General features: G+C 40.1%; 1 long non-coding RNA gene across 1 annotated transcript; it reads right to left on the bottom strand.

Annotated features, from left to right (window-relative positions):
- Positions 1-26,950: 26,950 nt before the first annotated feature.
- On the bottom strand, positions 26,951-60,621 carry LOC115592796 (uncharacterized). Its single transcript, XR_003986222.1, has 4 exons — positions 60,389-60,621; positions 55,055-55,115; positions 52,986-53,192; positions 26,951-27,446 (listed from the first exon to the last, which is right to left on the bottom strand). It is a non-coding gene; the product is annotated as an uncharacterized LOC115592796 (long non-coding RNA).
- Positions 60,622-72,089: the final 11,468 nt, after the last annotated feature.

The raw sequence follows: 72,089 nt of genomic DNA, 5'->3' as shown, positions 1-72,089 counted from the left end.
CATCTCAGCAGTTCAGTTGTGTCCTATACACAACTATGCTAGGTTCTGTCAACATTTATTATCTTCTAGTACACTCAAAAGGTATATCATATGTTTGTTAAGATAATGTAAAAGCTATCTGATGCATGTTAATGAGAAATGAACTTTAGGGGCCTCTATAAAACAATTAAACTCAAATATAGCTTCTACTGGTTATTAATTAATGTACACAAACCCAGTGTAAAAATAGGATAAGCTCCAAAAAAGTACCATCACATAGAGGTAAGAACTTGCAAGAGCACACAGCTGAGGACACGTCAATTCAGGATGAGCCACAGCATTTTTTATTAATTTTTTTCTCAAATTGGCTGAGCTGCCAATTTTATTAACTGTCAAAATAAATATACAGGCAGCAAAACTGGGAGGGTGGCTCTTTGCATCTAAACCAGTTATTGATTTTTCTGAGTGAGCTGCTGCAAATTGATTACCCTGATAAGGTGGGATGGCTGTAGTACTGTGAAAACCTTAGTGGGGTAATACAGCATAAGTGCATTGGAGCAATGCTTTTTTTCTTGTATTCTCAAGTTAACAGTTGATTGAACAAGACATCAGAGGCAGTACTTTGAATCAACATGTCCTCATGTGGCCTCCAATATAAACGTCTGAAACGTAACTTTGATCAAGCTCAGTCATATGATGAAAGATGAAATGTTGTGATGTATGAATATGTTGACCGGAGAGAGAGAGTTCTTTGTGAGGCAGTAAATGTATACATTAGTCCTCTTTGAGAATATTATTTTTTATCCAGCAAGATCCATTGTTTTACATTTAGCAGATGATTTTGTCCAAAGCAACTTAGAGTAATTCATACATGCATACACTGATGGCGGTGGTTGCCACGCAAGATGCCAACCAACTCATCAGGTGCAGTTTGGGGTTCAGTATATTTCCCAAGGGCACTTTGACATGCAGACCAGGGGAATCAAACCAGCGACCTTCCGATAACAAGGCACTGGCTCTACCCCTGACTCACAGCCACCCATTTTAAAGTTGAGTACATAAAGAACACACCCACTGTTTTAATGTTAAAAGTTTAGCATTAATACATACCAAACAATGAGCTGTACCATTGTGTGTGTAGGTTGGTGTTTGGAAAAAAATTGCAGGATTATGTCAGAGGTACCTAAAAGGTAAATGGAAGTGAAATCTTAATCAATCCCAGGGACAATTTTTGCTGATTTCAGACATTGACACATCTATTGAGTCTGTTAATGAGGATTAAGTTGCTATAGAAGAATTACAATTTTGCAGTGAGACCAGTCAAAACTCCCACAAGGCTTGAGTAAAAGGCTCCATAAATAATACAAGGAAGCCTTCATTAAGATTTAAACAAACTTTCCTGAACTTACAAGCAGAAAATACAATTGGAATTTACTTTTTCAGCTTTGTACATGTTGTGTGGCAAATGTATATGGAGTGATGAAATAATTCAATCAATTTTATTTATACTTTATAGCGGATCTTCTACAGAGGGTCCCTGCTCTGTCCCTATATCAGGTAGGGTTTTTTAATCTGAAAAAGAGCCATGGTATAGCCCAAAATCACAAATCACAATTTGCCTCAAAGGGCTTTAAAAATCTATACAGCATACAACACCATATGTCCCGTGATGTAAATGAGGGAAAAAAACGTCCTCATAACAGGAGAGGGAAAAATAGAATAAACCTCAATTAGAGCAAAAGAGGAGGATCCCTCTCCCCGTATGGACAGACATGCAATAGATGTCATGTGTGAAGAATAGACTGACACAGAAAACGGTACTACATTTTGTACAATTACAGTGTTTTCACTGTAATTGTTTTGCGGCAGCAGTGGCAGCAGGTACGTTTTGGTATCTTTTCTATGTCCATGGAGTTCTGGCTCTATAACTGGTTTGCAGCATGAATATTGTTTCAGTTTTAATTTCAGTTGATTTACTGTGATTAAAAGGCTCTTCAACCTACTATGCCTTGCGCTTGCTGGTACTTTGTTTTCCTTGTCGTCATTAATTGTTCGTTATCTAGGTTATAGTGCTCAACTTCCTATTTCATCTAGCTGTGGTGGTAATGTTCTTACTGTGGGAGTCCGCCACTACTGAATGAATGGAGAGGAAACACTGCAATTATGATGACAAAACATAGATAAAGTGAAAAGGGTGGATTGAGGGGGTCAACTGATCAGATTCAGGCGTGACATGATAGAAGAACTTGAGGAGGGACAGTTTCCACAAACACAGAAGAGGACAACCATTCATAGAGAAGAAATCCCATTCAGAAAAAAAAAAAAAAAAGAAATTAATTCACTGATCTCACTGCTGTCTCATGTTTTCTACAAGCGCAAATTAAATGGATTTTTAACTACTTACTGGTTTAAAAAAATAGCAATTGGAAGATTTGACCCTGGGCTTTGGGAGCGGCTAATGGCTAATGTTGTACTATTATACACACCGAACAAAATAAATAAAAATATAATTAAAGAATAAATCGATTATGAAAATAAATATTACGTGCAGCCCTTTTGTAAATGCGCTGTGGAATTGCCAATGAATGTAACGCTTACTCCCTACAGTATTAGCATTTTAGCCACATGCAGACACATTTTAGATTAGAACATTAGTCTCCAATATTAAGTTTCTATTTGCTCTATGACAGCAATCACAGTAAAATAATTTTAGATACGTCACATTGCTTAGAGCAGTTACAGTGGCAAATGTGCTCTCATTCCGCCTCGGATTTATTTTGGTATGTCCCTAATTGATTTTCATTGTTTGCCTTTTCATGGAATTACCTCGCATCTCTACAATATAAAGCCTTCGATACCCACTTCATATAGATGACCCTCACATAAATGAACCCTCTGGTATTCCCTGTGCAGTATGGCTTATGTGCAGTATATTATATCCATTACTGCTTTTATTTTCTTCAGTTCCCCACATGCTGAAATTGCCTGAACATATTTTACGCATGCCCCTGCACTCAAGAAAAGCTGGAAAGATCCTATCAGGTATTCTTATATATTTGCATAATTGCTAATATACCTCACAGCGTTGCATTAAAATTTAAATTTTCTAACCACAAACAGTGAGCAGAGCTGAGCAGTGGGCCCCTCGGTAGACAAATGCAGGCAGAGGGAACACGGACAGCATTTGCATAGAAGTGAATTGGAATCAAGGAAGGCTGCGGGGCATTGTTGGTCCACAAAGTATTATTTCACCATTAAAACCCAAGTCATGATGACTAGTTAGTGTATAAATGAGAGGCAGGTATTTGTGCTATCAGGCTACTTTAACACAGGAGTCAAACACTAATTAACTCCTGCACATCAGCAGCAGTGAATTGTTTAGGGGCGACTGTTAAACAGCCCAAGGTTTCTCTCTCGATATGCAGTGGGTCAGAGCATACATGCATCGTTTTGTGTCTGAACTTCTCTGCTGCTCTTGGACACGATTCAGTTTCATTATCAAACCACATACTTCTCTCTGTGTCCCTGATAATAACAAACAGCCCCCCTTTTTCCCCAATAAGATGGTAGCGGGGCAACACATCTCAGCATTTTTTTTGCGACAACGTTTCAAGGACTTTAATTTTCAGTGCATTCAGGAGATAAAAATATCTGTCTTTTGTACAGCAAAACATCTATGGCCTGTAATAGCTTTCATCTGCAGCCCTGCTGTCCCCCAGAATGCTACTATATTGAACATTAATAGCATTTTAGTCTATCAAGCTATATTGTACGTGGCTGTGAACATGGGGGTTTTGTGTGTGTGTAGGATAGAAGCATATGCCGAACGCCTATTCTGACTTGGAAGTTCCATCCAGTGTATGGTCATCCGACTGGGGACCATTCAATTTTTCACCTGTACTCCTATAGAGCCTTGTATTGACAGCAGCCTTTTTGTCTGCAGTTTCTTAGCATTTACCCTGACGTCTGACCATTAGACACCATCTTTCTATCACCGTCTAACCTCTACCAACTCGATAAGCAGATCACCAGTTTAGTAAATTAAGCCATAACGAAACCAGGTAGCAAATAACATCTTCTCATCTTTCTGGTCCAATCCTATGCTCTCCTTTCAGTTAAATATACTCTCTAGTTTCGATAATAGCAGCATGGATGCATACATCGTGAAAGAACTGCCACTGTTGCTTTCAAACAAACATTTGCCTCTAATGCTTGTCGTCACAACTAACCAAGCCCTCTGCTGCCAGGAGCTCCTCAAAGGCCACAAGCACATAGCTTGAGGCCTGTAGGGTTTGGATTTGCAAGCTCACGTGATCTTTCATATCCAGCTGCCTCGCAATGTTAGTAATACACTGCTCTATTTGTTTGAAGAATCTTTGACAGGTAGTCAATCTTTACATGTTGCACCTTTTAAATGATGCTCATAGTGACAAACTGGCGCCTGAATGTGCAGTTCCCTTTTGATAAAACACAACATTGTAGTGCGCCCGTTATCTTTGACCACACCTGGCAGCTGTTTTCAGCAAAAAAAAAAAAAAAAAGAAAAACTCTAAAAACCCAAGGTATACTACCTGGTCAGCACCAAATGGGCAGTTATCTTCATGTAGGTGGCCAGAATCGCAGCTCCAAATGATTGATGATGTTGCTCTGAATAACTACTAAATAAACAATGCAATATAAGCTTAAAAGTTGATGATATGGCAATGTTAAGTTTATGACCATGTTTCCAATGTCCAAACTTTAGTTTCTGCAGGTTTAAATGACAGGGAATTGGAGCTGAATATAAAGCAACAACACAGAGGAAAGGGCAAGTGACAGAAACAATACTAAAACTCAAAACTGTGACTGTATTGAAGTTATCTATTTAACACTCAGCATGTCCCGTCTGTATTGGACTGTTTGGCCTTTCTGGCGCTCACTCTCCCCGTCTCTTTTTTGGTCCAAATATCACAGCAACAACAGCAACAGCAAACGAAAAATCGCCTGGCGCCTCGACTGAGAGATCGAGATTCTCTTGGGATCTCGGAATCAATTTCAAGTTTTTAAAGGTCCTCGTAAGCCAAGAGAGAGCCTTTTTTTCAGGAAAAACTATGTCAAAGAATTGGCAATTCATGCAGCATAAGAGCTTCTGGTTGAATCCAGTGGCTGAACCAATTACTGATATTAAAACCTCTGCAATACCTCCTGCCAAACATATCACTTTAATATCTGAAGCTAACCTGTCTTGCTAGCTCTGAATCTTAATATATGGAGTATTCAGAGCCATGAAGCAGTTCATAATGTCAGTCAGTGAAACTAAAACATTAACAAGCTCAGCAGCCAAGGGAGACTGTTTTCATACAGTGCCTTGCAAAAGAATTCACCCCCCTTGAACTTTTCCAAATTTTTCAGATTGTAACCACAAATGTAAATGTATTTTACTGGGATTTTATGTGATAGACCAACACAAAGTGGTGCATAATTGTTAAGTGGAAGAAAAATGATACATGGTTTTAATTTTTTTTTACAAATAAAAAACAGAAAACTGTGGTGTGCATAAGTATTCACCCCCTTTCCTCTGACACCCTTAAATAAAGTCCAGTGTAACCAGTTGCCTTCAGAAGTAACCTTATTAGTAAATGGAGTTCACCTGTGTGTAATCTAATCTTAGTATAAATACAGCTGTTCTGTGAAAGCCTCAGAAGTTTGTTAGAGAACATTAGTGAACAAACAGCATCATGAGGCCCAAGGAACACACCAGACAGGTCAGGGATAAAGTTGTGGAGAAGTTTGAAGCATGATTAGGATATGAAAAATATCCCAAGCTTTGAACATCTTACAAAGCACTGCTCAATCCATCAACTGAAAATGGAAAGAGTATGGCACAACTGCAAACATACCAAGAAATGGCCGTACATCTAAAGGGGGGTACACACGTAACGATAATCGGGCTGATTTTGCTCCGATTTTACCCCTTCCTGACCACGGAAGATTATCTTCTGTCTTATAAGATTATCCTATACGATTATCCTGTGGTCTGTGGTGTGTTAAGAGTCAATTTGTCCCGATAATTTGCTCGGAAACGGGTCGCGGCTGACAATCGTAAATGTTAAAAATGTTAAACGTTCAATATTTACGACTCCTGAGTCACTACTCCATGAAATGTAACATGAAACGCAACGTAGCCAACCAGCTGACTGAGGAAGACGGAAGCAGACCTAAATAAAAACAGCGGTGAGATCTAACTTTTCCTATGGGGGTGTTTGAATTAGCCATTTTAATGTTTTTAATGGGACAGCAATAGTCCGAGGACCACCATCATTCCCTCTTCTATGTCTTCCATGTCTTTAATGTTTTCAAACATTTATTTACTCTTATTTATATACAGTCTATGCTCTTTTCCGTTTATGAAGAGCCTGTTGATGCTGGGGTTGTTGCCATTGGTTACTCTAGATCACATTTGATCACGCAATATTTCTGGCTCGGAGGACTAGATTCTAGATCGGCCGTGAGACAGATAATCTTTATGTGTGTGGTGTCCTGTGCTGAGAATATCCGAGCACACCACACACAGTACGATCAAAGCTGATTTTTTAATCTTCATGTGTGGGGGCTCTACAGATAAAAAATCTCTTAAGATTTATAAAATCCTTATGTGTGTACCCCCCCTTAAACTGACAGGTCGGGCAAGGAGAGCATTGATCAGAGAAGCATCCAAGAGGCCCATGATAACTCTGGAGGAGCTGCAGAGATCCACAGCTCAGGTGGGAGAATCTGTCCACAGGACAACGATTTGTCATGCACTCCACAAATTAGGCCTTTATGTAAGAGTGGCAAGAAGAGAGCCATTGTTGAAACAAAGCCATGCAGTTTTCCACAAGCCATGTGGGGGGCACAACAAACATGTGGAGGAAGGTGCTCTGGTCAGATGAGACCAAAATTGACGTTTTTTTTGCCTAAATGCAAAATGCTATGTGTGGCAGAAGACACACTGCGCATCACCCTGACCTCACCATCACCACTGTGGAACATGGTGGTGGCAGCATCATGCTGTGGGGATGCTTTTCTTCAGCAGGGACAGGGAAGCTGGTCTGAGTTGATGGGAAGATGGATGGAGCCAAATACAGGACAATCTTAGAAGAAAACCTCTTAGAGTCTGCAAAAGACTTGAGACTGTGGTGGAGGTTCACCTTCCAGCAGGACAACAAGCCTAAACATACAGCCAGAGCTACAATGGAATTGTTTAGATTAAAGAAAATACATGTGTTAGAATGGCCCTGTCAAAGTCCAGACCTAAATCCAACTGAGAATCTCTTGCAGGACTTGCTGTTCACAGACACTCTCCATCACTTCAGACTTAGCTTTAGCTATTTTGCAAGGAAGAATGGGCAAATATGTCAGTCTCTAGATGTGTATCGCTGGTAGAGACTTATCCCAAAAGACTTGCAGCTGTCATTGCAGGGAAAGGTGGTTCTAAGTATTGACTCAGGGGGGTGAATTCTTTTGCACACCACACTTCTCTGTTTTTTTAATTGTAAAACCCCCCCCCCCCAAAAAAAACATGTATCAATTTCCTTCCACTTCACAAGTATGCACCACTTTGTGTTGGTCTATCACATAAAATCCCAATAAAATACATTTGCGGTTAAAACGTGACAAAATGTGGAAAAGTTCAAGGGAGGTGAATACTTTTGCAAGGCACTGTATAGTTTTGAAAGCTAATTCTAAAGGCACCTTTAGCTTTAAATTCTGTAAGATGTAATTCTGATCATTTGAGACAAATAAAAATCAAGTCAATTAAAATTAATATACACACGCATTTGGTGTAAAAATTAATGATAAAAAATCTTAATTGTTTGCATTAAGTCTTCGCCCTTTTCCCTAACTCACCTCAAAGAGGAAAAGCCGGGCACACAAAAGTGTTGTGATAATAGTGTATACAAATCAAATCAAATCAAATCAATTTTATTTATATAGCCCAAAATCACAATCACATTGCCTCAGTGGGCTTTACAATCTGTACAGTGAACAACATCCTCTGTCCTTAGACCCTCGATTCGAGTGAGGAAAAACTTCACATGTTGATGGAAAAAAAACCTTTTAACAGGGTAAAAAAAAAACAATGGAAGAAACCTCAGGAAGAGCCACAGAGGAGGGATCCCTCTTCCAGGACGGACAGACATGCAATAGATGTTGCGTGTACAGAAAAGAGCAACAATTCACAGTTTACAAGGTACATCAACAGAAGATCTGATACAAGTTATGCAATGTTAGTGGAACCAGGAGACGACCGAGCAGGACGAGGCATCACCAAGTGGAGCCCGAGCCAGACGACCTCCTGTCCACCATGTTGACCTGGAAGAGGGCAGGCCGCACAACATAATTAGTAATAGACAGAGAGAGGCATCAAGATTTATACAATAGGGCATTACAAAATGTGAAAATTCTCAAATGACAAATCCTTTACATGACAATAGAGTCATTAAATAGAATCATATCTTTTTGAGTAAATAAAATATTTCTCAATAATTTTGTTTGGAGCCTGGGGCATGAAAAAAAAGCCATCTTCGCAACTCTTGTATGACCCTTTTGAATGCTGCCGTGCACATCAATTTTGTAATTGTCCTTAATGTCATCTCACTAGCTACCAGTACATTTGCTTTGAAAAATAACTGTAGATAATAATGGGAAAGCATATGCCTGAGCAATGACACCAGAAGCAATTTGGATCGTCACATCAAGCTGATTTGTACTGCGAGCGAACAGTTATCGTGATAATAGCATAAGAAAAATAGATGCACACATGAAATCTGTGGCCTTATGGGAGTTTAGACGGCTTTGAAAGTCCATGCTGTGGTAGGCATGCAGAAGGAGACTGAGAGATGTCGCTCACAAACTGTACATCCCCTATGAATGAGAGAGCATCTTACTGAATTAAACATAGGGCTGTGGGTGGTGTAAAGGTGGAAAGGTTACTAAGTGCTGCATCCATCTCTAGTGAGTCCGTGTACAGCTCTGCAGAGAAAAAAAACATTTCTGGAATGAGAATCCCAAAGTAAATGATATGTAATTATAGTCCCTACTCAACAGAATTTATTACAAATCACAATGGAGTAGAGGCCAAACTAAAGTACACAGAAGATCCACTGCAATGCAAAAGACGGTAATGATGGATTAACCTTCAATTCTAACCTTCAATCTTTGAGCTACTGGTGTTGGTACTCGGGTTAAGGTTGGACAGTAATAAGTTGTATGAAGCTTAGCATCGTGGGAGTTTGCTGTAAAGTTATATCCAACTGAGCACTCCTGCTTGCTAGCTCTCTGATGTCAGGGCTGAGTGCAAAATTAAGTTAACATAGAAACGTTGAATTATATTTGCCTAGTAAGATCCAGGTTGTAGTACTTTCATGGAGAAGTATACAGTATGTATTTTTAATTACCCTAAAGGTGCACAATTCAGGCATCACATATTTGCAGCTCTAGTTTGTAGTGAGACACAGCTATTATGATTACATTTCTAACAGTCTTCAAGCTTGCTTGTTTCATCCAATTGTCCCAAAATAAAATATGTTCAGTTTACAAAAACACTTAAAAAGAAAAACAGCAATTTAGCAATTCCGAGAAGCCAGAATTATTAAACATTGAAAACTACACACTAGATAAATAATCCAGTGTGCAGGATTTAGTGGCATCTAGTGTTGAGGTTGCAGATTGCAACCAACTTAATATCCCTCGTTTCACCATCCCAGATGTTGACCGCTAAAAACTTGACCTGGTCCCTCTGTAGATATAAAAGTCTCATTCTAAGCTAATGGAAACAAAGATACTTCAGGTGATTATACTCCAACAAAAACAATTATGTGAAATATGTTCTGAATTATGAACCTTGCGTTCCACTTTTGCTGATTGATCCTGCCTAAATCCAACACAATGTACCTTGAAGGCAATTATTCGAACAATGCCTCTGCCAAATGATACCGAGTCCAATGGCAGGCACAATTTTCAACAGTTTTTAAATTCAGAGGAGCCCGACTTTAGTTTGAACTCCATGTATAATACAACTAGCAATGGCTGCTGTCCCTAAATACAGCGAATACTATTCACATGTTGGGACTTCCTGTCATTCAGCTGTATCTTGATGTGCATCATTTATCTAACATCATGAACAGTATTCTGATGTGGAAAAGGTCTGAATGACTGGAAAAAAGAGTCAGCCTTTATGCACAAGACAAATTGTGTCCACGTATGCAGAGGTAGAGCTGCCTTTTCGAAAAACAATGAGACAATGTGTTTGCTCACAGTTACAAGGGAAGATAAAACTATTTGTTCATTTTCGATTCTGTAGTCTTGGGGAAAGTGACAAACGAGAGTACCAGAGACCTGATTCATGATTCGTCTGTCAGTAAAAATGTTGCAGCGGATTGCGTAACCCCCTCAGCAGGCAGTTGAGCAAAGATTTGAATTTGATTTATGCACAAAGGCCTTGAAACAGACAACTTTCACTGAGTTGGTTATTCTTGAATGAATAAAAGAGGCAACATTTATGTAACAGTAGCTTAGACACAGCCATATGTTTTGAGTCGGTCAAGGTCTGAAGAACAGGGTTTCAGTTAAAGAAATAGGGCCTCTGTGGTCCTTCAGGAGGAGAGGCCACGGTGGGCACTCAATATTCTCTGTTCCTTGGCTTTCGACATGAATGATTCGGAATCTCATTTAATCCACGAACAGTGCGTGTGTATTTTTCCATGGCAGAGAAAAATCCTTTGTGTAAATCAATTAATGTCCAGTTTAATGTGAACTGCTCCTTTAAGACAGCTGACGTCATTATATGGAGATTGTTTTCATGACCAAAAATTTGCTGGTGATTGTGGGTTTATTTTATGTAACACTTCCCCCACTAGTCATTTTCGATTTAACAGTATACAGAGCCGAGGCACGCTAAGTTTGAATAAGTCCCATCGTGGGGCAGAAAATAAGCATCTAGCTTGTCGCATTATCCCTTCAGCGTTATTAACATGCCGCAGCGTACATGAAACCTGATTAATAATTAATTCTTTATCTATTTAGCAAAATACTGTCAGTCAGATGGAGGCAGTATACATTATGCAGATTGGACATTGCCTTTGAAGGAGAACTAATGTGAACAGTGAAGTCAGCCACCGTGATGTATACATGTTGACATTTTCATTTAGAGGAGAGAAAATGGTAGGTCTGTCACTATCTGCGGCTGGTCTAGGGGTGACAGGATTATTTCCTCTAGGGGATTTTTGTCTCACTTCCAATCTTAAAAAATTGTGCATTAAGTGAGATGGGCCCTTCAACAGTACACTTCATAGTTTTCTTTTAGAAACGAAAGAAGAACTCATGAATAGGATGGTTCTATTTTCTATTCTTTTGTGGACACCAATGGAAAATAGTTTGCAAATTGTAAATTCAGAGGTCATTCGGAAGAGGTTAATATGATTTAGAATGTGGTAGCATGTGCTATTAAAATTAATACTGTTATTCATATTCAAAAAGCCGAGGTAAATTACTGGAGGGATCAGTGGCCTTGGGTGCAGAAGGCGCTGATGTAACCGGAGAGTTGCATCGTTCCATCCATTTGAATGAATGCAGCTGAGCGTCTGTCCTCGCTATCCTCTCCAGAGATGTAGCCAAATATGATTAGACCTTTTCCAGGTGAAGGGGCCCAGGAGCTCACTGCGGCAGACGAAACAGAAATTGTCCAGTTTAATTTAAGAAGATAATCATCTGATAGACATATGAGTGAGGGATTGCTGAGTGAGTCCAGGGGTGGTGTCATATGGATAAAAGACTTTTAAAACATCAGCCTACCCCCTTGCCTTGTGGTCAAAATGATGCTCAAAATTAGTGCAACAAAATGTTACCCGTGATGGGTCACAACACATTCTGACTATAAAGCCCTTTATTGCTGTATGGTTAAAAACAGGCGATTGGAGATGGAGGAGATGAGTTTGCTTGTCTGTATGTTTTTTCCTTTAGTGAGACGTTTGTCATCACGAACACACTGGAAACACAGTAGAAAGCAGCAGATCACATACCTCATTAGTCTACATCCAGAAGCCCAATTTTAGTGGTCGCTGGGAGAGGGTTATACGATGACAAAGGTACTTTAGGTGGTCATTATGATCTTTATAACATTTTTTTATCCTACAAAATGATCAAAATACAGCAACACTGCATGCTTACTCATGCATCTTTTAAATGAATGGGTCTAACCCTCTGAGTCTGCTGCAATTTGCACAGCTTTTCTGTGTGGTTCTGGTATAAATATTCTCTGCACCTCTACATTAATTGTATACAGCATAACACATCCAAAAGGGCTGAAAAGACATCAATTTACAACCTTGCTAAAAGCAACCAGAGAAAAGTCAGATAATAGGCTGAAAAATGGGGCAAATAATGGAAAAAAGGCAAGGGTGATAGAGGAAAACAATCATTTTTCATTGCTCTTTCAATACATACTGGTCAGCCCCCAAAGTGTTGTTTTACAGTAACAATATGTATTAAATACCACTTTGCACAAGGGATGTTTCTTGGCAAAGAACAACCATTTCATACAACGTCAACACAATGTTTATACACATTCACATTCATTAAGTAATGGTAAGGCTGTCTTGAAAGTGAGATATGTATTACTGCTGCTGTCCTGGCCTTGGTTTGAATGCTCTCTCTGGGGACTTGTTGAAAATTATAGAACATATTGAAGTAATCAATAGAGTCCTTGATGAAACCTACTTTATATAGAATCCTTTGTGTGTTCCTTTAATTGACCTCATGAGCAACTATTTTTAATTACCTTTACATGTCACTGCTCAGTGCAAATCAGAACAAATGGAAGTTGTACGATTGCTCTCTAAATGGCCATTTACAGGATAAAAATTAAGGGACACAGACCTCTTTACTACTTGCACTGCTGATTATTCTTGGAAGCAAAAGCAGTTCTGGCTGTGTAAAGATGTTAAAGCAACATTACCCGTCTGGGGCCTGGCACAGCGAGAGAGCAGAATAAACACAAAAGTGCTCTTTCCTTGTTTTAACCTCCCCTGTGTTTATCCTAAATAGGTCAAGGTCATCAATATTTCATTAGCATCATATTGAAGACAGAACATCAGAGAGTTAAAAGATAACTGCAAATCAAAAATGGATTTGAACAGTTTAAATTAATAATGGCATTTTTAACATACATTAATTTTAATTTACAGCAACTGGCAATTTATGCGCATTCTAATTAATGAATTCTTTTTCATCTTTCTTTATTTGAAGGTGGTGAGAATGTCACATTTTATTCCATGGTAAATGTGAAGACAAGCTTTTGTCTCTGTCAACTGGTCAGCTGCGAGCTTGACATTTACAATACCCCAAAAACAGCATTTCCTACTGCATACGCAGGCATGTAACAGTGTGACTATGCTCTGACTTGTCTTTACCACCTCTAGTTTCCTCAGGGGTTGGTTTATATAACATAATTCCAGAGGAAGCATGGATGAGTTTGCCCTAAAGCATGCTACATCTCTTTTATGGTGGTAGCTTGCACGGCAAAATTGCAATCTGATTATTTTCTATTCACTATGCTTGTGATTTTCTCCTCGCTGATCAAGATTTTTCCATCAACAGATTCTGTAGAACATATGGAGTGTATTTAGGTTCTAAAATCCCATTATGGAAATGATGTAGCACGTAGACCTTCAGGACATCTGAGAGCAGCAGAGGGTACACAGATGGTGGTTGAAAGTTTGAGGGTTTCCTTATAACCAGGCCTGGTGTAAAATGGAAAAGTTCAATCAACACTACACACACTTTTTTTTAAAAATATATTTTGTGCGGTAGCAGCTTGGTTGAGAAAAATAAAAGGCTTGAACTGAGACTGTAGGAAATTAAGGTATTCAATCCCTTTGTGTTACTTTAAAGTGTCCATGACAATGGTTAAAGTGTATTATCTTCGAAACCACCAGCTTTTTGCATTGGCATTTTGAAGTGGTTCAATTGTTTGTTGCATCAAGTGAAATAATAAAATAAATGTTTGAAACTAGCAAGAGGCTACACATTCAAATTTAACAGTACTGCTTTACTTTTGCCACTGTCATCCTCCACACATCCATCATCCATCCTACGTACTTCAGGATAGCAGGGAGCTGGAGCCCATCCCAGTATGGTAAAAGGTACAAGCGAGACAGGTTGCCAGTTGATCCACCCACAGACAAAGACATTACCTCAACATCTCATAGAGGGACATAAAATCTAATGCAGAGGTCCATGGTTCCCAGTTTAAGATTCTTACTGACTGAGTCATCCCATCACTTTCTACCTCTTATTCGCCCTCATTGGGTTGATATTTGTGCTTTTAAGTAAAATATCTCAAACTAATGACTTAGCCTCGAGTCCCAGCTGTACGTATCAATATTGTGTCAACTAAGGTGGTGAACACCATTAAACACTATACCTACTAAACACCAACTGCATAGCTTCATGTTACAATCTGGATACAGCTTTGGATGCGGAGCTCCAGTTCATGCCTATGAAAGCTGTTAAGTGGCGACTGAACCCAAGAAAGCTTGACTTCCTGGGTATATAATTACCCAGATCTTACTCATTCTAAAGCATATAGAGAGCATGCGTATGAGAGACTTCTGCCAACTGATCTGGCTAACTTCTGATTTAGAACCTGGCTAACCTGAATGGGTGAATGGATGAACCTGAATGCAATGATTTAATCACGCTGCTCTTCTAGACTTGTTCCGACACTTGTTATAAACCTGTTAGCATGGCTGTAGTCCTGCATATGTTTAATTCAGAGCAGCACGTTCTATTGCGCTCTACAGTATTATACTTCCCATTGTTGTCTTGAGTCTTTTAGGCCCTTGTACTATAGTTTGTATCACAATAGGATGCCATTTTTTAGCATCCTAAGTGAAAGCAGAGGACTCCTCGCCTTAGATTATTATATTTAGGGGATGAGTAAGTACTTAAATATCCAAGGCGACCTCAAAATTAGATTTGTGCTCCTGTTGTGTCAAGGTGATTTAGGCATCCAATAACGACATGTCCATGTGGAGGCATACCAAGCACTTTCAACTTGGAAACCCTTGTTACCACTGAGGACGTACTGCATGGATTATATATTCTGTGTGGTGTGGGATTGACCCAGGAAGAGCTGCAGGATGTGGAGGGTGAAAAGGACACCAGGGTTACCCTTTGTGATCCCACCGTCACTGGTACTGAGAACACAAATGGCTCTAATGAAGGACTGTATAAGAAGGAGTGGAGTCATTTCTTTGCCTAAACGTAACCTTCATAACCGATTAAGGTCTGATTTTGAAGTGACACCTTCCCAGCAATGCCTCACACCTTGAGATTCTTAACTTCATAGGCTACTTCACATTGTGACTTTGCTGTGAGTCACAACTTAACAGGAGAGCAACTCTATTTTCTTCTAATCTCCTGATCTTCTCCCCCAGGACACAACTCATGCTCTTTTTCATCAAAGTTTCCTGGGAAATGAACACTACTAGTTCCTAGAATCCTATTTACCAATCTCCCTTGGGTGCACCCACAGCATTTTAAAAGCTGGGAGTTGCACATAATAGTGCCTGTTGAATGAAAGGTGAATTTTAATGTGAGGCATGTGCATAAACCAGACAAAGTGACATTAACCACAACTTATAATGGGGAAAAAAAGTAAAAAGCACAAAGCTAAAAGCTTGATTGCGATAACATTGACAATCTGTTAAACATGACTGACAGACAACATTAGTCAAACTTTGTATAAAGCTAAACTACACTCACCACATGAACCATAGTTACGCACACTCCCAATCTTTTTTTAGCTTAATTGAGGGATAGAAATTCATCACTTAGTTACTATTATAGCTGAGATCAGTTCATTAATCACAAATTCAAAATGTTGAATGGATTTTATTGTGTGGCGTCGTAACAGGCTGTTGAGAATTCAAATCAAAGTAACTGATAGAGGTTAAAGATAATAAAGTCTTAGCCCTATCTATGCAAATACTTGAAATATATGCTCACAACTATGCTTTTTGCAACACCAAATAGGTAAAGTTTGTGAGTAGTGGTGACGGCTCCACTGAGGGACAGAGCCTGTGCTTACTGATTAGTCAGTGGTGTTGAACTATTCAAAATGGCATCCAGCTTCCTTAATCTTGAAATCAGTAGCTCACGTCCTTAACTAGTAGTTCAAGCGGAAGTGAGGACTGTGTGCAAGTGTCTGGCAGAGAGGGGGAAGGTGCACCCGGGATCCTTGCAGAGTATGAGGACTGCCTGTAAAGTGCAGCTTTATTCATCGTTTAGTCACTGAAACAGAACAGAATGTGATTTGACGGTGGAAAACTGAGCTGAAAGTACCAAACAAGTCTAATGAAAAAGTTATGACATAAAGGAGTAAATGTTGGGAAAATAAAAGCTGGGGTAAATTGAACATCAAATGGTATGCTGAAGTAATCTCTACTGGTGCTCTGGGCTGATGTGTCATTACATTTTCTGAGATATCTTTTAGTTTATTTCTGATTGAGTCATACGTTAACGTTTCACATTTATGGGTAATAGACTGAAGGTTCTCTTAATGCACTCATACCTCCGTGTGTTGTTGCTTGGGCTCTCACACTGTCCCTGTGATTTCCATATTCATTAACAAGATGAAATTAAGACATGTGGTTAAGGGGTAGTTAAGTATATATTCTATATATAGCTTTTAGACTGCTGGGTTGTTCACTCTGCTTACGTATAACTATCGGAGGAACATTTTACGAGTCGCTTAATTGTTATAGCTTTAGAATTTTTAAGTGTATGTTGCTGTCACAGTTCTGTCTGCACGGGTTAATAAATATATCAATTGTAGCTTTCGGTAAAAGGAAAACATTCTCCGTTCCAAGTGAATTCATCCGCGGCCTTGTCAGACGAACAATGAGCAACATGAAATTTATAAATCCTTACTGTATACAGTTATCAGAAGGTTGAGAGTTGGAACTGGAGTAGCTTTGCTTGGAAAACGGAAGACATGATGCGCATGTGGATTCCCAAGTGCCCTGCCTCTCTTCTAACTCCCACTGCATGAAAAGTGGGATTTTCGTCAGTATGCGGCACTGTAGATTGACGTGGAATTTCAGGTTTGCGGCTGCACGCGGCAATTTGCAGGCAACACTGAAAACTGACGTAAATTGTCGGAAATTGACGTGGGCCTTGCTTGGCAGTTGTCCCCCAATGACCCCCCTCCCCCTGATTCTAGGGGAGGCTTTAACATGTAAATGAAAATGCTGTGAGCTATACAAATGCAAATCAGGGTTGCAGGGGGAGTTTTACCCCAGGTGACCTTTTTCTAAGAGGTGTTAACTTAATTTAAGAAAATCTCTGGTATAAATAGATGAGGCTCAGTATAGCCTAATTATAGACCCTTATATTTGAGCTTGAATGGATTTATTTAATGAAAGTATGCTAGATTAATTACCGTGTATGTCATTAGCAATGGCCAATGTTATGTAAAAAAGATTCTCTCTCTCTCTCTCTCTCTCTCTCTCTCTCTCTCTCTCTCTCTCTCTCTCTCTCTCTCTCTCTCTCTCTCTCTCTCTCTCTCTCTCTCTCTCCTGGGAACAAGTTAAAGATAAAACGCCAGTTGTTAAGAAGTTAAAATTTGCATGAAATATTTTGAGATAACCAAGATATTAAAATATAAAAGAAAAGTATTTCTATAATTTCATGGGTTCTGAATGTTTTAAAAGCAGTTGAAAAGTAATTCTTATTGCGTGTGAGAGTTCATGACCTGTAAGAGTTTTTACACTTCCGGGTAGACCGGAGCGTGAGAGACGAGGAAGAAGGAGCGGAGAGTTAATGGCGTCGAGCAGCTGACAGAGGACTGTGTGTGTCGTCAGTGTCGTGTTTTATCACTAACAGACTGTGAACTGTTGTCGGACGACGTGCTGTGAGTGTGTGAGTTGGACTCTCCATCGCAGTCGAAGTGTTTGTGTTTTAATGGACACGAAGCAAGTTCGGCTAAGCTATCTAGCAGGAGCTAAGCTAGCTAGTAGGAGCTAAGCTAGCGGCCCGGCCATTGTCGAGAGGAGGCCTGCGCGGACGGGAGAAGCTTTGCCGGGTCGCCACGAAGAATGTCGCCGACGGACGGAGCTTCGCAGCCGCAGAGGGACACGGAGTTTTATCGCTGCGAGCATTTTGTTTTCACAGACTAACCTCGCCTCATAACAAGGCCGCGACCTCCTGTTAGCTCGGAGCCTCGTCTGCAAGTCCAGATTTACACCATGCCGATAATGACGCCATTGTGTAAGTAACTGTTACTGTTTTCTCCCTCGCTTAATTTTACTGTGACTTATGTTTCTTTATTCATACCAGTCTTTTTAATTGTTTTCCAGCTGCCTGTAAGACATTACGAGACAGTACGCAGGACAACAAACAACCAGATCTTGCATCGCAGGCGGAGGCTGTGACGAGTTCAGCTCGGAGTCGATCGAGGACGAATAGGGTAAGATTTATTAGATTGGATCCGTCTTTGGTCAATGTGATTATTATTCTATCAAATAATATGTGTTGTATCCATGTGCAGTACTGATCGTCTTTATTGATTGTTTTTATAGCTGCTGGAAGCGAGACAGTGTGCTAGCTGAGGATGAGGTGGACCTTTCGAAGTTCGCCGCCATGGACCTGATGTCTGAGGAGGAAGACGGCACAAGATGGCGGGGTGTCTGGATGAATTGTGCGACCTCTGTCCTTTCGCAGCCGGGAGCTCACCGAGCTCTGCGCCACGCTGCTGTCACATGAGAGGCGATTCCGAAGTACAGGGCAGCGCACCACAGATGTCTGCAAAAACAGACACTTCTGTGCTGTAGGATTTTGGGCCTCTTTTGAGCTTCCCGTTTGTTGTGTGGGCAGATTATGCTTTGTACATGCTGTGTGATTGTGTTTGTGCTAATAAAACTCTTTCTTTGAATAAACAACACCTTCCTGGCAAATGTTCCTTTCCTCAGTAAATTCATTCATGTCATTGATGATACCATAAATATAAATGAATAAATCATATAAATATATAAACATAAAATAAATATATATAAATATATATAAATATATATATATATATATATATATCCACCGGGGTTTACATTTATAATGACCCAGGGTGACCAATCACGAGTGATTTTGCTTGTTTATGAGTAGTGGTTTCATCCAATACTGAGTGAGGATATTCAAGCCAGCCCCACATTCTCTGGCCAGGCGTGGTTTCGCTGCTACTCATATGCAAATTAGAGGCGTTCGCACCTCCGGGAGCTCTACTGACGTCATGGTTCGTTTCCGACAATTTTCGGCACAGACAAACGCCACGTTCACAGCCTGTAAATTGTCGTTAACTGCCGAAAATTAGGGAGATTTCCGGGCGTTTACGGGGCCGAAAATCCCACTTTTCATGCAGTGTCCCCTACTTTGTCAGTCTAGGGATATTGGATATGAGTGACTACACGTGTCAGTTTTCAATTTAACACGAAATGCATTCACATATATGCATAACTAAATGATTTAAACGTCCCATACTATACTGTTTTCATCAATTTCATACAGCTGTCAGAGATCCAGCAACACTGTATTTGAAATGTATTGCCCTAAATCGGTCCTGAATTCCAGCTGTCTACAAGTTGCTCAAGTGAGCTCTACTGAGAGCAGGCCGTTTCTGTGCCTACACCTTTAAATGCTAATGAGCTCTGTCTGTCAACGCCTGCCTTGCCTGTTACACGTCCCTCTCAGGGAGAGGATGATGTTTACGCTGGCAGTAGCATGTGTTAATGTTTAAGGTGGATGTAACGCTATGGCTCTCCGAGATGCTGTCATTCAACCATACCAATTTGATCCATAATCGGACCCAGAAGGAGAAGCTCCTGAAGAAGTACAGACTTTGTAGCTGCAGCAGGATGTTTCAGAATGGTTAGTGTGTTTGAATATGTTACTGAGTTTGTTTGTATGTGTTGTTACATTAACCACCATGTAGCTAATGGCTAACAGCTAGCAAAAGCTGTGTTTGTCTCCAACACAGTTTCCAAACTCTTGGACACTGTTCGCATCGTCTCTGTCACCTGTCTGTACATGTTTCCAGACTTTTTACTGTGATGACCAAGCTCCCTCCTGATATTATTAACAATAAACTCGCTTCAAACGCCATTGCGTAGCGGACCAAAGCGAAGGTAACTAGTAAGCCACTTTCAAGCTGACTTTACCATACTCGTAGACAACTGTAAATACTATCAAAACGTGTCAACACTTACCTGTGGCTCGGGTGCAGTTGCTGGGTCCTGTATGGTTGGTACTGATCCTTTTTACGAGGGTCAGTGTCGAGGCAAAGCCAGCTTTGCACTGACCCTCGTTACTGAAGCAGTCCGACGTGAAGTGGTTAGCACTCACATACAAACTAAGAGGAAGCGTAGCCGGCACGTTGTCGTTAAAAATAAAATGCAACCACTGTCTCTTCTGTTGTTCTGTAGCTGGGACAGACACTTTTGCAGACACAGAGCAATGTGCGTGTCTAGCTCTGAGTGACAACATTGCGAAACACTGCTAGCTTACCACTGGACAAACCGAACTTCACCTCGGGGATGGACGCACCCCTCTCGGATATTTCCTATCATTGCGCAGAGGAGGCCGACCTATGAAAATCTCAACAGCCTGTAGAGACAATGCAGGACTCGTTTGCTTTCCTCATTCTGGGAGATGGTAGGCTCAGGGAGGACCGTTTTATATATGTAGAGACCAGAGGAAACGTGTTTTTCATGATATGGGACTTTTAAAATAGTACATGGAAATGAAAGCTGAACGGCAAAATATTATGTGTCGTTGCCCCCCCCCCCCCCGAATGCAAATGTCAAACTCCTCCTATGAGTACAATGTAGAGATTTTAAAGATAATTATGTTATTCCCAATAAAATACTTTATGATTATATTGCGTTGCATGCGATGTTACTGTTTCGGCCGACACTAGCTCAAAACTACGTAGTGCCAGCTCTGGGCACCAGGAGGCTGACGGAGGTTCACTTAACGCCCACCGGTGTCATTAATAACAAGGATTTTCTGAATAATTCACAATGTCTTTATTAATATGAGTTTTTTTAATGTACTATTCATTTGTGTTCCCTCAACTTGAAAAGTATTCAAAGTTTCTAAAGTACCTGATCATGCCCTCCCTCTCTATTTTCCACACACTCAGGGGTGGGTGGATGAGAAACCTGAGCTGGAGAGCAGCCAAGTCGTGGCAGACACATTAGACAGTTGTAAGCACAAAGTAAGGTCATGCTCAAACTTAAGTGGCCAAGACTGCGAACCTGCACCCTGCTCACTGGAGAGGTTAATAGGGATTAACAAAGAAGGGCCCTCTCAGGAGACACTGTTGTGTTGCCTGTTTTTAAACTCGAGCGTGAACTTGACATACAATGGGGCCTTCAATAGACAATAGGAAATTGTAATTCTAGGCCACATAATTGCTACCAGCATCTTCTTATCTTCCCCAGAAGTAGAGACGGAAAGCTGTGTGTGGTTCTCGCAGCTGCGTGTGTCTATCTTCACACACACTGCAATAAACTCTGGTGCAAACAAGTGCGTATCAGTCCTGGCCTGAGTGTGGAGAGATTGATGTCAGTGAGATATTGTGGCATGGACCTGTGGCAGGTTGGGCTGGGTCAGCATTCTTTCCCCCCCAAGGCTCAGGTTATGAACAGATAGAGCTGTTATCATCACTGCGATGAAAGCGGGACAGAGCCACTACATCAATACAGCAACATCATTAAGAGTGCACCATTTCTGAGAGCTCAGCTGTGAAATCCAGTCTTAAACACTTCATGACATTCAACAAAGTGTTCATATATATTTTTTTATTTTTTAAAGCTGGCACGCTTTGCTTACTCTTCTAGGTGTCAGGTGAACAAATGTGAAAAATGTTTTATTAGTTGCATTAGCTGCCAGACAGATTGTATCAGAAAAAAATATATTACTTAAAAGCTACCTTTTATCGGTGTATCAACCAAAAGTGAGATTGCTTTGAAATGAAAAACAAATGAACAATGTTAGCCCTGTAAAAACCTCTTCAACAGAATGTCTTTAAAGAATTTGTCTCAAAATATTTATGTTCCCATCTTAAACTTATAAGTACTTTACCTTCGTACTTACTCAAAGTACTTAATCCAATTTATTGCCTTTTGGCTAAAGTCGTAGTATTAAAAGCAAACGTTTTAACCTCACATTAATACTCAATGGGGCACAACATAAATTAAGCAAAATAACCGGGAAATGGGAAATATGAGCACATCAGTCAGATGGTTAAAAGCAGTTTGCCATTTTGGTGCAATGCTTTTGTACACAGTGGAAAATGAATGGATGAGCATTTGCACTGTGTTAATTCTCCTTTAGTGAATGATCTGCTGTAGCGATGAAGCCATAACTCAACATAATGAGGATTATGATAATACAGTGTGTTACAGACCTATACATAAACTGGACATTGAATAATGCAGCCAGAAATATCTGTGCACAAACACATGTTTCTTCGTCTGTGCTATACTCCCATCTAATGTTCCTACCCAGTTCATGGCCTCAATGTTAGCAACTGCATGTTTTCTTGTTGTACTTTTCTTTACTTCTCATTCCACCATTTCATCATTGTTTCTGTCACAAAAGATTTGTTTTCCTTTCATCCTCCTCTTATTACCCTTCTTTGTGCTCACTCTCACTATCTCCCTTTTTTCTCTCCTGCTTTCTCTCCCAATCTTTTGTTTCAACACTTACATCATTCACTTTTTGCCTACCTCTCACCTATCACTGCCCCCCTCCCTCATTCCATCTTTGTACTGGTGCAGCTGCAAAAATGAGTCTTGGCTGTGACTAATCTGCTGGCAAAGCCTCCGAGGGCCCCTTGTGGTGGTGCCTCTTCACAGAGGACGCATGTGATTGATTGAACCTGGGGAAAACTTTGTCAGGCTGGCCATCATGACTGGATCTCTTGCCTGATAATAAATTCCCTTATCCCTCAAGTACTATGGGGAGACACAAGTGTCATGTGGCACATTTTCATGACACATGATGCCCTGGACTTTTATGGTGATCCACATTGCCAGATTCGACTTTCTCTTGCACATACAGTCTCACTCTTATGGTTACACGTGCCTGACACACAACTGGCCAACGCATTTTCTATGTATAGTATGTGTTTTAAGAGCAGTATGTCATTGTAATTACAGGATTCATACGATCTTGAAATTTTGAAAAACATTTGAATTCATGTAGACTCCACAAAACTTGTTACACAATCATTTGTGTCAAATTGTTTTGAAATGAAACAATCCCATCGTCATGTTTGTTCGCTGTCTCCTGTAGTCTCATGTTGACGTGGACCACAGCAGACGGAGTTAAATGAACAGACATGGATGTCGAAATGACAAGGGGATGTTTCTCCATTCCGCTTTGTGTCACCTAGCATCATGAGGGCGACCATCTGTTCTCAGAATGAGCAGAATGGGTGCTCTGACCTTTGACACATTAGGAGTGCAATTTCTGAGGAAATTGTGGATGTGAATGCTGGCTGTTGAAAAGATGATGCATAATTTGCATTGCTTGCTTTGAAAATTGAAATAATACCAATCGTGTATGAAAGATGTGGAATATTTTCAAGGTTTGATGAAAAGCTGACGCTAAACTGAATTGCTGGCTTTTATCTATTTGAAGTAGCATCTGAAAGAGTATGAGGAGTCATAATATTGGGGTGAAAATGAAGGACTCAAAAGGTATTACAGCATTGGTTGGGTACCGACTACATTTGACTCAATACTACCAACAACAGTACATGCAATTTGGTGCCAGTGCCCAATGGTACCTTTAGTTGATGCTTTACCCTCTGAAAAATAAAAATTGTAATTTCAGTTGTGAAAAAATACGTTTCCAGCATTGCTACACAGTTTTTACTCTGTGCATTCTACTCAATGGGTAACTGGACTTAAAAACTGACAGAATATTGACACACTATTGGACTATATAAAAATATAAATTACTCTCAAAAGGAAGGTGTGTAGTCTGCCTTAACAAAAGAAGAGGATGAAACAGCGATTATTGTAACATTTTTGACAAAATCTTACATACTGTTTTTAATATACTAACTAGCATGTTGTTAGGGTATTCCTGATGCAGCCAGCAGGAGAGTGTTGGCTACCGCTAGTAAAAATGCTGGGATAACATCAACCATTATGGTGAAAAAAGCTCAGTTATCTCCAACAGCAACTTATCCAATGAGCCAATTAATTACATACAGCCGATGTCTGAGTTAAAGTTTCATCCATGGAGGTATCAACGTCTTCAGCTCTGACTGCAGGCATGCTACCATTAGCTATGGTTGCCTTGGCCAACATTGCATTACGTACGTACTTTGGGGAAATAGCATGTAGGTGAATCATATCCAAGACGTATTTTGAAAGAAAATGTATGTAAACATTTATTGCCACGCCTACAAATCCCACATAGGGTTTTTATTTATTGTAAGATGACACAGCTGTGGTCTCAGGATGGGGATGTCCATAATTATTATATTGGTCCACGCTGAACAAATACCATAATTATTATAAATCTGGCAAAGGTGGGTGATGTGGAATCACTGTCTCTTTCCCTCTATAGAGATGCACTCACATGCAGTGTTGGTCACGTTACTTTTAAATAGTAATTAGTTATAGTTACTAGTTACTTCTCCCAAAAAGTAACTGACTTAGTAACGGAATTACTCCAAAATAAAAGTAATTAGTTACCAGGAAAAGTAACTCTTGCGTTAGTTTCTTTTCTTCCCCTTTTGAGCTCGGCATTGATTTTAATGTACTCTGCATCTATGTATTTAGAAAATGTCTTTCTGCATGGCGGACCGGCACCTGCTCTTCCTGGTATTTAGCCAATGAACGAGTCTGAGTCAGCTGTTGATAGCGGGAGCATGTTCTCAACAACATACCTGCCTATCACTGCATTCAGTTCAGTCTGTGTCACAAGTTTTAGTGAAGCTGGAGCAGAAACATCCAGCTTTAGCTGCTCGGACGGCTCTGTGTCCTTCTGTGTTAACGGAGCTCACGTTAGCCACACCTGCTATCATCACCAACAGTGTCAACAACAGAGTTTTTGGCCACTAGTGTTGTAGAAGCGCGTGCAGTTCATAGATGCTTCATTAGATTAGAGTTGCTTAAAACGGACGTGGACAAAGGAGGTTAAAGTAGTGTCTGTACTTCCACTTTGAAAACTTAAACTTTCCCTCTGAACTCGCCATTTCTGCAGCTCACCTCTGCTAGTTTGTGTGTGCAAGGATGTGTGGTTTGTGTGTAAACCGAACACAGCCTCTGATTAGCTTACGAACTCGCACTCTACCTTAGAGAGCCAATCATCACCTCTGCGGTAGTCCCGCCCCTCCCTCCTGCCTCACCGGAGAAAAATAAAGCAGCCCTGCTGCTCCGGTGGCTGAGAGTCGAGTCGGATGACAACAGCTTCAATTTTTATAGTCGGTGACGGTAACGGCGTTGTAACGATGGGAAAAGTAATTCATTAGATTACTCCGTTACTGAAAAAATAACGCCGTTAGTAACGCCGTTATACTTAAACGGCGTTACTCCCAACACTGCTCCCATGTACCAAAATTTGACAGTGAAATGTAAAATATCAATACACTATGGTTGGTACCCCTAAAAGTAGCAGGTTTAATACTCAACACTACTATTTCCCATCATGTCATATAGATAGTGAGCAGGTTATGTGATGTAACTTCTCCTATAAAAGGTTCTGTGCACCAGACCGTCTGCTGCTGCAACTAAATAAATCCACATCATGTCATGAATGCAGACTGATTCTTCTTCTTGTATATTCTGTTTGCTACCTTCCTGTAATTTTGCTAATGATGATGCACTGCTCTAATTAAATTGCAATAATTGATTAAGTGTGTCAGATTATACTTGATGGAGCTTGTTCTAGTAACTTATATAACTGAGTGGCCAATTTTCTGCTGTATCCTTATTTTGTTTCCGTTTTATTTTTCCCTGACTTGTTCAAGGCAAGAAGCATGAAGACCTCTCAAAGACCAGGGCAGGTTCCACCTTAGGGGTTTACTTCCACCTGACATCAAAAGTACTCCTCAGTGATACTTCAACATTAAATGCTGAAACAACAGCTACTGCAATAAGCGGTGATAACACACTGAACATTTTATTACCTCAAACCCAGCACCGATGGAAAAAATTAGTTGGGCAACAGTTACAAATCCTTTCATGTAAAATAAGTTAACTTGTGAGGAGATAGCATCCCATTTCTCTTCACTGATGAAGTAAAGAAAGATTCAGTATGATTGCTTTTGTTTGATGAAAGTTTGAACTTTGAAATGAGCATGACCATTGTTTGCAAACAAGGCACTTACATTATGTTATCATAAGCATCTAGCTGCAGATCAAATGCATGAGAAAATTGAATGTTATGTATGCACAGATATCAGTTTCCACAGCCCGGCAAGCACCAACTGGAAGCTGTTGATCTTAAGTATCTTTTTAAGATAAGACAACATTGTAAGCCATTAGTCTGCAAGATTCCCCCATGATTTTTGTCATTACAGATGGCTGGAAAATGTTGAGGCGGCGTAGGGGAGTCTTCAGATATTGTCCTTTTTGAAGACCCGTCCAAAAAGTGGTCAAGCAAAGCTGCGGAGATTATTAATGGAGAGAGTGTCTCTCAAGCAAAACTGGACTTTTTCATGGTTGCAAAGGAAATTGTTCCTGTCTTAAGAAAGCAGGAAAGGTAATAAAGCCATGCTCCCATTTATGAGTGAGGATCCTTTCACATTGCTTTGAGAGTTACTGTACAAGTTCAGAAACACCACCACAGCACTGAAGCTAATACAGTTAGAATATAATGATGCGGACAACCATGATATAACAAATCTGAATGATTAATGTTGGATTTCTTACAGCATGAGTTCTTGAGGATCACAGAAAGGAACACCCAAACGCTGAAGCTACAATTCAATCAGAGTTGTCAAACTGTCTCAAAGCTCAACCCAAGAGTGCTCATCAGGAGCAAAGAATGAACTCAGAGTTCTTCAGATCTTCGTGGAATCTGGCTCCATACATAAGGGATCCTTTGATGGAGTCCTGATGGAGTTCATCCAGTGTTATGACGAGCTTCAACAGAGACAGCCACTGGATGACAGATTGGATGAATTCTACCGTTAGCAGTTGTCCACCAAAGCAGAGAGGTGCCACCTCTGGGAGATCATGTCCCATGGCAAAACCTCTGTACAAAGAGGCTTCTTGGCCAATGCAGTTATGGTGGAGAATATGCATGAGTATCTGCTGCTGGAGGACCAAGTCATCATTGACCATGTGGAGAGTGTTACGGGAATGTTGAACATTGAATCTCCCAAAGAGCTTCAGCTCGCCACTTCCTCTGTGAGACAGATATAACAGTACCTTGAGGGACAAAGAATGAGACAGACGGATGAAGTAAAGGTTGGAAAAAGAAAAGAGAGTTGAAAGAGAAAAACAAAAGGCTGATAGAGGAGATTTATGTTCTGAAGAATACATATGATTGTATATGATTATGTTATTTAGAGCTAGCTAATTCATTTGTTGCTCTCTTACTCTAAAATAAGCATTAGGAAAATCATGACCATCACCTACAATCAAAATTAACTTAACAGCTGATAAAATAAACAAAGCGACAATGTATCAACTGCTGTGGGTGTAAAGGAATTCTAGGATTTATTTCCTGCAGTTGCATTTACATAGATGTGATGATTTCAGAACCTTGGAAGTGACTGAGTACTTTCCTCTGAAAAGCTGTATGAAGCCTGTGAATATAGGCATTTGGCCTGTCCAAATATGGAAATACAGGGCATTTATTTGCAAAGTGTCTAAGTGTGCAACCAATCATTCCAATAGCCCCCTTCTTGGTTCTAAGCCTAGTGTGCATATCAGATGAGGACTGGGAAGAGAGAACAGGGGAATTACTTTTATCGGCAAAGTGTCATGACAAATTGATTTTTTCACTTAAATCCCAGACAATGGACAAGACATAGCAGGTTGACTGTTTCTCTCACTAAATGGCCCATTTTCTCTTTCCTTCACAGATCAACGCCACAGAGTCATTAAGAATCGCGAGGTAGACCCCTGCGCCAAACCAGAGGAGCTACAGCACCAGCTCTCTCCCTCTCTGTCTCTCCCTCTGTCCCACACATGTTCATTTATCACGTTTGCTATCGATGGCTCTGGAGCACAAGTCCATGTCTTCTATCACAGGCTCAGTCACCCGTTGAAAAGACTCTGAGGTACGTTTGTCATTGGGCCACTGGATACTTAGTGAGGTTAGCACATGAGCCTAAACACACATCAACACAGTATTGTAACAGAGTAACAGTTAAACTCAAAGGAGAGAATGATAATCAACTTGAATAATTCTTTCCTCAAAATGACACATATGGTAGTATTGCTGACCAGTAGCAATGTTGCTACATCATGTGGTGCATCATATGCTGGTTAGTCATGATTTCCAAATGTGTTACCATAATATAAATAAATGTATTTATAGATTATCTAACTATTAATTTTGACATCCGTACAAGGGGATTTGAAAGATATACTGTTAAGGATGTTCCTAAGAAACAATATATAAACCATCACTAATGTTCAACAACTACATGAACAGTAGAAAAAACATAGTTATCGATCTACGACAGTTTAGCACTTTACAGCATTTAACAGACAAGCAAGGAATGTCTGTCTGACTGTCAGTCTTTTGCATATCTTGAGAACCACTCATCTGATTTGAAACCACACAACTGCCATTGCATTTTGATTGCAATGTTGCTTGATGGTGCACAGAAGTACATCACGTTTTCTGACAATGTCCTGCGGCTCACGATAAAAACAACAGAGACAGAAGTCTCTCAAGTATAATAACCAAGACTGTTGTAAATGTGGATCAAGGCTGTGGGTTTATGTAGCCCCCCATCCCCCCACACAAAGTAAGAAGCCAATTTAGAAAACAGCTTTTCAGTTCCTTTAAGAGCAAAACACTCAGGCAATGCATCATCACAGGCTGACTAGTCAGGATACACGACTTATCTTGTCGCATCTTCCATAGTAACTAGGGACTGGCAGACCCCGTCTACCTGCATGGCTTGTCGGTGTGTGCAACATGTAGTGTACATGTAGTGTTAAGTGTGTGTGTGCAATGCCCTTTAGTCTTTGCACTTAGTACTGTAGAAGTGATTAAAAGAAGCAGTCATGTTCTACAGTTTTCTCTTGGGCTGCTACCAATGGATTTAAACCCACAGTATATTGACTTGTCCTTCTCTGCGAGCACTGGTTCCAAGGTTGAAGTACACAAACCAGTGCTTTATGAAATGGCACATCCTTACAAATGAAATCACCAGTTTTAGTCTCCGAAGGCCATTTTCAGTGAACTACAGTACTAGTGAGTGACTACAGAAATATCAAAAGTATTTGTACAGAATAAAAACACATTATTTGTGCTTTGCTAGTGTACTCACTTTGGAAATAATCCTAATAATTTGATGTCTGCTGGTGTAATTTATGTAGTGGTTACAATCCACCAACAGTCACAGCATGAACTCAAAAAATCAAAAGAAAAAAAAAAGTCCTAGCATTACCAGAGTTAGTTGCTATGTTAGTGGGCATGTTTCTTTGTTGCTTTTTCCCCACTATGATGCTAACTAATGACCTTTGATGTTTACACTAAACCATTAAAATTAATAGCCCATGGTGTTTTTGTGGCAATACAGTACAAGCAGTCATCTGCTGAGAGGATTGTGGTGAAAATTCTTCGCAAGGATGTTAAAGTTCATAGCTAAAATTAGATGTTAAAACTAATGGCTCTGTACTTTCATTCTGCAGACACTGCTGAATAAAATGAAAGATGCAATTTGGAAGAAATTTTCTCCAGTGCGTTGAACCATGAAGAAGTCTGATAGCGCATAGGTACAGAGGCAAGATTGACTGACCCAAATATGTCTCTTGATTGCCATGGCGTGCTTGTGACAAGTTACCATGGCTGACTGCAGTCATAGATTTAACACAAACGACAGATTTCATGCAACACCTCTACACTCACAGTTAAGGCTGCGCACCATCACCATGTTCTTGAATGCAGTAGTCTTAATTACAGTTATGGTAGTGAGACACATCTACCACCTCCTCTAAGATGGACCCAAATTAAACAAACCTATAGTGGAGTCATTAGTCCCTTCAACTTCTGTCAGTCTCATTTTCACAACAAACACATATGATGCTGAGTTGGACACATTCAGCCACTATCAAGAAAAGCAACTGAAATGAGCCATGACCTCTAAATTACACATCAATAACTGGCTTCCGCACTGGAGGGAAGAACAAGTTTGATCATGTTGTCAGTCCCTCGACACAGCCAAGGCATGTACATGCATCTATAAAAGAAATTTGTCAAGGCATATTTGGAAAAACATGAGGCACTGACAGCATCAGAGGCAGGGAAAAGGACATTTGATTGGGTTGTCATCTCAGTTTCACTCCCTGCAGGACAGCTTTTGTATAACCACCGATATGAATAGCGGGGTAAATGCAATGCTAAAACTCTAGTATATGAAGAAACATTCATGCCTTTAGAATCCGATGTCATGAACATAAAGTTGCCCATCAATATGTGTGTGTGTGTGTGTGTGTGTGTGTGTGTGTGTGTGTGTGTGTGTGTGTGTGTGTCAAGATTACATATCTGGTACCCAAAAAGGTTCCTATCGAGTGACTCAGCATGCTGCATTCCTCAAAATCTACTCAGTGGATGTTTCACCATCTTAGACGGGTGTTTTGGTTCACAAGTGATGTGCTGCCAGGAAACACGAATTGCTGTACTTTATTGCCTCGCATGCTGTGCCAGCATGGGATCAAACTTTCCTATTGGAGCGACACCTGACTGAAAAGGCTTTTTTTTTAATTCTGCCAGCAAAGGTTTGTGTCAAAAGGATGGATTAATATTTACTGCGCACCCCATATTGTGAGCTTCTGCTGCTTTACAATCAGAGTAATCATGACAGGAAGGAATTTAGTCTGGACTGATTTATGTACTGTTCTGCAGTATAAAACTTAACAGAATATGAAAGAATTCAAAGGGGAGGAAACAACAACAGCAATATAGCACTTTCAATTGCTTATAAGCCAAGCCCACAAGTGTCGAATGTATTATTACATAAAGTAATCAATATACTGTATATCAAGAAGAAAGGTGCTGTGCTACTTCTGCTTTTGTCAAATTTTTTTAAAATGGTGGTCACATTTTTGATAGTTCAACTTGACAGTACATGGAACCCCTCTTTCTTATTTCAATTTTTTGTGAGGTTCCAGGTTACATTAAAAATAAAAGCCACGTTCAGGACTGATACATCAGCTGTACCAGTCTCAGATGTCAATAACTGTTGTACTTGAGTATAGGCTGATATGACTCTGACCTTCTCTGTAATAAATTTGATTTAGCCACTATGTTTTTCCAAAAGTAGTGCTATGTCCTGACCCTCAAAACTTGTTTTCTAATGTAAAATTGAAACATATTGTTGAAATTGAAAACTAAAAGCATCAATCTAACTGTGTTATATGTGTACAAGTAACAAAATACGTGTCTATGGTTCCTTGCCCATGTAAGTTGATCGGTTGGTCTGTTTATCAGCAGGATTGCAAAAAACTCCTGGAAGGATGTCCACACAATTTGGTTTGAGTATGGGTCTCAGCCCAGAAGAGACCTCATTAACTTATGGTGCAGATCAAGATAAAGGGACTGAGACAGGAGTTCTTTCTCACTTTCTTTAACATTGCAGAAGAGGGCTTATTCAGAACATTTTAACTACATTCTCAGGGAGAAATGCATAGATCTTGATGATTAAAATCAGGCTTATTTAGGGTGGCTAGTATTTATGAGTTAATACAATTTGATGTGGATCCAAATGAAAATCGGGATCTAGCACATCTACTGTGCCATTCTGGTTACATTTTCTTTTTATTATCATACCGTACTATAAGACTAGGTAGCACTACACAAGGGCACTGCTGCTCCTGCATTTAGATGTCTTCTAGATGCATCATTAACTGATGAGGACATTGCCCTTTGGCTTGGAACCTGGAGCTTTTCGCCTTGGTCTTTTTTGCACCATTACACAGCGCTGCATTAGCATATCATGCATGTAGACTTCAAATGTTCAGACCCTGTAGCAGGCTTTTCATTTCAAACTGGAGTCAGCTGGAGACAGAGGTTTCAACCAATCCACAGAATTATGTTAGTTAGCTTGCAACAGTTAGAATGAAATAAAAATAACAAGCAGCACCTGTCGTAAATTCACTTTACTGCTAGATACGACAACCCGTTGTTTAAAAAAATCCTGTAATTTAGGTGTGGTAAATCTGCTACCATTATCCCTGCACACTGCATAGGTGCATAGAGAGGCAGCGGTCAGTTCCCTCCTTGCTAACACTGTTCTAACATAATTTGATACTGTAGTACTGATATATTTGATTATAGAGTGGCGCTGACAATTACAGTCTTTTGTTTACATTGCTAAGTTTGATGAAGCAAGCATGTTCTTATATTTCCAACTGGCACCTGATGGCAGCAAAACATTAATTTAATATATGTATTGTGAGAAGTGCCACAGCACATCTAATAATAGGCTACAAAAACAGCACAGGCTGCTCTTGGAGGCACATAAACCCGCCAGCCCACTGGGAAAACTCTTGCTACAGACTGATCCAGCCCTGCTTTAAGCTGCATAATTTCCCTGATGAAGTGCAATAGTGCCACTATACATACAACGTGACAGGCAGTTGAAACAACTAATTTAGGAGACAAATTAAATTCAGCAGCTCATTGCGGTGAGTGCAAACAAAGTGATAGGGGTTATGGCAGGTGAAGTCTTGTGATGTGAACTGATAGAGCCAAAGCAAGTCATTGAAATTATAATTAATTTTTAAACAGTCTTCTTGGTAAGTGCCACATGCAGACATTTACATCGGGGGAAATATCTTGGCAAAGAGGGCAGGTGGTGGTTCAGTTACCCAAGAGTGTCATTAGCAGAAGTAGTTGGGAGTTTGGGATTACTGAAAACACCTGCAAATACTGTTGTAAAGGTGTGTCGGTGGAGCCACAGCCACAGATGAGAGTTTGTCCTTAATACTACTAATTTTACAGCTGTGTAAACAACTGTAGTCACATTTTAGGTTGGACTTTGCCATCTGTTCTTGCAGCTTGTGTTTGACAGTAACGTGCAGGCTGATTCCAAATAAGGACATGTATGTCTTAACTCACAGGCTGTATAAGCAGTATTCTTGAAGGGTAGGACAACAGCAGCATTGAAACTTATGTGAGATTTGCATGCATGTTTACATCTTTAATTTGTTGCAATTGACGGACTAATTAGCTATCTAGCCAACAATCTGACGTTAGCGGCTCTCGTGTAACAGGCTGTTCCCTGGCTGTTAGTCACAGTGACCATCTGCAGGATAATGTTACAGCAAAAGATAGGGGGTGTCATCATGAAAGCATAAATACAAAATATGAATGATTCTTGTGGTTGTGGTTTTTCTCAGAGCAGAACACGCAACATATGATTTGCAGAGCAGATATACATTTCACTTGAACTTTAAAGATTACAGTGGTTTATCTAGCAGGTAAGCTTAGAGACCACTGTTGTGTTACTTCTCACATAACAACACAAAAACAAAAGGAGCATATTATTCAGCAAAAGTGATTCTGATGGATTGTTGTGCCTACAAAATGCCACCTGTCTGCATGTGGGTGGACATCACTGATGTTGGCATCAGCATCATTATCACCCTCCATTATAATCCAAGTCCTCCTCTGCCCACTCTACATAATTGTTTAAATATGTGAGCAACATGAGATATTGCCAGTTTTAACTCTGTCCTGTCGCCATCAGTTGATCGACATCATGTCTCAACAGCAGCCCCTACTGGTAGCTCTATGGCAGTTACAGTTTAACTGACATTGTTACATCCGACATATCATCAGATGGGACAAAGCTAAATATTGACAGACATCTTTTAACTACTATATACCTGTGTACAGTGTTGGTTTGTACCCTGTTTATTTGATCTTTTTTCAGCTATCAGTTTACTGCCACCTACGCTAGACATACGTATACTAGCAGTGTGAGGCTAAATTAGGGGTAATAAAACATTAAAAGTAATTAAGTGTCTAACTGTTGATGGCATGTATTTTACTCGTTATACATTCCCGTGGACCATAAACAGTATTGATTATATACTCTGTTGTACTTCTACGGGGACATAATGTTGGTAAACTGTCAGCCCGTTCTTACTCCCAATGCGTCAAATACTGCAGCTGGTACAGTGGCTCGTATCACGTATCACTTAGTGCCACTTCTTGGTGCAACACTCTATTGGAGTATATAACGGGTGAGCCAAGGGGTGAGGCTGGGTTGGTTATGTTGGTCATTTGATGGATGTTCCCCCCAGAGACAGGGATTTGCATCCAATTTCTGGCCAAGTGTCCAGTGATTTGCTTGGTATTTATTTGTTAGTTAACTTCACTTAATGACATGAATGAACTCCTACATTACATTACGTCACTTATGTAACTAACCGTTACATACAAATCCAAGGTACAATCTTTTCTTAACTCTGACCGGGCATTGTTATTTTCTCTAGTTTTTTAAGGGGGCTAAAGTTGACCAAACTGCGACTGTTGACAAGGTTAAAAACATTTGCAAAGTCATACAATGTGACACTACATGGAATGCTCACCAGCAGGTGTGCCGTGGAACCGTGCTTTGTATATAAAATATTGTTGCAAACTTGACTATGAAACCTAAATTTCATATTTAACCAAGCGTTGCACATGATTTATTCTTTGCATTGTTACTATCGGGTCTTTTGGGTATCATCAATAATGCCCAAATTCATCACTTAAATTAATAATATATTGGTGTCTGTGTTACCTAGCTGGTCAGTGACGTTTTCGTAATAAGGTTAAACAGTAGATGGTTTATCGTCCTTAAAGGAGGTTCATTATACAGAAAGTTGCATTACCTTTTCAGCATGATTTTTTTTAACATATAAGCTAATAGGCCAGACAAAGTTTTGGCATTATTTTTCATTGTCTTTTGTTTTCCTTTCTCTCCCTTTTTGGCTTTGTTTCCCCTGTCAAATATCTCCACATCTGTCTCACCTGGCTAGAGCGCAGTCATCACAAAACAATGTTACTGAAATCTTGTACGGTTGTTGTGATTCTACCACAGTCCCTCAGCCACAGAGAGGCGGCGTCACAGCAAGCCAAAGGTTGTAATACACATCACAACATGGTGTTCATGGGAATTGGAGGATTAGGATTGGGAGCGCTGCGGCTTAAAACCACTTCAGACAGATTCAGCGATGCGTTCTTCTGGATCCATTTGGCAGGTTTGCGAGTATATTACGGGCAGAAGGTTACCGACAAAGGTTTCAGTTTTAGTCCGGCTGAATTCAACTTCCTTGGTCTTGTTTGTTACTGAGTCCCCACAGAGAGACTTTTTTACAAGCTTCAAGCTGTGTTTATGTGCATTTGTGTGTTCTTGTGTGTGTCTGTGTGTGTGAGACATTAGACTTTGAAAGTGAAAGAGAGGGGATAAACAGATGACCTTTTAATGATAACCTTTTCACAGCAGGGTCTCATTTCTTAATCACTGTCAACCCTGCTTTTTACAGATAGAAATCCCCTTACATCTTTTTTTTTTCACCCTCTGTCTCACTGTGAGAGTGGCTTGAGATCTGTTCCCCCTCCATAGGCTTGTCATGGATTTGCAGCCTGTCAGCATGCTCTCACTGAAGTTCTCTAGGGGTTCGGTCTGTGATGACCAGCCTGTAAAGCAATGATTCCCATGTAAAGCTGCCCCAGTTTATCACCCAGACCATGTTTCTCCATTTCTACTCTCCCCTGTTCTCCCAGGTGACCAAAGTATGACATGTGTCAGTGGTGCGTGTTAGTGTTGGGAGATGGCATGGGGAAAGGGCAGGGTTAGCTATCCTTGTATCAGGAGTCAATGATTCACTGGGGTGAGAAGGACATTCTGCAACACTGAACACTTCCTTTGCAGCATTCGCTTTCCCTGCACACTTGTCTATCCCTTGCTAACTGCTGTCTTTCCTTTTACACGCCAAAATATTAATGATAAAAAAGAAAAACAATTCCATAACCTTGAGTCTGATGTTAGTTCTTCTAATTATCATTCACCAACCATGAAGTAACTACAGTATATCCTGATCCTGAAATGGGCACTGAATTATATGACTGACTGAATGAATAAAACATACAAGCACAACACATCCCTTGATGTGCAGAAATCCGATTTATTTGACAAGCATCGGACTGTAAAGTCAAAAAATGACTTGTTTTCTTCTGTGATCTCTCTTACAGGGAAGGCAGCAGTGCACAGTGTATAGTGCATATGTGTAGAGCTGTCCCAAATGATTATTTTTCAAACAATTAATCTAGCGATTGTTTTTTCGATTAGTCGACTAACGATTAATTTAACGTTACAAGACCGAACAAAAGTAACTTAGTAACTGTAACCGTCGTTGGTAACTTATATGAGGAACAAAATACCGCAGTTGTAGGCGGAGCAGCATCTGTCCTTCCGCCTGTCCTACTAACTCTTCATCACATTTCTGCCCGAAAAACAGCTTCTGTCAACGGCAAAAACCTTAATAACTAACTCACTCAAGTGGTTGTGTTGATAGAAATCACCGCAATGGTCAGCCCTCCTGACCGAGACTTCAGTGAACTTTCCCCCAGAAAACAGCCTCCATCCCCGCAAGTGACAGAGTCACGCAGCGACCTGTTTACTGATGGCGATTATGTAATAATGTAACTTAGCGCGAAAAACGTAACTCTTTCACCTTCCAGGATGTTCAGGGGGCCGGGTTCTCAATCACTACACATTATAAACGGTCCGCGGGTTTAGATTGACGGGGGGACACCTGGGAAACACCCCGACGTCATCATCATGACGTGTACCGTTACGTCTCTTTATGAGCAGCAGAGCAGCTTTCTGTTTGAATTACATGGCGGTTCGTCTTTACTCCAGTGGTGCTTCGCACTGTTTGAATGACCAATGGCGGAGAATTGACGAACCGCAGCTGCGGCGTTAATGCAGCGTCTCTGTGTGAGAGGGGCTATTCTCAGCCTCCGCAGGTACTGCCACTTCCTGGTTGGGACGACGCGTCGACGCAAATTATTCATGTCGACAAATTTATGTCGTCAATTACGTCGACGCGTCGTCCCAGCCCTACATACAGTGGGGCAAAAAAGTATTTAGTCAGCCACCAATTGTGCAAGTTCTCCCACTTAAAAAGATGAGCGAGGCCTGTAATTTTCATCATAGGTATACCTCAACTATGAGAGACAAAATGAGAAAAAAAAAAAAAATCCAGAAAATCACATTGTCTGATTTTTAAAGAATTTATTTGCAAATTATGGTGGAAAATAAGTATTTGGTCAATAACAAAAGTTCATCTCAGTACTTTGTTATATACCCTTTGTTGGCAATGACAGAGGTCAAACGTTTTCTGTAAGTCTTCACAAGGTTTTCACACACTGTTGCTGGTATTTTGGCCCATTCCTCCATGCAGATCTCCTCTAGAGCAGTGATGTTTTGGGGCTGTCGCTGGGCAACACGGACTTTCAACTCCCTCCAAAGATTTTCTATGGGGTTGAGATCTGGAGACTGGCTAGGCCACTCCAGGACCTTGAAATGCTTCTTATGAAGCCACTCCTTCATTGCCCGGCCGGTGTGTTTGGGATCATTGTCATGCTGAAAGACCCAGCCACGTTTCATCTTCAATGCCCTTGCTGATGGAAGGGGGTTTTCACTCAGAATGTCACGATACATGGCCCCATTCATTCTTTCCTTTACACGGATCAGTCGTCCTGGTCCCTTTGCAGAAAAACAGCCCCAAAGCATGATGTTTCCACCCCCATGCTTCACAGTAGGTATGGTGTTCTTTGGATGCAACTCAGCATTCTTTCTCCTCTAAACACGACAAGTTGAGTTTTTACCAAAAAGTTCTATTTTGGTTTCATTTGACCATATGACATTCTCCCAATCCTCTTCCGGATCATCGAAATGCTCTCTAGCAAACTTCAGACGGGCCTGGACATGTACTGGCTTAAGCAGGGGGACACGTCTGGCACTGCAGGATTTGAGTCCCTGGCGGCGTAGTGTGTTACTGATGGTAGCCTTTGTTACTTTGGTCCCAGCTCTCTGCAGGTCATTCACTAGGTCCCCCTGTGTGGTTCTGGGATTTTTGCTCACCGTTCTTGTGATCCCACGGGGTGAGATGTTGTGTGGAGCCCCAGATCAAGGGAGATTATCAGTGGTCTTGTATGTCTTCCACTTTCTAATAATTGCTCCTACAGTTGATTTCTTCACACCAAGCTGTTTACCTATTGCAGATTCAGTCTTCCCAGCCTGGTGCAGGTCTATAATTTTGTTTTCTGGTGTCCTTTGACAGCTCTTTGGTCTTGGCCATTGTGGAGTTTGGAGTGTGACTGTTTGAGGTTGTGGACAGGTGTCTTTTATACTGATAACGAGTTCAAACAGCTGCCATTAATACAGGTAACGAGTGGAGGACAGAGGAGCCTCTTAAAGAAGTTACAGGTCTGAGAGAGCCAGAAATCTTGCTTGTTTGTAGGTGACCAAATACTTATTTTACCGAGGAATTTACCATTTAATTCATTAAAAATCCTACAATGTGATTTCCTGGATTCTTTCCCCCCTTTCTGTCTCTCATAGTTGAAGTGTACCTATGATGAAAATTACAGGCCTCTCTCATCTTTTTAAGTGGTAGAACTTGCACAATTGGTGGCTGACTAAATACTTTTTTGCCCCACTGTATGTGCAAATTATATAACTCACAAGATCTATTATTTACAGAACAAAGAAGAAGGTTACTGTTCAATGCTACTATAGTCTTTACAAGTCTAAGGGTCGTTTATATGCTCAGCAGAACTGCTTCATAGAGCAAACCTTGTTTTTTTGTCATATCTGCGCAGCAGGCTTAATCGCAGTGTGAATAATTGTTTGGAAAGGTGTGGGAGGAATGGCTATTCAGGTTCATGTTTTCATTTAATTGTCTACCAGAAAATGTAGGAAATGTTTGCTGTCCTGAGTACCTGTTTAGGGGCACTGTTTTTTAATCCAAGCTATGTACATTTTGCTATGAATTGAGTGATTTGATACCCAAATAGTTTTTCCGTAGCACCTTGCTTCTAATAATACAGAAATGACAACATTTAAAAATTGAAGATGTCGATAGCACTAAACAGAGGGCAAAGCTGAGGCTGATAGCTGATGGTGGACAAATGTAATTTTTGACCTAGTGATGATGCTATATGAAAAGTTGAGCGATCAACAAATTCATTACACTCTATGCTGCTAGAGACATGAACACTGTTGTGCAAAACATAAAATTAATTTGCCCACTGCTATCCTTAAAATTGGGGCGTTTCGATTACCTGGCTGTCTGGTTCAGCTACTGTACCTGTCTCTAAAATCGATTAGCATTTTCTCACAGATCCAAAAACTTTGATGTGTAAAGCGTTTGGGAAAACAGTCCCAAATCCTCAATAGAGATGTTTAGTTCGCTTTTCATCTAAATTTGACTACTTTGGTTAAAATTGTACTTTTGCCTTGAACAGAGTTCTTCTAGGTCACAGTCATTAGAAACCTGCAGTCAAAATAGGATTTTCCAAAGAAGTCAAAAAGCCAGACTTGACCTTCAGGCCAAAACTGTGTTTAAAGATTTGTTCTTTCCTTCTTTCCTAGACATCTAGGAAATGAAATGAATGCTTCTTGAGTTTTGAGGCAAAAGTGTTTTATAAATAACAACACCAGGATACCATCTAAGATTTCCTTGTTGAAGGGGCAAACAATCAGAAAAATAAAAGCCTGCATTTTAGAGGTTCAGACGTCAATTCTGCTTTGCAAATTTAACTGTAAATAGCTCATAAATCAACTGTGGTCTGTCATTTCCTTTCACTTGCTCTCTGTCTTGAGCTTTTAGCTTACTTTTATATGACTAGAAGATAGGAGACATTTACTACATTGTCATACAAAACTAACATTCATTACCAATTTTATTTTAGTTTTTGCTAGTTTGTTTTACTATTAATGTTTTTTTTAATTGATTACTTCTTCAATATCTCCCCGTGGTGCTACAATATGGCTAATTTCACATAGGTGACTGATAATCAACAAGACCTTACCATTGAGCCCCATGTACTTTACATTGGAGTAGAACAGAAAAATATGTTGGTATAAATCACTCATGAAAAGTAATGTAAATCACTATGGAAGAAGTCTGCGCATTGCGTTTCTTAAGCTTGTGCAAACTCCTTCAGGTGGAAGAACAGATCTGCAGATGGTGTGTGAACTGCTGATCTTATCCTTGGCAGGAAATGCACGGTTTTCCTTTTTTTTTTTTTTGATAATACAAATGCATTTTAGATTAGGATACATGTCCATTTGTATTCTCTATTCACACACAACTGATGTATTTTTGTACATTCTTGGCAATGGCCGGGTCCAGCAAAAAAACAACTGCCAGCACTTGGCTGATTTCACAAGTGCATATTGTCAGCGGCCTAACAACACATAGTGATATATATACACAGTAGCACTTGAAACCAACACTCTGCAGCTGGCAGCCTGCTGCGGGACAAACGTTTCAATCTGCTCCAAATATGACAGCGTGAATACAGAAATAACATTCAGCTGACCATCGGCTAACTCTTAACGTTACTCTTTCAATCTTCAACTGCCGACAGAAAGTCCAGCAAATGAGCAGGGCGCTATAAAACGCAAGAGCACACAAAGAACACAGGAACATAAACAGCCCAAGCATATTATCAATGTCATTTTTTTCCCCACGCAGACACTTTAAATCAGCAGGTCATACTGAAAAGAAATTTTTTTTTAGCTGTGAGGAAGCAAAGCGGGGTGCAATCCTTTCCCCCAAGTTCGTTATATGCTGAAAAGGTTTGGGTTTGTATTTAAACAAAAAAGTGAATATGTCAATCATATACATCCGTCATTGGCACGCCATGAAGCCGCCACATCTGGGTCACAGTGTGTCTTCTAGCAGTAAAATAGTGCCCAGCTGGAAACGTACCATTTCCTAATACGCGCATCACCCCCTGTGCACAGATGAGATTTCCGGCTTCTGGTAATTTTTATTTATTTTTTTCATTTTATTTTTTTTGCAGCCCAAATGCATTACTTTAATTTGGGTCATCCAAGTTAGGTTTTTCCTGAAGAAGTTACATAATGCAGATTTGCGCAAGTATTTCACAGCTGTAGCTGCCAGAGAAGTGTGAAAAAAAAGAAAGTGGATATTGAATAGAATATAAGCCGTTCCCCAAGATATGTTACATCACTTTGCTCATTTGAGAGGTTTTTCATCTGAGCCTGCGTAGGCGTGTGTGAAAATGTTGAGCATGTATGTGTTTTTCTGTGTTAATGTCGAGGCCATCAAGTGACACGCTGTCGTCTCCCTCGAGGGGTTAAAGTGTCATAATCACCTGGTGCGCGTTTGACCGGCCTTGAGGATGTTAAAAATGACTGCTCTTGGCAATGGAGGTGACATGAAACTTCTTTAAAAATGATGGGGAAACTTTGATAAGTCCTCAACAGGGACATGAACTGTCAGGAAGACAGATACCTCAAGTGAAGCAGGGACCTTTCATTAATGTAACACAATCCCTCTACCATCTGTTTAAGCTGACACCGAGAGGCGCCCTTTGAAGCGCTTGTTAGCCCCATGCGTGAACCACCCTACAGCATTGCTTCTCATTGACACTACTAGGACTCTCCATGTGATCAACCATGTATCTTTGTTCTTACAGAGCATGTACAGCACAAGCAGACTTTTTCAAATAATATCTGCTGTTGTGTCATTTTTGAAAATCAGCAGCAAGGAACATTACTGAGCTATACTATTCATGCCTGTGCATTTAATTGTAGGTATCTGTGTTTTAATATCATCAGATTTGCAGATACGTCAAAGACATTTTCTTACTTTAATTGTTAATTAACCACAAATAAGATGTTTAAGTATATATATTTTTTCAAGTAAAAACTGTGAGAATCACTTTGGTTTTGCCTAAATTATGCATTTTTGACCTACATAAGTGAATATGCACCAAATACTAGGTATATTTAACCTTTGTCCCCTTTTCTCTTCTTTTCTTTTCTTGTCTATTCTTTTCTTTTCTTTTCAGTGGTGCAACAAAAGAAATAAAATAACAATAAAATGTTAACGTTCTTTGGTGAAGGGGGTATAAATGGGTTTAAAATGATACATTTTGAGCTGCTCCATGGATTTTTCATATGTTATTGGACCAAACAAAATAATGAAGTTGATGAAATGAGTCATTTTGTGGGGTTGTGACCCGCAAAAAATGTATTCTCTGTTTTGCAGCCGCTTCTCTCAAAGTCTTTTTGGGACCCTGTGTATCATGTGACGTTGTAATTACACGGTTTGCCACTATGTGAAATTGGCCTGCCACTCTTCCTGGGGGCTTTGGCTAATGATGGAAAACTAATACGTTAATAATAATAAAGCAGGATGCACCCTAGCAGGGCCCCATCTAGTTTGTGCTGTGCATGCACTTTCGGAGCCAAACGCAGCATTGGGTCCAGCAGAGACAGTGAAGGTGAAGAAAGATTATTAGATGGTTAGAAAATTAATATTGGATTTGAGAAGACTTTTTTCTTGTATATTACAAAGGTAGTGTGGAGATCTGTCTGGTGTCAAAAATGCACCTGATTATTCTTTGTTTGCTCAGCGTGCTGCTGTTTTTTTTTTGATTCCACAGGCAAACAGTGAGTGAAAAAACAATATATTGTTAAGGACATTGAGGTCATGTCCTCTGTATTTTTTCTGGGTCTTTGATATCTTGATATATGTATTCGCTAGAACATTAATATTTGTCATACCATTACAAAATAAATACTTGCAAATGTATAGCTAATCAAACTTTAGTTAAAAGTTTTTTCACTTTTTATTGGAAAGTTGCAATTTCTGTTCATAATACTGTGCAGCTTATTTATAAATAGTATTTGGATGGCCATTAGAGTGTTGCAACTGATGTTTTTGACCTTTACAATGGCTCTATAATTTTTTTATGAACAACTTACTCGTTTTGCAACAGTGAAATTACTTAACTAAATATAATTAACTATACATTTAGCATGTATTAATTATGTTATTATCAAGTGTTGCCGGTGTCAATAGGTAAAAAATACGTTCAGTACATTTAACTCAAAATTGGCCATATTCGTTACTTATCTTCTTCATTTTCTTCCGTCAATTGTCATAAATATTATTTCCTCAGCGATTATTTGTCCTGGCAAATTGCAGAGAAATGAACTGACTCATACTATGGTCAAAATGTTCTGTACCAAAAACATTTTAATTAAAGACACCTCGGTAATGTTTGCTCAGAGGCCATCTCTTTCTCTTCACTGTTCTAATCATGAGTTTTTGAAAACTCCCCCTCACCCACATGTTGTGAATGTGTGGCTCTTCTAGAGAAAAACAGTAATTCATGATGATGTGCTTTTTCATTGACTGGTTGAATCAATGTTTGTTTTTTTTGTTTTCTTCTGAAATTATATACATGAAAGTCACAAATATCTAAAACAGTCATTTTAAATTGGGAAAAATGTTATCACATACTTTTAAAAGAAGCCAGCTATCCTGCTAATTAGATGCCTAAAAATCTGTCAACAAATCCCAGGGAAAGACAAACAGTTTACAATTTTCTTATGTTCTACATGGTTCCTATTGAATATTTCAATCAAATGTATATACAAATGGTATATAATATCCTAAAACAGCTCAGCATTTGTAGTTTTCAGCAAATGTAACTCAAGCAACATTGAAAAAAAGTGCATCAGTTGGACTATTTTCATCTCCAGATTTAAACATATTTGGCACAGGATGAGTGTTTATGACTCAAAATAAATTGCACTGCACTCATTCATGAGAATGAAAAACATGTGTAATGAAAGGGTTCATTAAACTGTATATTCTGTTCTAGTTTTGACAACAATGGGGGATTTTGGTAACACAATAAAAAGTAATATTATCAGATCAAATCATTGTTTCTGGTCTACCCACAAGGTTTAATGATAACAAGAAACTGGTAACTGGAAATTGGCGACTGTTTATCATAGAACTGTTGCATGCACATCTAATTTTGAGAACTCTGGAGCAGTGTCACCTCGGTTTTTCTAAGTTTCTTTTTAATCACTCGGAAAAGTTTTGGTTTTAAAACTGCATTATATTTCTCAAAAGTCTTTCCATGTGGGAGCAGATAAACACAAGAGCGCAGCCACCATCACGCACAGGTCGGTGAACTGCAGGCGGCGTACAGCTCAGAACTGCATTGGTATTCCAGCTACAATTGTCTTCACTATCGCTGGTTCTCCAATTTATAAGCCTCCTTCACCACAGTTCTTCTGTGTCCAAGTAAAAATACAAATCTCTGGCTGGCGCACTACTTGATCAAGATGGTGTTGTACCTGGCTACTCCCCTATCTGTATTCATAGGACAGGGTGAGCACACATTTTCAGAAACAAAGCCACTGCACCAGACAGAAAGCTCCTTCCAAAGCGGGCCTCTGAGCCCCCTGGATAAGGCCAGACGGGGTGCTAATTTTTCATAATCAGTGACAGTTGCACTGATGTCAGAGCTTAAGCAATCACTGAGCACAAGCGCAACTTTCTAAAGAGGCGTCTGACTGAGTGACAAGGGTCTGAAGGGAAGAAAGATGGAGTGGGACAGAGAGCACGAGCGCGTGTGACAAGCTAAAAGAGAAAAACGAGAGGCAGAATGAGGAGCCGCTAATGAGGGAGGGGTGGACGCTGATTAAATTTGAGAGGAAGTCTCAATGTGAAACTTTTGGTCCAAAGCCATGTCCGATTAAAGGGGCCTCTCCTCGAACATGGTGCCTCTTTATTGCTCCTCGAGAGACGTTCAATTAAATTGGTGGTCATGCATGAGGGAGGTGTTCAGTAAAGCAGACAGGTGTGTCGACGCGACTATGAGAGATGTGGTGCTCACTGTGATAGGCGTGAAGTGACCGTGCATTGATGGCTGGATTAAGCACTTCATTGGATGTACATAAAGAGGACAGGTTACTAGGAAGAGGAAGAAAAAAAAAAAACCTTGTTCTCCACTCCTTTCCTCATATTGTTGTTTTCTTATCCTGGTTTCATTTTAATACCCTTATCTGTTTTCCCCACAGTTCCCATCCTTACCCCAGTATAAGTACTGTAAATGGACTCCACAGTCTCTGGGTTGCATTTGTCATGAGCCCGTACTGTACATGAACATGTTAGCCCTCCCTGCCAGACTAGTCTGGCAACTACGCCAGACTGTGAATAATGTCTGGCATTTCTCATCTCTCCCTTCTGTTATCTTAGGATTTAAAACAATTTTTTTTTTAAATTTTAGTTGTTTTTAAGCTGCCGAAACATATCTTTATATCAGTGGAGAAGATGTTGCTGCTGTTTGCTTTGATCGAGTCACTGGGTTCAGGCGGTATTATGAAGACAGGAAAAGGGGGGATGGAGGAATAAACCAGCAATAATCGCTGATGTGTGTTCATCTGTCACAGAGGATGCACAATGTACAAACTGTCACCGCCATCTCAGATACCATCTATGGATGTCTGTGTTTGTTTGTTTGTTTTCCTCAGTAGCTCAGGAGCATAATTGATGAATAACTGATGAAATATGTGAACAGCTCATCTCCATTTTTAAAAAGAAAATCAGACTACACAAACATACTGCTTATGTGTTATGTTAGGAAACGTGGCTGGCGTATGAATATATGTGAAGCGTTGTACTGAATGGTTTGAAATTTTAAAACGACATGTACTAAGTGTCATCTTTGATAAAGAGGCGGTCTCTCTGCATGAAACTGCAGTGAGGGTTAAAGAGGCCATTGGCGTTTTCGTAGTGTGACCATCTTACTAGACTCATCTGGCCTGTGAGGTAATGAACATATGTGCACATCGTTAACACATGACCACACACACCTCACAGAACCGCAACACAACCGTTTGTCCGATTGCTTAGTAGAGCTCAGACATACAGCTCTGGAACGCTTTGAAATCAGTTTGGGTCGGAAGCCAAACTGCATTGGAAGCAGGCCAAAATTGCCCGAATTGAGATACGCTGTCAGTTGTTTGATAGCAACCTTCTCAGTAATTTTGGATAATACTGGCAGTTTGCTTATAGGTCTATACTTGCTGGCTTCATCAAGGTCTCCAGACTTATAGATTGGAGTTAAAGTGGCTCGTTTCCAGGTTCTAGGGAAGGAATTATGTTTAAGTGACTGATCAATTAGGTGAACAATGGGTGGAACAAAAGCATCTTTGTGTTTTTTTTAATTAACATAAACAGTGTCAAACTGAAAAGCATCTCTGCATTTCAAGATCTTTAGGGAGCTGATGCTACTTCTGTGACATTTCTTAAGACCAAATCGAAAACCTTATCCGTAGTAGTTAGAGGAACAATGTCCAGTAAAGTTTCTACCTAGTGAATTTACAGACTCAAGGAAAGCTTGGCAGTTGCCTCTCTAAAAATGTACATGATTAATCATGTGACCACTTGGGAGCTGCCCTTAGAGGTTACTTTGAGGCCAGATCCGTATCCCCGCCTTAGGACGTCAGCCCTGAGCCCCGATGAACTTAACCGACATCAACTGGGAAGTGTTTGAGTTAGAGAGGCTATGAAATGGTTTAATAGGATTGGAACAGCACTTTACAAGATTTCACTTTACCTTGTAGATTTTAGGCTTTCTTTCAAATAAACACCATAGTCTTAAAGTATGAAATAGTATGAAAACACACAGACATATATATTTATTCAGAGGTTTAAGGGCAAATGTTTCATATTGTTTCAAAGGTTTGTTACTGAATCAGCTTTAAGAGAAAATATCAGATGTAAAGGAAATGTATTTTTGTGAAAAAAACAAAAAAACATTGCACACAGAAAAAATAATGCTTCAGGATGCTTCCATTGTGTTTAATGCTACAACAATACAAACTGTGGGTAATTCCTATGGGGAAAAGCAGAACTGCACACTTACGGAAAGCAGCCCTGTGCTGTAGGGGTGTGCGACCATACCCACGGACCTCACTCAAAGCCACACTGCTCACTGCTACTCATACAGCAGAAATGCAGTCAAACAAAAATAATGAGCAATTAGTCTTATTCTAGCATATTAACTTGTCACGTAACGCTGTCCTTGCATGTACATGTTGGATGATTTGTGATGTGATGTGCGACTATATACGCCGTAGCTGCCACTGCGGCGAAACAGCTGCTTTTTTGCTTATCCAATCATACACAATTAGTATCTCCAACATAAACACTCTGCTTTTCTGTCATCTGTCTCTGTTGCTCTCTCGCTTGTACACACACATACGCACAATGGCATGATCCCCGCAAACTCCCTCCCTCCTTTTATTAACACTACTTGCCTATAGGGAGCTGGCAAAGTTAAGTGAGCCCTCCATCTGTTAAATTACAGAGTGTCAAAACTTTTTGCTGCTGAGTGATCCAGAGACATAATCCCATGTCTCCTTGGGTAATGAATTGTACTCATGCTAATTAGCATGCACGTGGCCAGCAGTAGCAGTGAGAATGTCCTAATCAAACAGACTTATGGTTTTGTCATGTCTACCGTTTCCCTCCCCTCTGTGGAGCTGGTCGGTTTGGGCCTTGGCTTGAAACTGTGCTGCTCACCCCTCCACGTCACATCCCACTGATAGAAACCTTTTTATGAGACAGTATAGAACAACATTACGCATTAGCAGAGAGAGGCAGATGGCACGTAACAACGGCCCCTTGTTTGCACTTGAACCGTGGCCGTGACAATTACATGGTACATATTTTCCACTGCTGGAACAGTTTGGTTTTGAGTGGGTTCCTTCAGGCAGCATGTAGACGATAGCAAATATTCTAGAATTTAAAATCTCAGAGCAGAAGAACACACCTAATTAATAAAAAATGAAAGACAACACTATGAATAGACAAATAGCTGTCGAGAAAACAGCATTTCTTGCCTCAACATTTGCATCTTTTATGTATGGGCACTATCAGCCGATGCGATAGAGTCCATGGAGTGATAGAATGTGATAGAGAGTGACACAGAGAAGGAGAAAGTCTTCAAGGGTGAATGGAGCAGGGGGTGTCTGTGTTGCTAAACACAGGCAATAATAGAGGCCAAGGATTAGATGGCAAACTTTATACCCCTGCACCCACAGACACACACACACACATAGACACACACTGCATTCCATCAGGGCTTTATCTGGCCTTTTATTTGCCTTTATCGAGCATGGCGGAGGCAGCCCGCTCAGCGTTAACAATGTCGGGCTAAAGTCATTTCACACAACACTACTTGGTCATGTAAGCTGACAACTTTTATATTCCCTTATGTCCTTGGCTTGCTCTGTCGTGTGGGCTTATCAGGAGCGGAGAGTGGTGCAACCAGTTGGGTTTCAGCACCAAGACGTGCCACAGAGTGGGGTAAATTGTGCTAATTTCAAGCCTGGAGGAACCATTACTAGGAGGAGAGCATAACTCGTAGTGGCAGACAAAACTGCAGAGAAAGAGGGAGCACACATTGCTCATGGATCTCCTACATGCTGCACTGGGTTTAAGTGTTCAATACTGGCCATCAGTGTGCATCAAAGCTTTCACATGCAATTTATTCTTTGACAAAGAGTTGGTGCGTGTGCATGTGTGTGGTGACGGTGATGCTTTTGAGTCAGGGGTTTAAGGGGTTCATCTGCACAGTCTTTTAATTAACCTCGTGGCCTGTTACTATCTACACGGCCTGGTCTTGGCTGACCTTACACCGATTTATGCAGCAATAAAAGTGACAAGGTTATGGAAATACAGGCTGATGCGGGACATGACAGAGAGGTTGCCGGACCAACCTTTAACAGGCTGACAGAGGCCATTATCCTTGATGTCAGATGAAGAGGTGGGAGATGGAAATGCCCCTTATATTTCATGCTGCGCTGGCTGCTTAATATCGGGACAGCAGCCACGGAGATGGACTAATGGTGGACAGCTGAACATGTTCTGTTGACGTAAGGATGACTCACAAAAATATATCTTAAGCATCTCTTAGGAGGAGTGATGAGGATATTTTGAATGGAGCAGACCATTTAGGATGACAACTAAAAAAACTTGATAAACTTTGGCTTCAGATTGCAAGCCCAAATTCATTATTTGGCAGATCAGGGTCATATACATATTGATTTTAGGAAGTCTGGAAAGCACAATTTGTATCCAAACCACATATGGAGGTGGTTTGAAATGCAATTCAAATCATATTTCTACAGAGACTCCTCAGTCTGGATGCTCTGGCCACTTGACATACAACAACAATGTCAAATCAAGAGTGACAGTAGTGCGTCAGAGCAGTCGGGCAGAATCCATCCTGCTACTAGCAGAGCAATGGAGGACAACACAGAGAACATCAGTCTTTGGGCAGTCAGGTTGAATTAAATTGTCTGCTCTGCAATTGTTTGGAGGTCGAGATGATGGATTTCCATTTTTTGTGCTTCCGTGTTGAATGACGCCTACGTCATCACCACAGCAACCCATACATATCGGTCGGTCTCTAGACACAAAATAACAGTGCCCCTTTTGATACGATTTGAGAAACAAATCTGATTTGCCTTCAGTCTGATTTGCTTTCAATCTGATTTGCCTTCAACATAGCCTGAGAACCTACATGTTTTTTTTATGCGCTACATCTTTATGAATCAAATGTCTATTACCTTCACGAAGTATCTTAACAAAGATTATCTTGTCTGCCGTGAACACATGTTCAAACATTTTGTCATTAATGTAGAACACTGCTTGGTCAAGTGTTTATCTGTAGTCTTCATTCTCCATTTTATTACACAACATGCATACTAATATTGTCTCTTTCTATGGCTGCCACATACTATTAGGCTAATAGTATTGGATTTTGTCACTGAGTCATTTCTGCACTTTTTTTCCCCTTGATTTTGTCCTTGTTTTACTTCTTCATCATTATTTAATCCTTAATCTAAAATGACACGGGGCACATACACTGCATGAATCACTTAATAGGGAACCTGCCATAACTGTCTTAAAACCACAGTGTTTATCAATTAAATGATAAAAACCTAAGGAGAGCACAAAAATCCAATTCAGTTTTGGATTGCTTTTGGCTGAGCAGATCCAGTGGAGTGTTGATGCTTGATTGAATATCTTTTTTTTTTTTCCTCTGCATTGCTAAATCAATTAAAAAATGTGATGTGGTTCCATTCAGCAGCATATAATTATCTTGTCATTCCAGTTCATTAGCATCCTATAAAGGACTCACAGCCCACAAGGTAACTGCCCATCAAACAGCAGGGCAGACGACTACATAATAAGATGACTTGAGGGAAGCGCACTCGGGTCAAAAGGTGGGTCTCTTTCCCACTGGGGCTGTGCACAGTTAGCCTGGGGGTCACGCTGTACTCAAACTGTGAGTCAAACAGATTCATACAATATCCAGGGTTAGTCAAGGGACACGTCATACTCTGAATGGTTGAAATATGGGCCAAAACTACCCAGTTGGACATCATTTAATTTCATATTTTCATGCAGATGCAACTAGAGCTTGGACTGTATCGTGAGAGGATGATATGAAACATATTGCATGTTAAGTGAAATAGGTCACTTTTAAATAAGAACCTCTAGGGTTTGTTTTCACTCATGTCTGTTTGTTGGTTAGTTTCTCAGTGGGATCACAGAAACGTCTGAACTGATTTCCATGATCTTGGATGCAGAATTGGTCTCAGCCCAGAAAAGACCCTGTTAACTCTTGATGAGGGTTCAGATAAAGGAACGGATCTAGGATTTTTTTTTCTCTCAACAGGAGTCCCCGCGGTATGGATGGCGGAGTGTTATTTGCTTCTGCATATCTATGTGTTTCCTGTAAAAACAGTCAGGTAGAGGGGGACTTGAGGATATCGATTGGCATTTTGCAGTAGCCAGACACATTAGTGCTGAATGTTAATTACGTCCCTCACCATGCAGCCACATGTCAAAGGAACTGTGTCTGACCAGTTACCTGAGGCTCCCACTGAACACAGCTGATTAAGTGATGAGAGGACATGGCAGAGCTAACAGGACCTAATGCAGCATTCAAGATCAACAACGGTCAGATTGACGACAGGGAATCTAATATCAAGGTGGATTTCTTGACGGTTTTGCTCCTGGCAACCCAAGGCCTAACATTAGTCAGCTAATAGGACTGCCAAAGTTTACTGCACGACTAGACAAACAAGTGTAAACACCATAAACAACCTCAGTACTGGATTCCCTGTCGTCAAATTGGCTGCAGTTGGTCTCGAAGTTGGGGTCTGGTCCAGAAACTGGCCATGATCACTTTGAGCTCGATACAGTTAGCAGCTGTTAACTGTTATTTTAGCAACATGAGAAGCCATCTGTTCATCAGAACACTCTGTAATTCGAACAGGGTTCAGACAGAGCAGTCAGACGACATTAGAGGGAGGGTCATTAGAGGGTGTCTTTATATGGTCTGGTTTTACCAAAATCAGTGAATAATCTAAATTTGTATTTTTGTACAGTAATCAGTAAAGGGCCCTAGAAACACTCCCCCCAGTGGTGTCTTTCAGCTAAGAAATCTCAGCACTGTGCCACTCGCTCACTGCTTAAAGTTGAGGATTGATGGATGGGTGACGGCATGATATTACTGGTTGAATTGAATTTGGTTGTTTAAGGCTCACATAAACAGACGTGACGTTTTTGTTTTACAGGACAAAGACATATTGCAATTGTAATTTTTGGCATGCATTTCTTTGTTAAATGGATGCATAACGTGACCATGTATGTGATCTGATAGTAGTTAAAAAGGCATTTTTCCATTCAGCCTTACATGACCATTATTTCTCTTTTTGTGAATCTATCACTCTCCAACAACACAGTAGAGATTTTGATTGCACTGTCTTGTTGCCCTAGTGGTTGACTGTTACAGATCTGGTGAGCTTAGATTATGGTGAAGTGGTTTTGGGTGATTTTAAATTCAGAGTAATACATGGCTATAAGGTTTGATACTGGATTGGGCCTGATTGAATTAAAGAGGACTGCTGGGCCTTGGTGGAGGTAACCACTCTCAGTGCCAATCTAGTGTTACATTGGATTAGTCTGACATTATCTGTTTTTTTTCCTCAGATCACTGATGAAGAAAATAGCAGAACATTTATCACAAAAATCACAATTTCCTCAAGCCAACTAACAGTCCAAAACTCTGTGCTATTGAGAACAACATATTTAGACGTAATACAAAGCTGCAAATCCTCACAATTAGGAAGAAATTGAAATGATTTAAATAATTATTATAAATATGGATTTTCAAGCCCACCCTTTCTATCAACATGTATACCACTGTAAGAAAACCTCTAAATTGGTGAGCGACTACATTGAATGCACAAATAAATCACATAAAAACCTAAAATAAACTGCCAGATTTCAATGTGCTTTGCCACAATGATAATCACATTCGCAATCTGGTGATTTCAGTGACTTGTGGCCCTGCAGCCAAACAGTTAGACAATGCAATGCCAAAAGGAAGACGGCGGAACACACACACACACACACACACACACACACACACACACACACACACACACACACACACACACACACACACACACACACACACACACACACACACACACACACACACACACACACACACACACACACACACACACACACACACACACACACACACACGAAGAGAAATTCAGTGGTTGCGTTTGTATAGACGCAGATTATCCACAGGTCTTCAGTTACATCTTTGGGGTTTGCATCTTAACTCACCGCAGACTTGCTTTTTTCTTCTTCTCCTTTATACAGAGTTTGTTTTTATTCATGTTTTTGTCCTGTTCCGTCAATAGCTTCCGGCAATGTTCATTGATCTGCGAGGCGTTGTGTCTGGATGTTGTTTTGGAGATTGGGCAGGATGAAGCAGCTTATGTAAGCAACAGTTGAAGTCATCAGGGGGAAGGGGAGATTAAGCCGCAACATCTATGTTAGAGGAGAAGCGATGAGATATTACCAATATCAACACACTCACACTGTGCTTAAACACATCCACGGATTCCAGAGCCTGGCGGCTGATAGAGACGCTGCTGCGGAATGGTAAATATCACAGCTCTGCATGAACATCTGTTCATAACTTTCAAACTGCTACATTACCAGCTGTGGAAATTAACTGGGAACTTGTGCCATAATGCCACTTAAGCTGGGGGGGAAAAACGGGGGGAATCTATATATTTAGCGTTTCAATTATTATCTTGAGAATTAGAATGTATATGAGGGCTGTACACGCACAGTTTATAGATAGGACACCAGCAATAAATGGAACAACAAAGGATTACTTAATGTACTAAACGATAATTGCATGCTTCAAGACTACGGAGCCTGGCGGACATCACAGGGATAATTCTCGATAATTTGCAGGACACTGATTAGTCAGTTCTAGTTAATTTAATTGTCTGTGCCCCTAAAATTACTTACTATGCTCCCGTGAAGCAGGACTTCCTGAACACACACTGAGCAGAAGTGCTGTGTAATTTAAAGCAGCATCGATGTATGGTTTTCTTTATTTTTTCGGGCCTCTTGAAGCAGAGGAATCATTGCCAACACAACACCGACATTTCATCGCCTCATGCAGGTGATCCGGTGAGTATGCCGGAAGAAAGTTTCTTTTTTTGCACATCGAGCAGTCGCACAACAACATTACCATTCAACCGGAGTCGTGTCTGTGGCCACCAGAGGAATTCATGTGCAATACTCACTCTCCTGTTTTGGTCTCCACCTATTCCTGAGGGAAATATATGGCTCTTCAGCTGCTAACTTTGTCAGTCTGCTGCTTGTTGCTGAGAATGTGGAGAACAGTCACACTCGCACAGAGCTGCTTTAACACCAGACCTTCGTCGGGCAAATGAGAAGCCGCCTTAAATAGAGAGCAACTGCCACTCAAATTTCCCACATGAAATATAAAAAGATGAATAACAAACATCAGTCTTTTTTACTGTACTCTTGGGACTTGTATGATCTATTTAGAGGGACTTACTCTTTTTCTATGTAATGGGGTGGGGGAAAATGCTGTTGTTATGTGCTATAAATAGAAGTTTGCCTATTTTGTGTGATCTTGTATTGATTATGTAGTTTCTGATGACACGGTTTTTAATTCTTCTTTTCTGTATTTGCAGTTTAGCCATGGCCATAGGAAACTGATGTTTGTTATTTATCTTTTATATTTCATATGAATGACTGCCGGTTCGTTGCAGGCTTGCAGTCACTCCATATTCAAGATGGTCTCTCTTTCTAAGAAACTATTACCTGTTGAAATTATTCCACCAAAATGTTTCTATTAATTGTATTTTTGCAAGTTAGACAGTGTGCAGGAGTTAGCTTCCGACTTTTGGTCTTCATCCCTCTCCTATGCACCTAGCTCATAATGTGCCATGTATTTTTTTAGTTTGACCTTTATATTTACATGAAAACAGCTGCCTGCTTTTGCTGCTAACAAGGTTGATCATAGTAGTAAACCAAAACAATGAGCTTAAAGATGCTAAAACTGAGTAGCTGTAGAGCTTGGTGAAACATTTGACATTTCAAATCATACATTTATCAATTGTTAATAAAAAAAAAAAAAAAAAAAAAAAAGGATAAGTGCAGCTTTAAAGGTTCTACTGGATATTCACTGCCACTAGATATTTCAGTAGCGCACCGCATCTGACAAAACTCAGAATAAACTGTTAAAACTTGGCAGTGCTGATCAGCTTTTTCGACTTGTCTTTTATGGTGTCTTGCTGTCCTTTTCGTAAAACATGACACATATGTTAGTGTACTCGTTAGTTATAAATGAGGAAGTTTCTTACCAGGCCGCCACATTAAATTTGGATGCGAGGAGGACAGAGATGGGCTCTGCGGCCTTCCTGGCTACCAAAACAAAGAACAAGCTCCGATCAGAGAACACACAAAGGAAACGTGACATCATCCTGTGTTTGTGACGCCCTTAACCCACAGTATCTTTAACTTTATCTCCTATATCAAGTTTCTATTCCAAAGAAAAATCCTAATACTGCATCTCAGTCCAAAATAAAACTATTCAGCCTAAGAGGCCAGTTCAGAACCTGACAGCTTCTGTTGTTTCACTTCAAATTTTCCATGTACTGACAGCTCAAACTAGCAAGAGAATATGAAAACCGAACAGTAAAACATTTAGTGTAGCATCAAAACTGTATGAGAGAGTCAAGTAAACAAGGATAAATGAAACGAATGAGGGGAGATAACAATTTTAGGCTGAGGGGATGGATTTAGTCATCTGAAGCACAGCTGCTAGCCTGCTAACAGTTGGGTTGCTCCTCCTTTACTGACCACCACAACAATTAACTTCACCCCCTATTGCCACAATGTTGTAACTTAAACCAGCAGCCTCATTTTAATAGCTGGACTAAATAACCTGAGGACACTATTCAGTGGTTCAACAACACAAATTATCAATTCAAGGACACAGATTAAGCAATTATATTATGCAATTGGTTATGAACACCAATTATCAGAAAAATTCAAGCCTTGTTATGTGCTAAAAGAAAACACATAATTCATTACCAGTGACAGTTCTATTTCCCTGCTAACATAATCTAAAAAATGTTGAAAAAAAACTAGATAACAGGCAAATTGTGATAAATTGGCATGCACATAATACATAAAACACTCAGGAAGCCTGCTCATCAGCCAAATGCATTGACAAGGAGTGACATCTACTGAATGAAATGATCAGAAACACATTGGTCCATTTGAGATGGATGTGATAAAAAGATGTCCACATTTGCAGGTGAGTCACTACTTAGGTGATAAAGCTGCACTTAAAACAAGAGATGCCGTCGTTTTAATGGCCGTGTTACATCACCAGCAGGCAAAGGTCACTCCGCGACAGCCGTTTTGTGGAACATCACATCAGTTTCGAGGTAATTAATTTTTGAAAAGTAGCACGGCTTCAAACCGGAATGCTCTGAGGACACTGGTGACATTTTGGTGTTTGAAGTGATTTTGTTTTTCAGTCCATTGAACTCTATATCTCTTAGAGAAATATTTAAGGGGATGACTGATGTTATTTCCACCTGTGTTAACATATGCTCAGTTTTACCTTTAAGTGCTGGGAGCAAAGAAGCACATCTTCCAGTCAGCCACTGCGTGTCTTTAAAAGTTAGTGCCAGTTAGTGGCTTCTCTCCATCATTTTCTCTGTGTCGGAGTTTGTTAGTGAGACAGAAATAAACAACTTTAAGTCTGTTAAGAATACGTTACAGTAAGTGCTGTGTGTGTAACTATTCTCTATACAGTTTTAAGGGTAAAAAAGGCAAACCAAGCAAGAGAGAGAGGAAGAGAGAGAAAGAGAGAGAGACAGACAGACATTTTCTTATTTTCAGATGACCACATTAAAATCCACCTTTGAAGAATTATGCTGTGAGAAAAGCTCAAAGTATATTTGTTCCAAGAACCACAAAAATGTGAATTCCAATAAAATGATGCCTTGGGACATTAAAATATCCGACTTCCACGACTCTATGAGAGATACCTGTTCAAAGCAGCAATGGTAATGAAATAAAAATGTAAATTGCTAACAATGAAGTCTGACTTAAAAATGAATGCAAAAAGATTTGGGCAAAAATGCAATTTGGAGAACACGAGGGGATGAAAGTCAATTACTAAACGCCTCCGCTGCCCAAAGAGATTGAAATAGTCAAACATCTTTAATGCACACAATTAAATTGCAAATGTGAATGTTTCCATATACAGCATTTCATGTTGTATGTTGCTCATTTGACTTAGATAAAGTTCAAGTTAATACTGAATGTAGAATGTTTTAAAAGAAGAAAAAAGAAGAAATATATCATATTGCTGAATGGGTACAATATGTAAGACATTTTGTGACAAACATTCAGCAAGTACCTAAAATGATCAACAGAATGTGAAGAAATAACAGTTTTGACATTTTATCAAATATGTCTATGTATTATGTTACATTGTATCTATAATACAGGCTAACCCGCTAGCCCCGGCCATCCCTTTTTCATAATACCAATCGGAGCTCCCACTAGCTGCACAGCTAACTGAGCAACCTAACTTATGGCATCTACAGTTAGCAGCTGTTACTCTGTTAATATGCTGCCCCCTATTTGTATGAATTTAAGAGGTCACCTTTTCTTACATATTGCACCTTTAAGGTTTATACTGTAGATAACGGTTTTAGGACTGTGTTTTTTTTGTTACCTTGTTTGTAGGACATGGTGTCGCCTACTTAGGCAATCGAGTAGTAGGGCTGGGTATTTCCCACAACCTCACGATACAATTCGTATACCGATACGGGGGCTACGATACGTATCGTGATACACGTACATTTTCAAAATTGACAACATCCTTTACATAATTAACAACAGTCCTTTATTTTAAATAAATTTAGGACTGCATAGATAGATGCATTATCTGTCACTAAAGCTGGATTCTTATCAACAAGCCCCCATTCATCCATCACAGATTGAAGCAAATCTGCAATATTTGATCCAGTGTAGCTGACAAACATATCTCTTGTTTGCAGAACATGGGATACAATCTCCCATTCTGGAGAATGTGGTGGCATGTAAACGTCACATATGACTGCATTGCTCTCGATGTCCATGCATCACATGTGATGGCGACTCTCTCTGCAGAGGAGATGGTTTCTTTTGACTTTTTCGTTCATATCTTTGTACAACTTTGGCACCGCTGTTTCTGTGATGAACCGACGATAGTAATTACATAGCGTGGCTCACACTCATTGAGCAGCATCCTGAATCCTTTGTTGTCCAATACACTGCACGGGCGCAAGTCCTTACAAATAAAGCATAAAAGTGCCTCTGTAATCTTCTGTGCCCATACAGAAGTAGATGGGTATTTAGTAGGGCTGTCAAATGATTCATTTTTTGTAAATGGCGATTAATCGCATTTTGTCCATAGTTAACTCGCGATTAATCGCAAATTAATCGCAATTTTTTTGGCAAATTTTTTTCTGTTCTAAATGTACCTTAATGTATTTTTTGCATGTTCTTAATACTTTTAACAACATAAGAAAGGGCAAATATGCTTGCTTTATGAAAATGTTTATTCAACATGTCAAATCATGCAGGAGAATAAAAGGCTCAAAAAATATCCCCTAACCCTCTCTGCATCTGCCATGTATTTGGCTTGCAAATGATATTTAAGATTCGACGTACTTCAGTGGTACTCATTTCATGTCGACAGTACATGCAGATAACTTTTGTCCTATCGACCGAACCATCTGGCAGTGTTTTGAAAGTGCATTTGCCGTTCATAAGTCCTTTCTTCATTTCCTTTCACTTTCGTCCTCCCAACCCTGTTTCTTCTTCTTCTGATTCCCTTTCTTATTCTTCTGCCACCCTCTGGATCAAGACTACAGGTGCCATCGATGGCCGTTAATCAAACAATGCGCTTTTTATTTTAAAATACCGAACGTTAATCGCGTGTTAAAAAAAAATTAACAGTGTTAATGTTGCGTTAACGCGTTATTAACACGTTAACTTTGACAGCCCTAGTATTTAGACTTTAAAGTGTCACTCATTTTTGGTTGAGACGGCACAGAATTCCCGGGTGTAGTCTCCTTAGCACCCGCTGCTAGTACCTGTTGCTCTGGATGGTGTCTCGCTATATGGAGATGGAGGTTGGTCGTATTACTGTAGTATTTCACCTTGCATTTACAAAGCCTGCATACTGCATAGCTCATGTCCAAAACCCTACCTCCGTCTGTTCTCCAAAATGCCACCATATCTGCTTTAGCTTGGACGGTGTGGGGTAAACTTTCTTATCCATACTTGTTCACCTGTTTTGGCGAAAAGCGTGCAATGCATTGTGTAGATGACCCTCTACCGCCACCTCTGGCCAATATGTGTACTGCGCCTTGGAAAACATGTCTTGAAACATCAGTCTAGGCATTTATGGAAATATTGATTCTTTAAAGTGTGTGTCGATGCAAGTATCAGCAAAAATTCTTGAAGATATCTGGCCGTATCGATTTTTTGAACACAGGCCTATCGAGTAGTTGTACTGAAGAAAAAAAACATTTAACAACAAGACAAGGTAATTCCACTGTCAGGGCAAGAGAACAGGCAGTAATAAGTACAGTATAAGTTAGGTGAAGTTTTCAGAACAAACTGAACTAATGAGAGAACAAAAACACTGACTGACTTAAGTTGCTTAAAAAGGATTACAAGTAAGGAATTGGGCTGTAATTAGACTATGCTCTGTTGTAAAAGACATGCTGCACATTCGTATCTTTGGACCAAAAGCCTGTGACTGGCAAGTTCTTTTAGCCTTTGTAGTTTGCAAGAGAAAGTAAAGTTTGTGTATGTGGAGTAAAGACTTGGAGCTGTAGAAAAACTATGGGCTTTGGTTACTATTTGAAAGTCTCCTGCAGGTCTACAAAGTCTCATATTTAGTTATGTCATTGCACATATAGTGGTGCTGTTAAGCTCAATGATCTTGCTTTTTTGTGAAAGAAGTATGAAACTTTCAGGGTTTGTTCTTGATGACATAAGCTTTAATTTAAGATGTGGAGGCGTTCTCAATTTGACCCCTGAGGTCAGCTAGAGGTCATTGACCTCTGTAATATGTCATTTTCATGCACAAAATTGTAAATGTGTGTATCCTAGGATCTAAATGTGATAGAAATGTGAACCAAATATGTATTTCCAAGCTTCGCGGCGGCTGTTGGTAGCCTTCCGCTTAATTAAAAATAACTATAAAGACTAGTAGTCTATTTGTTTTAGATTAAATCGTTTTTGACCCCTGTATTTTTGCACTGACTTTAATTAATTAAAATGAATGAATTAATAAACCCACTCGAATCTGTCTCTGACGTTTGGAATCACGTGTATCTGCGCAATATCATAGCCCATGATTTCAAAAAACATACTATGTCAATTAGTGATATTAGCACAAGAACTGTTGAGGAATTTTTAGACAATTGTTTTTGTCATGTTATAATAATTGACAGACACTATCATTTCGCTCTGTGTGTGTCCTAGCACAGAGCGAGACTGAACACGGGAGCTAAGCTTTGTGGCTGAGACACGAACTATTAACCTGAAACTTTTACTCTTAAACACAGAGGCCAGTCCAACGGAGGGAGCAACCTAACGCAGACAAGTCAGCTTACCGTTTTTAGGTGATATGCCATGTTTGTAGTCGGGCTGTGATATACAAACTTTGTATTCGACTTTTTTTCCATTTTTATAAAATGCTGCCACACTGCTGATGTCTTTGACATGGTAGAAGAAGAATGACTGTAAGTGAAACGCTTCCAAATAAATATTTAACAAACCACCAAACCAAGGCCTTCTAGTTCTTCAATCTGTTTGTCTGTAGTGGGTTGGGCTAATCCAAAATAATGAAAACGAGGGGGGTGTTCTGAAGACACACTGTTGCCTGTGAAACAGGGGTGCTCTGAAAACACCCCCATTAGCATTTGGTACTTTCCTCCTGCTGAAGTCAAATATGCCATATGCAGGACACAGCACTGGGATGGAGAGGACCCGCTGCTTGTTTACGCACTGCCATAGCAGCATGCAATTAACATGCCAAAGAACGACCAATCAGAATTTTGGTCGAGCCAGAACGTATCAGCCAATAAATTGACCAGTCAACTAGGAGTTTACAGCCCTAATACATTGAGCCAGGCTCAAAATATTTTTTTTCATTTTGTTGTCATATTAGATGGTAAAATAATTACAGAGGGGTTTATGGACATCTACTTCTGTTATCCTGTAAATCAGAATATACTGTCAATAGCCATAGTTTTTAGAAATTATCGTTTCCGTGATAAAATCAGGGTTTTCTTGTAAATGAGAGGCCAAACCACGTGGAAATATCTGCGTTTTCCCTTCGTGTAAATGGGATCTTATTTTCCCACAGTATGTATGTTACGTGTGTGTTAGGGCTAGAGTGTGAGGTGTGTGTTGTAGCCTGTAAACAGCAGACTCAGTAGTATAATTGTGCTATTGAATCTTTTCTTGAAGTCTTGAAGGTAAAATACATTTGCTAACCTCAACTAAAAATCATCTGCTAACCTTTATTTCTTGGAGTGTTAGCTATGTGTTAGCTGTATGTCAGCTGTGTTACGTGTGTGTTACGGGTGTGATAGGTTGTGTGTTAAGGTTAGCTAGAGTGTGATGTGTGTGTTGTAGCCTGTAGTGAGAGGAAAGTATTTGTTTTTAGTAAATATGTCATGAATCATTGTGTTTTATTTTAGCTAAATAGTTCCTGTTGGAAAATGACGAGATATATATGTAAAAAACAAGTTTGTTGGTATGTGTGACTTGCTCAGATATTCTCTCTTGTAGTCATATTCAGAGTCATTTATCTGAGTCTTTGGAGAGACTGGCATGACCAGTGTTGGTCAAGTTACTTGGAAATAGTAATTAGTTACTGATTACTTCTCCAAAAAAGTAACTAGTTACTTTACTAAGTTACTTTTCAAAAACATGATGCACAACCTGAATATGCTATAAAGCAAAAGACCTTTCGTGGCAGCGGGAAATAAATGGACAACAGTCAGACATGAGATAAACAAACCCAGTGTGAGCCAATATTACAGTAGCACCAGCTCCCAAAGGGCTTTACATCACTACCCTCCTCTTCTAGTAGGGCTGGGTATTGTTAAGAATCTCACGATTTGATTTTGATTCTTCAGGTTGCAATTCGATTCAATATTGATTCGATTGAATATTGATTTAAATGCTTCGAAATCGATTCAGTAATAAACAAATAATTCATTAGAGTACCTGTTGATAATTTTCAAATTCAAAAAAGTAATCTTAAATTATAAATCTTTCCTTGAGGAAGCTCTAGTTGAAATGTAAACAAAGGCACACGATGTGTTAAGTTATAAAATAGTGCAACCATAGTTAAGCTGAGAAAGTGCCATTGTTTCTGGGATTGCATGGTAAACTTTTGTCTGACATAAACAGTAGGGTGACCATTTCCATAACACCAAAAAGGAGGACATTATGCAACATATCAATAAATTACAACGGTGTACATAGGACTCTGGTATACTCTCATTTATAGTACAATTTTGAGTGGTTTAAAGATTATGTTTGTGTAGCTGAATAGGAAAAAATATGAATGAAAAGTCAAAAAGTGTTTGTTCACAGTATTTGTATTTATTCAATACATTATGGTGTTCAAAAAGTGACCACTGAGATTAATCTTTTAAAGTGCAGGGTGCCACAAAGCATAACGTGTGGACTTAAATCTAAAAAACAATTAACAGGTAACATACATAATTAAAAAAAAAGCTTTTTAAAAAGCCTTAATAACCTTTTATGAAAACAACAAAAGAGATTGTAAAAAAAAAAAAAAAAAGAAAAATACATTCAACTGCTCAAAAAGTATAGCATTTCTAAAGTGCTTCAGTCTTTTGGGGACTTGTCTTCAGTGTCTGTGTGTGTGCAGCAGACCTGTCTTTAAGCAAACTCCACATTCACCCTCTGTAGCAGCTCAGGATCAACAGCCCCTCTGTCACCATGGCTTCCAACCCCCACTGCCCCTCTGCCTTTTTATATCCTGCAGAGACTGGTACAAATAACAACATAGCAACAATATAGTTATCAACCTTCCAAAATCTGTATTGTTTTCAACCCAATAAATATACATATTTCATGTAGCCCATCAGTGAAATCATAAGATTAGTGTACTCACCAAAATAGTTGATCTGTTGATCTGATGTCTATCTGCAATACTTCTGTTCTTTCCTGGCTGCATCCAAGAGTTTTTTGTTTCCATTGAACTTCTTGTACATCTCTGTGCAGGGATAAGTGAAATTGACACACACTTGCAGCTCAGCCTTCACACTGTCCACATCCAGACGATTCCTCTCGTTTCTCCATGCAGTTGTCATCAATGAAAAGACACGTTCTGTGTGTGCATTGCTGCATGGGATCGAGAAAATATAGGCGCTGACCTTCCTGAGATTCACAAGTGGTACATCTGCCTTGGAAAACAGTTTCAAATATCGTTCCTCACTCTGGCAACCTTCCATTTCTGGTGAACTGAAGGAACCTTCCACCATGGCATATTCCTCATACAGTCCATCCATATCAATGTCCAGATTGCAGGCCTGGACAGCAGCACTGTAGTCTTCAAACGGCACAGCAGTTGTGAGGCCAAGCTTGGCCACTTTGCTATGGAAGCTTGTGTCGGAGAAGTCATATCTTTCACTGATGTATTTCTTTGCTCTTTCATAAAAAAGCAGAAAATCGGCCTCACATTTTTTTGACTGGCAAGAGGGCAGCTGCTTCAGTTTGGTGTTGACAGCAAACCCAAAGAACCTGTCCTTCATCCTTCTTTCCAGCTTTTGTTTTAGTTCAGTCATTACCTTAAACATCGATGTAATGCTGAAGGATTTTGCCTCAAGTGCTTTGATCGTGTCAGAGAACACCTTAAGAACATGGCTGAGAAACAGAAAATATGTCTCTGACACCTCATTTCTTTCCTCTCCAAAACATCTCCACACAACTCTGGCACATTCCCCATCACCCACACTCTGGAAGTAGCTGGTCAGGGCCTTCCAATATTTCAGGATTCTGTCAATGGATGGCAGCAGGGACAACCACCTGGTGACAACATGCCTCAGCAGGTTGCATTCTTCCACCTCCACAAACTCACAGAATTCCTTCAATTGTGCTGTGCTGCTTGCTGATATGCTGAAATGGCTGTAAACCTTAAGCATAGCATTTTCCACATCAACATCAAGGCTGCTTGCTGCATATCTAGTTGCATTATGCAGTATATGGGCCAAACAGTTTGCAGGGAGCACATCTTTTTGGCTCAGTTTCAGCTTCTGATACACACTGTTATGTTTGCCATAATTGACACTGGCATTGTCTGCTGCATATGCAGACATGTTTTTCACCTCTAAGCCAGACATCTCAAGTTTTGCCAGCAGCTGGTTTGTTATGGCTTCTGACGTTTCGTTGCTGTCACTATAAAAATCCAACAGGACATGTTGGATGCCTTCATCAAAGTGAAAATACCTTACTACAATGGGAAAACACTTGGTTGTTCCTTTATTTGAGGCGTCGGTTGCCACGGAAAAGGGTAGGTTGTTTTCTTTAATGTAGTCGGTATGTGACTGTACCGAATAGGGAGCGATGACGTTCTCACACAATGCCTTGGCTTTTGTTCGGCCACAGGTCATCCCTTTAGCTGTGGGCGAGTCACTAAAAATCTCCCGGTCCACTTTCACGCCGCAGTCTACACTTCTGTAGGACTGATGATGTTTAACAGCATGGTACACCTTGCACAGCTCCGCAGCGGTTATTTTGTCATCCAGGGGCGACGAAACTTCACGAAAAAATGTCCTCATTGAAGAGCTTCCTGCTGCACGTTTATTACTTTTATGTTTATCCGTACCCGCATGCCGTTCAATTGCAGCTTTCCCCTGACTGCTTACGTCGACATCGCACCGACAAAGTGTGCAGAAGCCATGGAATGAGTCTCGACTACTTTTCGTTATAAATTCATGCTCTTTTGTCCATTCAGAATTAAACGAGGTCTTGCGTTTTGGCATGATGCTCACTTTCTGTCAATGCCTATGACGTAGCAGCACATGGACCCGTGTTTACTTTTTTAACCAATGATCAGCAGATTGGCTCTTAGCCAATCATTTGATATGTTACTGCGTTGTGGATGCATTTTTTACAGTCTATGATTGGCTATTGTGCTGCAGCCCAGCAAAGATGAAAAACTCCGCTCTTCAAGCCTAGTGCCTCAAAAAGGAGGACAAATACGCGTCCGGCTTGATGCTGCGCCGGACGCCGGACAGGGCATTGAAAATCCGGACTGTCCGGTCTAAAGCCGGACGCCTGGTCACCCTAATAAACAGACATAACCGCGGTCCCTCCGCCCTCCGGCTAGACGCGAGGGGGTAAAACATTGACACTGAGCCCCTTCTCTCCCCGGAGGAGAGTGCTACTCGTGGGCGCACGGTGCAGCAGCCAGGGCGAGACCAGCTGCCCTGGGAGTTTACTGTCTCCGAAAAAGGGCGGTGCGTCAGACATCGGCTACCTGCCTCCGCATCACCCTCTGACCCTCAAGCGAGATCGCGGGCGAGGCGCTTCCTGCTGCTGGAGGTGGGGACCGAGAGGCGTCCGGCGAGGGACAGCGGGTGCTCGTTGCCAGTATGGAAAATCCACATTCAACAGCGACTGCTTTCTGGATCAATCTGTTTGGCCAAGGCCTGCCCCCACCGCCTCTTAGATCCAGAGAACTGTCTGGGCAAACCCGGCGCCGGGATGCCATCAGCCCTGCATACGTCATTGTCACTCACCAGACAGTCTCACAAAAAAAAATCACGGTTAAGTAATGCAGTAACGCAGCCTGCTTGCGGGAAAGTAACAGTAATCTAATTACTGTTTTTGCAATTGTAATCCCTTACTTTACTCGTTACTTGAAAAAAGTAATCGGATTACAGTAACACGTTACTTCTAACGCGTTACTGCCCATCAGTGGGCATGACTAACAGTTGCACACCTGTGGACCAGTTTTTGGGTTATAGCCTACTGTATGTACAGCTCCACAGAGATGGAGAATATATGACCAGTAAATACTACATAATGGATACTGTGTAGTTGGAAAATAAAAAAAAAAAAAAAAAAAATAGGCCAGACAATTCTGAATGGACTGAACTAATATTTTACACCTCAGTCATAAGTAGAGATGAAGAAATGTTAAAACTAAGGGACAAACTGTCTCTGCTTTATTCTAATCTCTCGTGCAGGATTTGTTCAAACTGTTGACACATGTTTTATGTGAAACTACTGCAGGAAGCCATGTGTGACACAGAAACAATAACCATTAGATAAAAAACAAAAACCTTGTGGTTTGCACATGTCAGAAGACCAGTATCCGAGCAATGTAATTAGATGGTGAAGGTCAAAGACTTTAAGTTAAATGATTTCTGGGAATGTTGTGGCAAATACAAGACCAGTTGTCAGTCATAGGTGTGTTTGACAGTGTCATTATTTTGAACAGTTAACTGTCGTTATAAAATGTTTCTTCTGGCAGTGGAAATATGTGACAGATTTAATATATGAAACTTCAATATGTTATAGTCATTGCAAAGGTGAACCCTGTTGGTGTTAAACTGAGTTAAATGTGATGTACTGACTTTGTACTTCATTGATGTTGGTTGACTGAAGTGCCATTCAACTGATGTGTTCCTTGTTGCTGCTGAAGCAAATTTTCTTTTGTGTTAAGTGCCAGTATGTGTAATCAATTTGGATTTAGTTAATAACAAGCAAACTTCACAACTGTTTCATTTTGTAGCAACAGCACAGTTGAAAAAATGTAATCTGAGATCCGGAGTACTGTTGTTATCTCGTCTTAACTGCTTTCAGCAAAATGGCAGATGACTGACATAGTCTTCATTCTTCATTTGAAGTTGATGTAATTGCTGTTTTATCTGACACGTACCTTTAATCTTCAAGATGAATTCCACATTACAGTGTTTGAACTTAAAAACAGTAAATTAAAAATCTCTGGGCACACCTGGAGCCATAAAATCAGAATGTATTGTTTACTTGACCTTTTTTGGTCTTAGTCAACTTTCCATAATCGCACTATCGACAAATGAAAGCACACAATAAAACCAACAACTCAGTCAGGGTCTGAAGCAGGGAAGGGGCTTATTTATGAATACATTTCGCAAGTCTTCAGCAAAAGATCCTTCTTAAATCAGCAGTTTACTTTCTGTTACAGCTGAGAATGGATGTAGGCTCGTAACAAAGGCTGAAGGATAAATTCACCCTAAATTGAAAAATTCCGTCAATGATCTTGTCACCCCCATGCCGATAGAAAAGTCGGCTGAGGTTTCTAAGTCCACAAAACATTTTTGGAGCTTTGCATCAGAAAAGCGTTGCAGCATGCTCATAAACAACTTAAGTAGCTAGGGACTAAAAGATACCTCCATCACCTCAGGAAACTTGCTGTAACGAACTGCAAATCATATGTACTACCTTACAGTGAAAAGCTGCGGTCTTGAACCTCAGTTCAGTTGCCTTTGGACACAGCAGCTAAAGGGAGATGATTTTTTAAAGCACCTACATGTTGTTTAAAGCAACAAAATGCAACTTCCTGGAGAAAGCTCGGGTCTGACGCAAACCCAGAACATCGGCATGTGAAGAACTGGGGGATGAGGCTCAACAGTCAGCTGTCTTTCTCCAGGAAGTTACATTTTGTTGTTTTAAATCACAGTTTCAAATAATACATTTGAATTCACTTGTACTTAACAGAATTAAGTTATTTTTGTAATGGAATATCAATGTTTTGTTGTTGCAAGGCTGCATCACCATTTAATAAAACATTTTAGTTAAGAGGCACCAGGGTTACCAGGGTTTGAGCGATGATCAAGAGAATTTTTAATAAAAGCAAAATAAATAAAACGTGTTAAGCGTGTTACGGCTACTTTGGCGCCTTTTTAATTTGAATGGGGACAAGAAAAATACTCTTTAGGAATACTAGAAAAAAAAGTGATGCCTAGGTATATGCCAATGTATACCTGTGTCTCCTGTGGACAACATTTTAAAATCAGAGGTCATCAAGTTGGCACCATAGCTCCCTATAGTGAAATGAGCACTAGCAATTCAAGCTGGGGTTCATCGCCTAACAAACAGTATGATCGAAGCATCCAACACCCACACACACTTGCACAGTCGGAAAGAGGAAAACAAATATTTGGATGAGTCATAGTTGTAGAGTGCGTGGCTGGCTCTTCCTTTGTTAAACAAATTCACAAGCAAACAAGTGTTTTTGATTTTGACAACTGGAGAGCCGACTGTCTTGATTATACCATCTTTATAACTTCTCTCCAAACACAGTAAAACTTTCTATTGTCCCAGCAGCTCTAAAAATTTGCATTCAAAGGGAAGTATTCACCCAGTGGGACACACACTCTTATAAACAATGACAAACTCTTTCATGAATAATGCATTTCCTGAGACTGCTTTGAGAATGCTAAAGTTGTAAGAGGACCAGCGTCTTCCTGTTCTTTTTTTGTTGCTGTTTTGTTTTTTGACTCACTGTATGTTTAAGAAAGCCAAAAAAAATGCTTGAAGAAATAATGCTTTTCTCAGAGAAGATAGTACAATGAAAAACAAGGCATTACAGTAAATATTTTAATAAGTTGTGTGCATCTTCGCTGCACTCTGTCTCTCTTTGCCACATGAAAACCATTGCAAGTAGTTAAGTTATGGTCGTTTTCAACTGACCGCTGACTTAATTGCTCGACTAGTTAACAAGTTATTTATCTTCCCAATCATTTAAAACCCCACATAATCGTGCCATAAGGGCTGCCACTTCACATAGCTGTTGTTCTTTGAGTGTGAGACCAACACTGGGAGAGCCACCATACATCGTAATTAACATTAATGAAGTGCATCACGCGACTATATATGGTGACAAAGGGGGCCAAGTCTCAGAGGACACTCAATATCAAGTGACAGAGGGGGGTGTGTATTAACGCAAAATGTACTTCCTTGACATTTTTTAAATTGACACTTTAACCTACGGTGTTGGAGCCGTTTAGTCACCACAAAGGCTTCACATGCAAAAAGGGGAGAAGAGGGAAGGGTCCAAGCGGTGCACTGCATCAACCTCACTTATCCTCCTTAGCCTCTGACACTGTGTTCCCCTATTGTGCTTTGCCAGTAAACCACTCAAACTCCCCCAAGGCTTTGGTACACATGACAAGCCCACGCTGCTGTTATGACCCCTCGCTGGAAACTGTGGCTCTTAATTGCCATCTTCTGTCATCCGGGTGAACTGTAGACCTGTAACCACGAGCATCAGCGGTTGCGGAAAGTAGGTTGCATAACAAACTCACTCATAATGCACAATAAAAGGCTCTTGCTCTGCTGAGGTGAAAAAGAGGGGCAGCACAGGAATGGAAACCAAAAGGTGAAATATAAACTGAAAGTCCTTGATCTTTCAAGTAATCTTAATTCCTCTCTTTTCCATGTATGAAACCTTCACTAAATGCATGTTTCCCTGTGTGTGTGTGGGCTTCCTCCACCATCAAAACATGTGCGTTGGCATAATTCTCAGGCCAGTGCACCCGTCAAAAGATGTATGAGAGGTTAGCTCTCCGGTCAGTGACCCTGACCAAGGTGCTGGCTAAGATCTAGAGTTGGTCCCCGGACACTGTATGTTGGCTGCCCACTGCTCTTCCAAAATAGGTTGAATGCAGAGAACCAGATTTACTACGTTGTAAATTAAATGATTGTTGGGATAAATAAAAGATTCTTCTTCCTCTTCTTTCAGAAAATCCTTGTTAACGAAAAAAAAAAAAATGTTGAGTTGATGCCGGTTAGCATCCTGCTGCCCATGTTTTCACTCCATACTCATGCCATCTGAACACTGAAATGACTGGAAAAGTTACAATCCCCTTTTATGGTAGGGGTGATGGTAAAATTCAGAATAAAGTCACTATTTGTTAAGAACTACAGCTTATTTGGATCACTGACTTTGGTTAACAAAGGACTGGCCCCTGCCACGCACAAAGTCCAGAGTGAAAGCTAACAATACTGCAAGAAGAAGAAGAATTTTTATTTGTCAGACATGAAACACACCTGAAATTTGTCCTCTGCATTTAACCCATCACTAGCTGCACATTCTAAGTATACACATACAAGCTAGGAGCAGTGGGCTGCTATGTCAGTGCCCGGGGAGCACACATGGGGGTTTGGTGCCTTGCTCAAGGGCACCTCAGCAGTAACCTAGCTACCAGTCCACTTCCATATGTGGTCTGTAGCTGGACTTGAACAGGCCACCTTCCAGTCCCCAAGCCAAGTCTCTACTGACTGAGCTACTGCCGCCAAAACAGAGTAAGATAGTGATACTGTGGTTTTAGCTGGCTATCGCAGATCAATTGTCATGGAACTGACCAAAACACTGTTTTAGTGCACACATTTGGTAAATTGGCAGGCTCCATTTCTAAGCTAAAGTTGGTTAGTGTTGCACCTATTAAGAGCTGTATAGAAGCAGAGCAGAGGCAGGGCACAAGACACTCTAACCATTAATGTATTTATCTCTGCTTTCAAACGTTCGGGCCAGGTAGCTAGGCTACTTACATGTTTAAGGTGGTACATCATGTTCTTCGTGGAGGAGTGATAGGCAAAGTTTTTCTTGCAAAGTTTGCATGTCACCTTCTTGGAGTCATCCTTCTTCTTTTCAAAATGATCCCATATTTTAGACGTCTTTCCCGACATGGTTGGCTATTAATTGTTAACTGTCTAACCGCGATGTCGAAGGGACCTGCGGTGTTAAAAAAACAAAAAAAACACTGACAGTGAGTGAGTGTCACGACTTCCTGTAATTGGCCCTTCAAATTAAAAGACCTCCTGCCTTTTATACACAGGCCAGCTGCCAGTCACATAGATTTTGACTTAATTTTGACAAGACACGGCTCCAAATGTTTTGTTTTTTTCCTGAGACCAATCGACCAATGAAATTTTGGTCGGCTAATGAGTTTTTGGTCGACCAGCCCTTAGCAAAAAGTAGTATACTTGAAGTTCATTTTATTAAGTATGCTTGAGTATAAGTATAGCAAGTATACTATGGACCATGTACTTGTAGCATACTAGAAAGTATACTAATTTAATACTTCGGACTAAATTGGAACATTTTAAGTTTATAAAAGTATACTTTAAGTATACTTAATAAGGTCATTTTAAGTTTACAGAAGTACACTTTCAGGTATACAACAAGTACACTCATCTATATACTACTAGTGTACTAAGTATATACTTCTAGTCCATATTTTAGTTTATTAACATGTAAGTTTATAACAGGGGTTATACCTCTAAGCAAATGTGTGTAGTCAAAAACATTTTTATTCTGCTAAATTAAATGTAAGCACAACTCAATGACTCAACCTTCTTCTGTACTTACATGTAGCAAGCTCTAGCAAGAGATTCACCATTTATTACCATATATCCCCACAGCTTAACAGACGGGAAGTCTCTTCCAGAAAACATCCCTTCACTCACGGTGCCAACATTTTTATCATCTTTGTTAATTCGACACAATTTAACCACAGAACAAGGATGTGAATTAACCCGCAACCGTCTTACACATCATCTTATTCACAAACACATTCACGAACCATAATTACACCAACAACAACAGAATACCCAAGAGTCTTTGCGCCATAGTCCACAGTATACTAAAGTACAAGTATAAGCTTTAGTATTAAAGTATAAGTCTAAGTATTAATGTACTTAGTCTTAGACTATTCTTTATACTTTTCAGTATAAGCCAAGTATACTTCACTATACTTTTAAGTATATAAAATATAGTATATAAAAAGTACACTTCAAGTATACTGCCTCAGTTTTAGTATAAAATAAGTATACTTGTAGTACACTTGAATAAACTACTTTTTGCTAAGGGAGTGCTTGGTCTACTATTTGGGGGCAGCCCTATAATATTGCATCTTATAGTTTCTCTACATCAAGCTGCGTTTACTACCATTGAGTTTCATCACTTCAACTCTGGGACAACTAGAGAAAAAAAGTAAAGAAGTTATGCAATCTCATCAAATGATTTCATGTGTGGTGAGTTGCCAGTGATTAGGATGATTAATGATATGAGTGTCTCTGTCATTTAGAGAGACATTTGCAAGTGTCTATATTAATAATTAAAGCAGATGTGAATAGTAATAATAACAACAGTTAATGATAATATCCAAAATAAAACTTAGAGCTAAATCCCATTCAGCAGGCTAAGTAAATCTATTTGACAAGGACTGCAAGCACATTTTCTTATAAACCCCTGTACAGATTATTATTCCTGTTTTTTAA

The sequence above is a fragment of the Sparus aurata genome, chromosome 1 (genome assembly GCF_900880675.1).
Source record: "Sparus aurata chromosome 1, fSpaAur1.1, whole genome shotgun sequence".
Lineage (NCBI taxonomy): Eukaryota > Metazoa > Chordata > Actinopteri > Spariformes > Sparidae > Sparus > Sparus aurata.
Note: the sequence above shows the minus strand (reverse complement) of the source record. Positions and strands in the feature narration are given on the sequence as shown.